Source organism: Rissa tridactyla, chromosome 1 (genome assembly GCF_028500815.1).
Source record: "Rissa tridactyla isolate bRisTri1 chromosome 1, bRisTri1.patW.cur.20221130, whole genome shotgun sequence".
In the NCBI taxonomy this organism is placed as follows: Eukaryota; Metazoa; Chordata; class Aves; order Charadriiformes; family Laridae; genus Rissa; species Rissa tridactyla.
The window spans coordinates 102,367,527-102,421,647 of record NC_071466.1 but is presented as its reverse complement, the minus strand read 5'-3'; the positions used below and the strand labels follow the sequence as shown (position 1 = coordinate 102,421,647).

The 54,121-nt window shown below is 40.1% G+C and overlaps 2 protein-coding genes across 6 annotated transcripts; both read left to right on the top strand.

The window, feature by feature from the left end:
* The first annotated feature begins 818 nt into the window (after positions 1-818).
* MORC3 (MORC family CW-type zinc finger 3) lies at positions 819-30,977 on the top strand. 4 transcript variants are annotated; one of them, XM_054206207.1, is made up of 17 exons: positions 820-961; positions 6,163-6,235; positions 9,882-10,014; positions 11,116-11,330; positions 11,609-11,756; positions 13,990-14,137; positions 15,336-15,467; positions 15,715-15,834; positions 16,216-16,313; positions 20,171-20,275; positions 20,386-20,508; positions 20,634-20,708; positions 21,556-21,598; positions 22,912-23,096; positions 23,671-24,505; positions 24,999-25,162; positions 28,412-30,977. In XM_054206207.1, the coding sequence occupies exons 1-17, from the start codon at positions 923-925 to the stop codon at positions 28,563-28,565; spliced, it is 2,790 nt and encodes a 929-aa protein (XP_054062182.1). In that variant the 5' UTR covers positions 820-922; the 3' UTR covers positions 28,566-30,977. The 4 variants fall into 4 exon arrangements, with proteins under 4 accessions (XP_054062190.1, XP_054062182.1, XP_054062199.1 ...); XM_054206224.1 differs by lacking the exon at positions 820-961 and adding an exon at positions 4,519-4,687; XM_054206215.1 differs by lacking the exon at positions 20,171-20,275 and having other exon boundaries at positions 819-961.
* A 2,493-nt stretch (positions 30,978-33,470) lies between these two features.
* Positions 33,471-53,024, top strand: CHAF1B (chromatin assembly factor 1 subunit B). 2 transcript variants are annotated; one of them, XM_054182454.1, is made up of 14 exons: positions 33,471-33,564; positions 34,453-34,583; positions 38,117-38,249; positions 38,993-39,110; positions 40,623-40,726; positions 43,022-43,118; positions 44,814-44,898; positions 45,904-45,997; positions 46,611-46,680; positions 46,772-46,863; positions 48,341-48,503; positions 49,656-50,078; positions 51,482-51,573; positions 52,071-53,024. In XM_054182454.1, exons 2-14 carry the CDS (start codon positions 34,458-34,460, stop codon positions 52,190-52,192), a joined length of 1,719 nt encoding a protein of 572 aa, XP_054038429.1. In that variant the 5' UTR covers positions 33,471-33,564; positions 34,453-34,457; the 3' UTR covers positions 52,193-53,024. The 2 variants fall into 2 exon arrangements, with proteins under 2 accessions (XP_054038429.1, XP_054038439.1); XM_054182464.1 differs by lacking the exon at positions 33,471-33,564 and adding an exon at positions 33,663-33,816.
* Positions 53,025-54,121: the final 1,097 nt, after the last annotated feature.

The window sequence follows — 54,121 nt, the reverse complement described above, 5'->3', positions numbered from 1 at the left end:
CTCCTACAAAGACAGGTTAAGAGAGTTGGGGTTGTTCAACCTGGACAAGAGAAGGCTCCGGGGAGACCTTATGGTGGCCTTAGAGTACCTAAAGGAGGCCTACAGGAAGGATGGGGAGGGACTCCTTATCAGGGAGTGTAGTGATAGGACTGAAAGAGGGGAGATTTAGATTCACTATTAGGAAGAAATTCTTTCCTGTGAGGGTGGTGAGGCACTGGAACAGGTTGCCCAGAGAAGTTGTGGATGCCCCATCCCTGGAGGTGTTCAAGGCCAGGCTGGATGGGGCTCTGAGCAGCCTGGTCTAGTGGGAGGTGTCCCTGCCCATGGCAGGGGGTTGGAACTAGATAATCGTTAAGGTCCCTTCCAACCCGAACCATTCTGTGATTCTATGAAACACCCGAGGAATTTAGTTCTGTGAGTAAAACAGCATGTGAAACATGAATTCTGGCCTCTGCTGCTCTTGCAGAGGAAGAACGTGCGTTCTCCGTGTGCAGCTCTACAGCACACAGGCAGTGCTGAGCCTTCCCGTAAAAGCTCCCGTTACTGGCACCAGGTCACCCCGAGTCAACCCTGCGGTGAAAACAGCCGCTGTCAGTACCGCCGCTTCACCCGGGCCTCAGGCTGCCTCTGACGAACGGACGGCGGAGCGGAGCGGCCGCGCACGCCGCCATTGATGCGAGGGGCAGCCGGCCACCGCCGCCCCCGACCGAGCTCCCGAGCCCGGCCTCGCCTCCCGCTAACGGCCGCCCCCGCCCGGAGGGGGCGAGGCCTGGCCGCCAAAGTCCCGCCTCTCCCCGGCAGCGGCGGCGCCGGGCGGCGGAAGGCTCCGAGGAGGGGGCGAGGCGGAAGTGCCGGTCCCTGGGCGCTCCCCGGCGCCTCCTCCCCCCCACCCCCCGCCCCGGCTCTCGCTGCGGCACAAAAGATGGCGGCGAAAACACAGGGAGGCATCCGCCTCAGCGCGGTGAGTGCTGCGGGGTCGGGTCCCGGAGGGAACGGTCTCTCTTTCTCTCCCCACCTCGGTGGTTTCCCCCCTCACCCGACGGGGGGCGGCGCTGCTTGGGCAGTCCGGGGCGGGAGCGGGGTTGCCTGTGCGAGGCCGGCGGCGGTTGAGGGTCAGGCCGCTCTGGGGAGGCGGGAGCTGCTGAGCCGCCGTTTGAACGGCTCCTCGCTTTCCCCTCAGCGGGAGCGGAGCCGGCGGGGGGCGAGGCCTCCCCTCTCCGGGGGTTTAAAAAGTTGCCGGCCGAGCGTTGGGAAGGGTGAGCCGCCGAGCCCTTCGCCTCAAATTAACCAGCACCCACCCACCCACCTCCCCCTTGCCTCGGGCTTCCCGCTCGTCCTGCCCCGATAGTGCCCGGCCCCGGGCTGTGCTTGCTGGCGGGAGGAGCGGCGGGTACCAGCGGCTGCCGGGCCGGGGTGTGGAGAGCGGGAACCCCCGGGGGGCCGCGGTCGGCAGGTCCGGGACGGGGGGGAGCGGGGCGGGAGGGGAATCTCCGACACCCCTGTGGGCACAGAAGCGGCTGTGTTAGCTCAGGCGGCGCGGGAGGGGGGGGTTACTGTCTGTGGGTGGGTTGGTTCGGGTGTTGGGGGCGGGAGGGGATTTCACAGCCTGTTGTAGGTAGTTGCGAACGTGGTGACTTCTGAGTGGAAGCTTGTAGCTTAAAAATCTTAACTGCTTTTTTTGCAAAGAGGCCTACTTAACGTTTTAACGAGGGTGGTGAACGTGCCTGCAGTGAAATCCACTGCTGCGTGGTGGTTGTCAGTCACTACTGCGCGTTGCTGGCGTTTTGTGGCAATTGGTCACTTCCTTATTTGTGCTAATATAAATTAAGTTAAAGCTACTTTTACAGTTGTTGGACACATCATTGGTGAAGCAGGAGCCCTTCTGACTTCAGCTGTCTATGCCTAGAAGTCACACTTCCAGTTACAAGCACCTGGTTCATAACCTTGCTTATAGAACAGTGGAAAGAAGGTGGATCATTACAGTAACTTAAACGTTTGAGTGACAAAACATGTTAGTATATTCTCAGCACTGCTTAAATTACCTTAAATTGCCGTGATTGTAGAGGTTAGCTATAAATGTAATCTACTTGAAGTTCAAGAATTACACTTTCATTTCAGGTCTTTAATTCTTCAAAGTGTTTGAAATCAACAGTTTGTCTGATATATTTTATTAGAGAAGTGTTCTCATTCCTTAGATAATGCAATCTTGGAAAAAAAAAAAAGGAGGTCTCCCTTTGCTTTTAATGCATTGTTAGTCTTGAGAGAATCATACACCAGCATTAATGATCTGCCTTTGCAAAAAAACCTATATTTCACGAGTCAGACTGCAGAGTTTAAAATTGTTCTCAAGTCGAAATCACTTCGGCAAGCTGAGCTCTTATGGATGAAAATTGGAAATCAAAGCTGCAGCTGGTGCAGTCGGTAACTTCCTGAATTATTTTTAGGATTCTGTTTGGTTTTGTTTTTCAGTAGTTACAACTGAAAGTTTACATTCAGTCTATTTCCAGTGAAAGCTGTGATTTTTTGTAGGGTTTCGCTAACGAAATGAAGCAGCTGATAGAGTTTTTTAACAGGTTGTGTCCTACAGTTTAAAAGGCTCTATTTTCTAGAGAACAATAGAGAACTGATGGTGATAGTCTCTTCTCTCAGCAGCTCTTCTTTGGAAATATGTTGGGTTTCACCAAAATATTTCCATTAGTTTCAGAAGCATATATAAACAACAAAGGCAGTGTGAGTGTGCCTGGTAACTCATTCCCACACTGGCCTTTATCTCCTTCTGTTGCTCTGGTAAACTTTTTTGTTTGGTTGCATGATGAGATAGATCAGGGAAGCGATCCAGGTTAAAAATAAGATTTAAAAATTATTTTTATTTTGGATCAGTTCCCTGATGTGGTTCATTACACAGTCATGTAAGCATAACTGGGAGGGAGGAAAAAGGAAAACATATTAGGAAAGAAACAAGCAGCCAGGTGGGATAAAAGCAAGAGGGGGAAGATGGCAGTGGGGTTGTTCCCCAAAAAGTTGCAAAATACTTTTATAAGACAAGACAGATTGTTCAGTGGTAATTTGGTTTGTGCATGCCTTATGCTCTGCAAGGGATGGAAGAATTCCAGTTTTCTTGGAAAATAAAAATTCCCAAAGCTGTCTGTTGTATTTGAGAGAGAAGCTGTTTATTCTTAAATGTTTGCTGATCGTAATGGTAGGAGATGCTTCTCTTAGCGCATCTGTGTCTTTTTAGAATATGCACTGTATATGCAGTTTGAAGGAGGGGGAGGTTTAGTTGTATCTCCAAAAAGGATTTAGCTGCACTTGGTCTCAGGAGAAAAAGTGAAACTGAACAAAACCACCTAGTAACAAAATGTATTAGGCCCGGTGAACAAAGCAACTGAATTGTCTCGGCTACAGCCATGCTAACATAGCCGAAAGTGAGTCTTCACCAGGGAACTAACTCTTTCCTACTGTACTTACTGAACTTCAATTATTCATGAGCTAATTGAAGTGATGGTTTGATGAAATGGTGTGTTCAGGGACAAAATGGGCTTAAATATTTCCTGATGAATTCCTCAGGAAATGAGGAGTTGTTGACAGCTGGGTATCCTCTGAAACAAACTACGAAGGTAATGGCCTTTAAACCACTATTCTCCATTTTTTAATCTGGTTTTGTTGTGTGCCCTTGTTTCAGTGTTTTACATGAGCAAATGGCAGTATCTGCTCTGAGATAGACTTTCCCATGGAGTACTCTGTGGGATACTCGCTTGTCTTTTGCTGAGGGACATACTAGAGCCAAAAATCAGTTTCTTACAATTCCTGTGTTTGAACCCGTGTCTACTCATTTCATATAAACAGTTCACAAGTTCCCAGTTTTATATACCAACTTCCAGCCTTTCACTTGAAAGGGCGATCCAGAGATCAGCACAATTCTTGTGTTTTGTTTATAGAAAATGTTGTTTTGTTAAAAGGCTGTTCTTTTCAAAGTTAATCAGTAGTGTGCAGCAGTGAAATGGGGGATGGAGAACCGTTGCATACACAGCCAGCGTGTGAAGAGATTTTCTTGCCATGAACAAGTATGCTTTGCTTCACAGAAGAAGGGACACTTGTCTGCTATTATGTCAGTATTGGTGATGCTGAGGTTCCGTTCTTCATCAGCATTGTCTGGTGACCAAGGGAGCTCCACAACTGTGAATTCATGTCTCTATCAAAACTACAGTCAGGACTTTTCGCCAGGTTCATACTGTTGAGGTTACGATGCCAGCAGTAACTCCAGAGGCGCCCGTTTATCTTGTGTATGGCTGGAGTTTTTCACTGGCTAGCAGCAGAGGTATTTTAGCAGTGAGTTGAGCAGTTGCTGAATACTTACATGTGCATCTGTGTGGGGTGTCTTTTTTAGTTTGTTTTTTTTTTTTTAATGTTAGTGTTTATGTTTTGACAAGGAGGGATTTTGGGCAGAACACACACACACCCCAATTGTTTCATTTGTATTTTGGTCATGAAGCTTAGAAAATAAAGGAACAAATGCTGCCAGCACTGTGAAAGGCTGAAGTGAAGAGAATGATACAGAGATCTTAAGATCACTGAGTTACTGTGTGGCTGAGGAAATCGAAAGATCCTGTTAACTATTTGCCGTGGAATATCTGAGGTTTCCATTAATAGGCTTGATGTAATTTTCTTCTTGGACTCTAAATTTTTTGTAAGTATCTGTTAAGAATTTGAATGGGGCACAGTTACTTAACCTAACTCAATTTACCAGATGTTATAAAACTGTAGTTTTAAAGCACAGGTGGCAATGAAGAACGTGATGTCTATTCATACTTGTACTCTGGCTCGATGGAGAAATGCAGGGATTAAGTTGCAGTCTGAAAGTGTGTTCTGTGCTCTTATGACCTTAGAATCAAGGTGAGGTTTCCAGGCAATTTATATTGATCTGAACTGGGGCTGCTGCTGTTGCTGCTGCCTTTCTCCTACTCTGGTACCTGGCTCATGGCTCTAGAACTTGCCTGTAGTGTTACTTCTTTTTGCTGATAAATGAGCTTGGAGACTTGAAGTGGTTGCTTGCTTTTATTTAGAGTTTACTAATTATATAAAAGTGCTTGTCAGTTTAGTAGTTCTGTAAAATTTATGAAGTATGGATATGTACACGTATATAAAATCAGAAGGATATTTTAAATGTGATTATATTATGGGATTTTTGATGTAACTTTACTGCACAAGGACTATTTCCAGCATTATGTATTCATAGGTACTACTTTTTATGCCACCAACATAACTATGCCAGCAAGGCTTATGCGCGGTGGGTTTGTGTTAAAGGCCTTGTAGAAGTGTAATTACATATATTCTCAGTGGTAATGCAAATCCAATTGTATCAGTTTCAGCAGTTAGATTTCTCCAAACTTTGCACTGACAAATCCTGAAGTTATGTAGATATTTAGTTCTGGTTTTCCTAGCCTTTTGATCTAGGTGAATATATACGAACCCAGGCTTTCATAATTTACTTGAGAACAGTTTTGTCACTGAAATCTATAAGGTACATCCCATAAATAGGTACTTCATTTGCGTATTCTCATATAGTCCGAAGAGTGGCTATATTCCTTTGGTTACATCTTATCATAAGGGAGGACAGCATGTATAAGATCAAAATGCTAAAAGCCCAAACAACTGGTTGAGAGAATCAGAACAGTGATTTTGATCAATGTGGGCAAAAGGAGCAATGACATTGGACCGAGATCCACTGAGTATAATACGTGCTGCTCACTTTTCGGATTAAATTTAAGATGTACACTTTTAATATTTGAGAGCATGTGCTTCTGTTACTTCCTTTGGACTAAGGCTTTGATGTTTTCTGTAACCTCTAGCATCAGTATATAGCAATAGTTCCTTATGTTTTTATAAAGATGAAGAGAGTTTCATAAACGACAATATAACCCATGCTCAGAATATAGTGTGATACAGTGCTGAATTCTATATTGCTCTTTTGTCTTTAATAGCTGTATTAATGTTTAACGTTCCCTTTAAAAGGTGTTATTATGCCAATATCTAAAAGTAAATTAAATTACAGACTTTTGGTAGTGCTGTACAAAACAGCTTCATTTAATGTTACTTTATTCAATATACTGGTTTATGGCTTGGTATAAGAGCACAAACTAATGCCATTGTTGTTTGTTTCAGCTTTGTCCAAAGTTCTTGCATACCAACTCTACCAGTCACACCTGGCCTTTCAGTGCAATTGCAGAACTCATAGGTATGTGGATCAATAGTTTGCCTGAGTACTTGATTGTAATACTTTTTTTCTTGTTGTAAAACATTTTTCCTTCAGGTGGGAGGAGGAGTTGATCCTGTTTTTACCATTCAGAATCTTACAACATCTCTTTTTGGTACAGTTGAGTTAACTTTTTTTTCTTTCTTAATGGTGTATGTACTACCTGACAGCAGTTGCAGGGGCCTTGCAGGTTGTTGGTTTCTGCTTACTGAATTTATTAAGGATTGCCAAATACAGAAGACTGTGGAACCAAGTGAATTCCTTCTCTTCTAGTCCACCAAATGCAAGCCTGCTGCTTTTTGCTGTTCCTAGACCCAGAGAGTAGTCAGCCTGAGTGCACATTACAGAGATGTGCATGCACACTTGTGTCCTATACAGGCACAGCTGGCCACAGACAGATTAGCACAGACAGGAGGACAGTAATTTGCAAGAACCCACATAAACACAAAGCAATGCTCAAAACATGAACAGCACAAATTGACTTCTCCTATTCCTGTTTCCTGGCTAACCAGGTTTAAAGTTCATTAGTGGTGCATACGTGTACTTTCACTTATCACTCATGCTTAACCATGTTTCTGGGTGTTTGCCAAGACCTAGGAGTCCTTCCAGTATCTGCATCCTGGGCTTTTTACCAGTCTCTGGCTCAGACATTGGATCTCAATGGTTGCTTGTTTCTTCCAAATTGTTGGCTTGTCCGACTTGAAGTTTGCTATCAGAACAAATGGATAGAGGCACACATTGAGAATAGAGAGCAGGAAATTATTAGAAATAGCGTTTAGTAATAATGTATAAAAGGGTAGCACAGGGTCCAGTCATACAAACATACTGACCAGCAGCCCACTTGCATGCAATCAGCCCGTGTTATTTGTCCGCCTCCCATTATACTGTTCTTCCATCCACTTTAACTTTTCCATTTTCTTTGATGCTTCTTCAAAGCATCCATCCACTAGTAATTTTTGTGCGTTGTCACAATACCCCTCAAACATCCAAGTTTTTTTTCTTTTGTGTTACAAAGTTTCTGGCTGAACATCTTCAGGGTTATTCGTTGATGTCCTAAGTGTTCTGCTCTTTGTTATTGTTTCTGTCATCTGCTGTTAGCTAGAGCTTGTGCATCTGGTTAACTTACTAGCTCCTTTTGATCGTCTTGCCTTTGATTTTTTTTTTTTTGAATAACTGTTAACTGTATATCTTCAGGGTTGCTTTGTTACCTGAGTTAGTAAACGATTAGCAGAGTGCCTTTAAATGGTTCCTCAAAATAAAGGTGTGGTTTGGAAAGACTTGCCAAGCTTATCTAGCAGTTTGCTGCCAAAGGGAGCAACTCTTCTGGTCATACATTCCTTTGCTTCCTGTGCATGAGTTTTGCTGCTACTAATCCAGAAAACTGACCTAACAAAAGGAAGTAGGAATTGTTTAGCTAGGTAAGTCCATAGCTGTCACAAAGGAGGGAACCAGAAGCACATGGCTGCAGGAAAGGCTGGCTGTTCTGGGGGTAACAAAATATTAAATCATTTCAACTGTTTTATCACCCCATGCCATACCTGGCTGGAAGGATGGTAGATGTGCTGTGCAAGGCATGCAAACTTGTCTTCTTCCTGGTTTGTCATATGTGTTGCTTTAACAAAGCTTCAAAAGCATCGTAGCAACGTATTGGTTGTAAAGGCTTCTGGTCAGTCACGTTGATTTAAGTAAGTTTTGCAATCTGTCTCTTGCATGCTATTTCAGGTGATACCACATACCAAATATCAAATAATATAAATAGGGTTACATTATGGACGCCTGAATTTTAGTTTATGCAAACTTAACTAAAAAGGTCTGTGTGCTAAAATTTGCTGTTTAAGCTCTGGTCCTTCCTGTCAGCTTTTTGCTGATTGTATTGCTGGCTTCTCTCATTAGTTCTCATTCAGATTAAATTTAGGTGAACTAATGGTGATACTTGGAAGAGGGTAACTAGGACATCTAGAGACAGTCGGTATTAGAAAAATACTTGCAAACTTTAAATTATACTTGAAAAGTCCTCTTTTGTTGATGCTGAAATGTATTTTTATGAACTTTTTCACTGTGGATGCAGTTTGTACTTTATGCTTATAGAAAGCAAGCTGCCAAGCTGTGATTCCTTTTATAGGCTGCAATGTTGGCTTGAGATGTTTGTTTATGGCCCTTAGCTGAACCTGCAAAACAGGCAGTGAGGCAGGGGCACTGCCTCCTGCTGTGCTATCACATCCCACCTCTCCTCCTCCCTGTGCTTTCCCCACCTTGCAAATTCCATGAGTAGCATAGTGCTGAGGACAGGGAGAAAGTGGTGTTAGGGCAGATGAGATTCTAACTGGCTTTTACTGCCAAGAAATGTTTGTGGAGCCATGGTTTCTGTTTTACTTGTGGTGGCAATGCTGCAAGCTGTTTCAAATCCTGTAAATAGAAAGTTTAGTCTAAAGCATTTTGTACTTCCTTCTGTGAAAGTCGTACCTTCATGGACTTGAACAACTTCCCCTAGCAAAAACGCGTATTTGTGACACTCAGCTCTGTTAATACGGAAGTGATGTGATAGCAGAGCAGCAATATTTTTTCACCCAAATCTCCTGCATCTGTGGAGTCAAAATTCTAGATTCACAGAACTACCTGGGATGTTGAGAGTTGGGCTTCAGGGTTTTTTTGCTTGGTTTTCTTAGTGTCTCAAATTTGATCATCTGAAGTTGTGATAGTATTTCAAATCTGATTTCCCAATTAAAAAGTCTGCAGCAAGTAAGATGTCGCAGCCATGTATATAAGTGATGCGCCCTTGTCCGCATTGCGGACAATAACTTGGCCTCCTGAGAGCCAGTCAGAAGAGATGTTTGTGTGGCTGGGAGAAAGTAAATATTGCAACATCTGCTTGGGAGACAGGAAACGAAAGTAAAACTTGTCTTAGTTTCGTTTTCTGTTCTCACGTTTCAGCCACCCATCTCCACTTGAATTTTTGCCTCTATTACTGTCATCTGTAATAGCTGGGAAATTGTGTGTTTGTTTTCAGCAAGATTTGCCAGGTTTTGATGCAGCCATTTTGTCATAATGTTTTGATTCAGTGTTGTCATCTGTAAAGAAGATAGAGTTTTAGGAGACTTAAGTTTTAGTGTAACTTTTACTTTATGAAAAACTATGGCTTCTTGCTTCTGTGCAAAAGATGACTACTATTCAGTGACTTAGCTGAGAAGTTTATGTCTCTGCCAGCACAAAATTTCTGCAACTATATTACACATGTAACTGCACACCTGAAAAACGGCCACAATGTTAGAGGTACATTAGTTAGCAATGTGACTCTGCAGGGTCATAGGCCCACGATCAGGGAACTACATTAAGCTGCCATATTCACCAGCTAAACATATGTGTACGTGTAGCACCGTAATAAAGTTAGGGAGGGCCGTTCCATACAGCTGTTTGGCAGTGTTGCAAGACTAACATTTGGCAGATTGGTTATATATGTATTCCTGTTAGATAAGGCTCTGTTGCATGTTACAGGTGGATTTAAGTAACTTTGAAAGAGTTACTATCCGACATCTTCACTGGAATTAAGCACTTCAAAATATGTTCACTCTTAAACAGTTTAATTTTTGCTTTTTAGTGTCCCAACCTTATTTACTTTCTTTCTCTTCAGATAATGCTTATGATCCAGATGTGAGCGCTAAACAGATATGGATAGACAAAACAGTGATAAACGACAATATATGCTTGACATTCACTGATAATGGAAATGGTATGAACTCAGAGAAGCTGCACAAAATGCTAAGGTGGATAACCTCTTTTCTTTTTTTTTTCTTGTAAAGATTCCAGATTCTAGTTATGTTATTGCTCAGCTTATTCCTCGTTCTCATATGTAATCAACTAATTTTTTTGTAAATTTAAGATTTCTGAAGGTAAGGGATTATCCAAGTGAAATTCTACAATAGACAGATGCTAGTAAAACTTTCACACAACTTTGCCAGCATATTTTTATCTCATAATTTCCTTTTATCCTTTCTGTCAGCATTCCCATTTAACTTTCCTTGCAGTGCTCTTTAGTGGAGTTAAGGAGAATTTAATATTTTTTATTATTATTATTCAAGATTGCATTAGTTTAAGTTAGGAAGCAAGAAAAAAGGGAGATTAATTTCATACCCTTTAGAGTATTGAAAATAGAAGGTATTGTGGGAAAACTTAGGGGAATGATAATTATATTGATGTGGTTTGTCCATTTATCTTTAAATGTTCTGTAGGCTTTGAACTGATCTTTCTGCAACTTTTGTTTCTACAGTCAGCAAAGAGGTTGCTGTTCAATTGTTCTTGAAGTATGAAAGATTGCTCTGCCTGCAGACAAATCTCTGTGTTTAAACTTGAGCAAGCTTGAATTCAAACTGTTACTTTTCTTTTTTTGTTAGATACCATAATTACTAGCTTGCTTGCTGCATTCCATGTTCCATATACAGTTACCTGTTTTACTTTAAGTGCAATGTGTAGTTAGGAATGGAAAATGTGTAGATCGCACATTTTCAATCAAGGTGTGGGGGGAAGCTTTAGAGGCTTTTCTTAGTATTTATTGTGAAGCCACATGGTAACTATTAGAACCCCATAAGAATGCTTATAGCATAATTCCAGGCAGATGACAGTTCTCTTCTGTGCTTAAAAATTAAAGTAAATTTCCCTGAATTCTTGAATTCTGTGGTTTTAGCATTGTTTTATGGGTAACTTTCAGGATTGCTTAACTGTACATTGTTTAATTGTATAGTATTCCCTGATCTCTAAAACAAGGGATTAATTCATTGTATTTAATTTGGTAAGTCTTGCATGCATCTTTTGGGTTTTCAAGTTTTATAGGGCTTTTTACACTCTTCTAATGTTTTTCTGTATTTCAGTTTTGGCTTCAGTGAGAAATCAGCGATGAATGGCCGTGTTCCAGTGGGACTGTATGGAAATGGGTTTAAATCAGGGTCCATGCGTCTGGGAAAAGATGCAATAGTCTTCACCAAGAATGGAGAAACCATGAGTGTGGGCCTGTTATCCCAGACTTTCCTTGAAGTCACAAAAGCAGAACATGTCATGGTTCCTATAGTGACATTCAACAACCAACATATCCTTTCAACAATTTCTGAAAGAAAAATTGTGGGTACGTGGAAAATTTGGATGATAATATCAGTAAAGGAAACCTCCTTGTCTAGTCTTATGGGTACCCAAAATAAATTGTAAGATGCAAGGAACACTGTAATTTGTTAAAGCCTTTAAATTTGTAGGAGCTCTGAGATACAGCATTAGAATGTGTGAAGTGAGTACGGGATACTGTTGCAGAAGTTTCCTCACCTCCTGAAAGCCTACTTTATTCAAAGTTGCTCTCCTTAACATAATGCTTACGACAGATAAGTGATCCAACAGAATCCAAAAACAGCCTGAAGGCCATCTTAACACATTCTTTATTTTCTACTGAGGAGAAATTACTGGCAGAGCTAGATGCTATAATAGGGAAAAAAGGAACAAGAATTATCATTTGGAATCTTAGAAGGTAAGATGAAGTCCAGTCTCTTTATCTCGCATTTAAGTTACGTTATCTTTCAGTGTATGCAAACGTACAAGGATTTTTTGGTAGCGTAATTCCAAAAGACTGTGGGCAGTTAGCTGAAACTGGGAAACTAGACTCAGACTTGCATGATTGAAGGGCTGTAATGTTGCATGAGAACTGTTGCTAATATCTCAAGTAACAGTGTGGAAGGAAGAAGAATGTAAAGGACTTCTTTTCTTCTGGTAAGATAATGCTGCTTTTGCCAGAAGGAAAATTGATAGATAAATTATAAATCTGTTATTTCAGACCTATGAAATTATGAATGCAAAAATTCAAACAAAAAATATTTGTATATACAGGCAAGTCTTATTGGCTTTTAAAGTTTGGAGTCAGCAACATCTTCCTAGAGGGATCTACACCTTTCTAAACTTTATCATAAAATAAATAGAAATACAAGTAAATAAACACAGTTGTGTGTATTTATCTTATTTATCTTCTTGCTTCTGTGGGATTGCTCATGGCAGTATAGATTTCCAGCCTTTTCTAGCTTTGACTTGCTTTTTGCCTTCTTTTTTTAAACAGCTATTGCTGTAGCAGTTGCAGATGGGTGTCATCACTTCCCATCTTCTTTTCTTTTCCTTCACATCTTTGCTGCTTCCTTATTAACAGGGAACCTGTCTGATGGTCTGTCCAGAAAAGCTTTAGCAGGCTTTTAACTGTGATGGTCCTAATTGGTTGGGACGATGTTATCTTGTACTATGTTGTTAAGTGTTTAGCTTACTGTAGTTTTAAATACCTGAAATAACAAGGTATCCATAGGAAGCAATTTTGAACTGTTTCAATCCTGTGAATTTGGCAAGAAATCACGTTTTTCAGTTATCTTTATCGTTGCCCATTAGAAAAAGGGTGGGGAGGAGGGGGACAGGAAACCATACCTGCGTGAGTGTAGATTAAATGTTACAGGACAGAAAATGTCTTAGGCAGTTGTAGCAGGTGAAAAGTTTGGGTTTTTTTAATTTCATTAATGTCTTTTGAGTATTAGAGCCCTGAATCACTTTTAGCTTAGGAGATTTTAATACAAGAAAGCTGGAGGTAACAAATATATTACTAATTCTGGTCGTTTCCCCTTGCCACCTGCTCCATATGAAAAACTTCACCTACTTTACACTTCAGAAACTAATTTGCATTGCACAGGTAGCCTTCCTTTTAGGTACGAACGTCTTTAGGAATGTGCATCACTCCTAAAGAAAATACACTGAACTCAGCTGACTGGGCAGGATAACTGTCATGTTCTGAATTTTGGAGTGTATTCATGGGAAGTGTGGGAAAGAACACTTTTGGGGAGTTCGTGTTGTTTCTAATATGTTGTAGATGAATTACTTAAAAAAAAAAAAAAAAAAAAAAAAAAAAAAAAACCAACCAAACAAAAGAAAACCCAAACCAGGAAAAAAAGCCCAAAACCAAAAAACAGACAGAGCTGTTTCAGTATTAAAAGGCTGTTTCTGGAAAAAGATGAGGGATAATGGGTAAAAGTTACTCCTGGGGAGATTCTGATTGGACACAAGAGGAAGATTTTTCACAATGAGCCATTGGAATAATCTCCCCAGGGAAGCAGTGGATTCCCCAAAACTGGACACTTAAGATTAAGCCAGACAGGGTGCTGGGCTATGTTGTCTAGACCGTGCTTTTGCCAAGAAAGTTTGAACCAAGCGATCCTGGAGGTACCTTCCAACCTGGTATTCTATGACAATTTGTGCCAACTATGGTATATCTCGGTGTTGTGCAGAGGTACTGCCAGTATACTGCAGTGTATATATCTGCAACTAAATACAGTGTATACATCTGGTGAGTAAGAAATGGTGATAATTACTGAGTTGGAAAGCTGTGGTGAGTGTCCTTTTTGCAGCATTAAAAATCTTAGGAAGTCAATTGGTAGAGTTTAAAGCGGATACTGACTGCCTTTACTTTTGAAGTGGGACCTGTTTAGAATTAAGTTAGAGTTCATTGATGTCTCACTTGCTATCACTTCTCTTGTATTCCTTGGATATCAGAAAGGAACTGGTGGACTCTGTTTACGTGAATTTTAGCAAATCCGTGAGGAAAACCATCATGGCCCGAAGGAATTCCCGTTCTCTTGCATCTTTGATACCCACTGGGTTCACCATGATATCTTGTCTTGTGTTGGCTTTTTTAATTCCCATAGTTAGTATGTTTTTTTTAATCTTATTTTTCTTAGGGATAAAAATGACAAAACAGAGTTTGACTTTGACAAGGATAAATACGACATCAGAATTCCAGAAGACTTAGATGAAACGGGCAAAAGAGGATATAAAAAACAAGAGAGACTGGATCAGATTGTTCCAGAAAGTGACTACTCACTGCGAGTATGTATAACATTTTTTAAAAATTATTTGTTTATTTTTGGAAGCTGGAGGGTGTATGCTTTTGTTTTAATATAATGTACTATACTACAGAAGTGTTGATTATTGGGGGAGGACGAATGCCTGAATTTAAATGTTAGGGCAATTTGTCAAGATTAATTATGAAAATTGAAAGGAGAATGTATTTGTGAGCTTGTGTAAACATTTGCTGTTTATTTAGAAGAAAATTACTGGTTTTATGTTGTCTTGCAAATAACTCTTACTGTTAAATGGAAAGAAGGAAATGCAATCAGTAGCTTTAGTAATTAAATAGGTGTGTGTGTGGTTGTCAGCAGAGTAAACATTCCATTGTAGTGCAAATATACATGCATGTGGTATTGATGCTATGCCATATGGATCTTTTAAAACAGATAGGTTTTGGTTGGCAAAGTGTCATTTCTAGGTTTCAAAAAGAGGTAAGGAATTGGGAAGCAGCACCATTGTTTGAATGCATGCAGACAGGAACAAGGCTTTTCTGTAGGTGAAGTCATAGGCCCGTTGTCTCCCCTGTTGATCTATAAGCTTTGAAGACTTCTTTTTTTGTAAGAAAGCGTATCTGCAGTTACTAGGTGTTCTGAGCACTTCTTGTGGATAATATCCAGAAGTATTATTCCAGTTGAACTAAAACCTTCAATTAGTCTAAGACTCGCTGAAGTCCTATATCCACTTCAATTATTAGAAGTTATAATAAGTGAAATGCAAATTAAAATCCGTAGATCTGCATGTTTAAAAGAAGATTGTATAGCTATTAATCAAGCTATGATAATACGCAGTTGTTTGGAGCAAAGTTAACACGCTTGCTTTTGTTAGTTATTAAATTTTGTAGTAGAATTTTTATGCTCTCAATAGGGGATAAGAAAAGAGAGACTTGTGTATTTGAGAGCTCTCTTATTGGTAAAACTGCATCTTCAGACACCTGATTAACTTGTCTTATTCATAAAAGCTGTCCTTCTGTTGCTATTCTTTTAATTTGTGGTATAAGTATGCTCATTAGGCACACTTGCATTTCCTATGTTTCTGGATTCAAGTTGGAAAAGAACACATTTCATAAAATTCAATTAAAACTTGAGTTTGTCTTCCTAAACATAACGTGTATTGTAAAATATTCATATCTTGAGGTTTTGGGGGGTTTTAATAACAGGAGCTACTATATGTTTTGTAGGCTTACTGCAGTATTTTGTATCTGAAGCCAACAATGCAGATTATTCTGCGAGGACAGAAAGTGAAAACACAGCTGGTTTCCAAAAGCCTTGCCTTCATTGAACGCGATATATATAGGCCAAAATTTTTGAATGTATCCTTTGTGAATATTTACATCATTGCACGCTGAATTTAATGATGTGACTTTTTATGTAAGCTTTCTGGTTCTGCTGGGTATGTTACAGTTTTACTCATGTAATTTATTTTATTTTTTGTAAAGACATACTGAAGGAATTATCTCAATATAAAAAAAGGAAGTTCCAAGACCCAGTTTACTCAGAGTAACTATATTTTTGTATTACATGAGATTAACCAGACTTTTCCTTAATATCTGGTAAAAGGCTAAAACAGTAAGAATTACTTTTGGATTTAACTGCAGAAACAAAGATCATTATGGAATAATGATGTACCATAAAAACAGACTCATCAAAGCTTATGAAAGAGTCGGCTGTCAGCTAAAGGTAAGAAACTAAAGCTCAAAAATATTTTAACGTCTTTAGAAATCACTTTTACTCAAACACTGATTTTTAAAAAAGAATACAGATGGAAACTGCGATATTGATGTAACTTTTATAAAACAACCTTTTTTAGTTTGTGCAGCAGTTAAACTTTATTAAATTGTATAGGCCTGAGCATATCTTTCAGGACAAAAAGAGTGGTGGAACAGCGGATTTGTTTATTAAGGGGGTTTGTGTCTAGATCTAGTTTCTTTTTGGAGAGGAGTTGTAAGCCAGAAGATAGTTTTTACCCAGTGTATATATAGCTTATAATTACCTCTGAACTCTTGCAATATTAGCACAGAATATGTATTGTTTCTCCTGATAGACCTTCATTTCTTACAGGCGAACAACATGGGTGTTGGTGTAGTTGGGATTATTGAATGCAACTTCCTAAAACCAACTCATAACAAACAAGACTTTGACTACACAAATGAATACCGGTAAATGTATATTTTTATGTAGACGTCCTATTGAATAGTGTTGTTCACTGTGAAATACCTGACGGTAAAGGCTGCTTCTTTTCTAAGTAGTAAGAACAAAAGCTTATGTTCATCACTAAACTGCGTGACTATACTGAACAGTAGTGGGGGGATGTTTACATCTATACTGGTCGTACTGCATTGTGCAGTCCCTGAAGTCTAGAGTATCTTACACATCATTGTAAAGCAAGTGCCCTAAAGTGGTTGGTTGCAATTATGCCCCTCACTGATTGTAAAATGAGCACAGAATAACTTGCTGAGAAGTGGCACATGACTAAAATTGTGATACGTGAATACCACACTATTAACTTTTTTCATTACAATTTTTGTTTGGTCTTTTTTGGAAAAGCTTTGATGGATATTTTTGAGCCCTTTTCAATTTATTTTTAAGAGAATAGCCTCAAATCCTCTGCTACCTGATAGAGCACTTAAAATACCTGATGTCCTGAGGGCAGCAGTGATTTGGAACGCTGCTTTGTTTCAGTTTTTATTCCGCATATCTGCATCCGTCCCATCAGTCTGTACCTAGTGTGATAATTCCTATAGTTAAATTGATCTAGTCTGACTTAAAATTTTCAGAGATTTAACTGGTTTTAAGCCAGGTGAATTTCCTAGTCTGTTTTTACTGCTCTGCTGCAAATCAGTTGTGCTGGCATTGTGGAAGGAGGCATGTAGGGGGGGAAAGGCTAGAGGGGATGCCTTATCTAAGCAGTTTCAGACTGAGGTGTTAAGAACTGTCCAGGGAAAATTTCCTAAATACAAACCTTGAGAATTGTTCTGCTCTGTTACTTTCTTTCCTTTCATGATGACAAGGCTATTTTCTGTTTTCTGTGCTGCTTTGTGTTAACGGGTATTAGGACCTGCCACTTCCTCCAGCAGCTCTATCCCATGACTCCTTCCCGCCCAGCCACTGGAGCCCAGCCTGAGGACCCAGGGTTTCTGCATTCTTGTACAATGACACTCCATATCAGCAAGTCCCCCTGGGTATACCAGCAGGAACCTTTGCCTGCCTGATACCCCTGGCTGTACCTGGGGCCTCCTGCTCACAGATGAGTCCAGTTTGGAGTTTGCTAGCAAATGCACACGAACACTCCATGCACACCAGGACTGGGGAAGATTCAGACACTTGTCCCCCTGCCAGCACCAGGCACACGGGCTGTGACCCACAGTCCTGCTCCAGCTGCCAGTACTGAGCCCCTCAGTCATGCTGGTCCACCCCAGGAGCTGTTTTTTGGGGGAACACATCATTCTGTTCCTGCCTCAGTGGGTGGCAGCTGAGAACCCCCACTTGCTCCAGTAGCTCACACCACATACCCAGTCTTGGCCCCAGGAGCTCACACCAAATCCACTCACTCACACACAGCCTTCACCAATACCTGGCACTTAGTCTTTGCTATGTACATGGGATAGAGAATGAGATTATGTAGAGAGTTAAGAAAACTTTAAATGCAATACAAGAAGACTGGACAGACTGCGGTTATCAGGCACAGGGCTCAGCCAGACAACTGTTCTGACCAAACCTGTTTTACGTGAAACCAACTCCTTTTATGCCCTTTTCTACCTATCCTCCTCTGTGTTCCTTCCTGCTCCCCCTTCTCCATGCATGTTTCCTCATCAGTTGGCGTAGTTCCGCTGACCACCTCCAGACTTCCTGGACCTTCAGGTTCGCATCCTTATCAGTTGCGAGATACCTTTTTGCCTGCAGTTTCTTGATAGCCCATCAATTAGTGTGATTGACCAGGTTTGTTTGTGGTTATTGTTTTTGTTAACTCTACTTGGTCAGGTTTTATGACTCTCCATGTTTGTCGTCTTCCCTTTCCTTATCCTCCCAACTGAAAAAATAAACATTCTCATGCTCCACATATCCTTACCAGTTAGTGTGACTGACCAGGTTTGTTCTTATCACTACCTCCTTGTCAGTCAGGTTTTTCTCTGGGTTCTTGTTTACAGCTCATTTGACCATATGCCCTTAAAGGAGCAGGCACTTTCTTTCTATGTGCCATTACCCTTGGCTTTCAATGTGGACTTAGAAACTTAGGGTATTGGTTTGCAAACATAGGTGGGGTAAACTATGGCAGGAGAAGTCACTACCTTTTTCAAGCTGCATGTTTTTCTCTTCAACCAATTATTCAGCTTCCACTGGCAGCCTGAGCTGTCCACAATGCCTTTCCCGAATTGCTGATTTATATGCACCTCTGCATGTAAAGAAAACCCAAAACCCCCACATTAGAGTGCTGTAATAAACAGAGCTGTTAATTGCAGCAATTGAGGGGGCTATAGCAAGATAAATCTGGTCATTCCTGCTGTTGAAACAGCAGTGCTCTGGAGGAGGAGCAGCAAACCTGATAGCTGCTACAGCCACTACAGTTCACTCTGCCTGTATCTCTAAATGGTACCCACAGTTTGTGTGGCTCTTTGCAGTGATATTGCCAGCTTTAAACAGTTCCTGTGTTTCTGTCGCCATTGTGATAGCAGAGCTGTTAACGAGAACACATGGTAAAGTAGATCAGGGAATTGGTTAAACAGGAAAATAACTCTTGTTTAGTTTTATCAATACAGGTGTTCCCTGAACCACTTCCTGTGTGGTGGCACTAACAGTTCCCTTGGCAGAGGGAGAGGAATTAGGAATGCTGTAGGATAGTCACCTGTTATCTAACTATCTAACTGTTGCAGTATGTTCCCACAGGCTGGCACAGTGATCATTGAATGCTTTTTGCTTGTTTCTTTTTAAAAACATGTCTAATGTGGGCATAGAGGTACTACACTTGAAAGATCTTTTATAAAGATTTTTCTGCAAAGAGTGCTATGGGTTTTCAAAAGATAACTTTCCAGCCCAAAACAGAAACATAAAACCGATGCTGTAATTTCATGATCAGTGTAAGCTGACCTGCCCATCTTCCCTCTCCAGAAGAGATGTGATCCTGTCCGTCCATTGCTGCTTATTTCTGTCCTTGTGGTACTTCCTTTTTTTGGCACAGAAATTCATGTCTTGGGTTCAGAGGTGATCTAGATCAAAACTCTCTAGGTCAGACTAGTTCACTGCACAAACATTTGTGTTAGTTCAAGGGGCAGGGTGGTGTGAGTATTGGAGTAAGCCAGGCAGGGAGGGACTGACTCTCAGGCTCTGGTTACCCTGCCACTTTTGCTCTGATGTAAATTCAGCATGCTGCCAAGAGGCAGTCGTACCTCTGCCTCACCTGTGGGGCTTGTTGTTCTTCCGCACCACTCCCTCCTGTGTCTGCCAGCTCTCGTAGTCATTGAGCTGCATAATGAGCCCTGATCAGGAAGCTAATCCAGCTAAAAATTAAGACAGGGTAGGACTGGCCTGCTCCTTTTAGCAGTGTGTAGGTGTTATACTATATTAAAGTGATCAAATGTTTGCAATCTTCATGTATTGTACGTCAACTTAGAGTAGTCATGAACCTGCAGTTAATGGATGTACAGAAACATCAGCCAAATACACAGCTAGGTACTGCATTGACACAGGTGGTTTTGTACTCGTTTCTTCTGTGATTGAGGCTGAACTGGTGAGGTAGCTTCAGGGTTTGCACTATACATTCACAGTGCTTCTGAATTGAGCACTCTTGATTTCAGTCGTTGTCTGTGCTCCAGCACATATTTCCAGTAACTTATTTGCTGATAAGCATGACTTCACACGATTCGTAATTTCTAGGGTTTTCTAAAAGCAAAAAGCTTACTATTGTGCAAACAGAAATAGAGTGGTTCATAAGCTTATTCTTTCGTTGTGGTTTATAAATGTTCTTTCTGTGATGGGATTTGATTATTTAAGGTGGTCTTCTAAAAACTTATCTTTTTAGACTTACAATAGCAGCATTAGGAGAAAAGCTTAATGATTACTGGAATGAAATGAAAACAAAGAAAAATGAAGAATGTCCATTAGCTTTGCCAGTTGAGGAGATACAGTGAGTATCACTTCTATTTAGAAGAATTTTACATACTACTATTACTGTTTTGCACTCAGTCATGAAAATGAACTTTTCATGTGAAATTATTGGTATTTTCGCCATTACAGAAAACAGCCTGATCAGACATGGGTACAATGTGATGCATGTTTGAAGTGGCGGAAGCTACCAGATGGAATAGAGCACTTGCCAGAAAAGTGGTACTGCTCACTGAACCCTGACCCACAGTTCCGGTAAAATTAGATTTCGATGAATATCTGAATATGGCTTTTAGTTCTTATTTTACCATCTGTTATAAGCATGGATGTTGAGCTATTCCTGTTGCTTTCTTTTTTTTTTTTTTTCCTCCTCAACTCAGGAATTGTAATGTGCCAGAAGAACCAGAAGATGATGACTTAATACATCCTACATATGAAAAAACTTACAAGAAAAAGTGAGTACTAGAGACTTTCTTACAAGCATCTCAACAACAGAAAAGGGATATGAAAAATAAATGCTCTTTTCTCTCACCTGTGATATAATTGCAACTGTTCTGGGAATATATCCAGCCAGAAAACAGTTCCCTGAAATCAAGTCTTGATCATAGCAGTGAATAGATGAATAGCGCTGTTCTTTTCTCTGTTATTAGCATGTTGGCATTAAATTCAGATTTCTGTCTTTGACTTGTTTGCCCTCCTAAATCAAAATTGGGGAAGTCATAACAAAAGGGGCCTCTTTCATTTAATCACTATTAAGGAGAGTAATGCAGCAATTTGGTGTTAAAGTACAGCTCTCAGAGAGGGGCATTGTTACATATAGTAAGTGATAAGAGGATAGTTTGGAACGTTAGAGAAGCAAGCTACTAGGGCTGTTAGGAGACCTTGTCTGGGTAAATATTTTCAGGGTCCATATTGAAGCAGCTGAATGCCTCCATACACTTATTTAAGAATAAGAGGATTCTTAGCTAACATGTATGGGGAAAAAAACCGACTTGGGTAATTTTAACTTTTGCTGGCTAGTATTCTAGAAGTGGGAGCTTTGGGGTGTTTTTCAGTTTTTTTAAAATAAATCTTAATCTGAGAGAGAACTTGTTAGTTAAGCTAACTTTAGCTATACTAGCTTCTAAGTTCATGCATAAAACTTTCATTCAATAAATCAGAATATGTTCGTTAGAACTTTATTGTATCTAGCTGAAATAAGAAGTATTGTGTTTGCTTTTAGATTTTGAGGTTGGTTTGGTTTTGTAATGAATTAACATTTTGAATCTAAGCTCTTTATTTTTTTTCCTTGCTGTTGTGCAGAGACAGGGAAAAACTGAAGAAGCGACTAGAGTACAGCCACCAAGTAGGTAACTCTTGAAGTCGATAGGAAACTGACTTTGGGAGCAGAGTTGTTCTTGCTGTCAACAATACTACACAGTGTGATTGAATAGACCAGGCTTTGAGTTAGAGTTTGCTTTAGCTAGTGGCTAACTCTCTTGTTCAACATCCTGTTTTGTTTTGATGGCTGTGCATGTTATGCTCGCTATTAGTAAACCAAAAATCCCCCGTCTTTGCTGTCTGATGGAAAATACACCATTGCTTTCTATGTAGTACTTAAGAGAGAGCTTGAGAGGGACAAAGCCCTCTCACAAAATAGTGCTAGTAAAGACGTGACTCACTCATACCTGGTTTTATGGCATGACATCTAACTATTGAAAATGGATTTGTTGTAGAGAGATGTGATGAGGATATGAAAGCAGGGATACCCATAAAACTGGGGTAGGCAGATGGGGATGGACAGACTGGTAGTAGCTGTACTTTTGCAAGGAGGTACTCAAATTCAGATTAAATGCAGATGCAAGTCAACATGGTTGAATGATGAGAATGTGTAGATTGTAACTCAAAATCAAATTTCCGAAGCGTCCTTTAGCTTAAGTTGCTTTAAAAGTAAAGTGCTAACCTAAGATCTCTGCGTTTCTGGAGAAGAGATTTTGCATGTGCTGTTTTAACCTATGTACTTCATTGTATTAATTTTTCTGACATTACTTTTACCTGAGTACAAAAGTAATTTCTAAAAGTAAAGTGTTGTTCATTTTTAGACAAACTGAATTAATTATGAGCAGCTTTAACAGAGATGGCTGTCCCTGTACTTTGTGTATGATGATCAGACTTCAGACAGAAGCTTGGGAAAAGCTCTTGCCTGAGATACTACATGGTACTTTAAAATATCTGTATCTAGAGAAAGACTTGTAAGATCAGAAAGCTGCTTTCTGGCAGCAATAAATCTGCATGTCGAGAGGGTTGTGCAGCTGGTGTACAGCATTCAAAGTCCTCTGAGAAATCTGCCAGAAGTCTGTAATTATGGTATAGAACTTGCTGCTTTCTAATCTGTTTTATATCTTAAACCTACATGAAGGAAATACTTCAGTAGAGTTTGGGGTGACGTGTGGTGCGATTATGAAGTTAAGAAAATTGGGATTTGCAATGTGGAGTCTAGTTAGCCTTTCTTATTCCAAAATACTGAGTCTGGGTTCAAGGAGATCCTTGTAGTGTACATAAGAAATGCCAGTCAGAATTTTAGGTGTTGACAGATTGACAGTTAGCAGAACTGCTCAAACCTATCTGAAAAATCTACTAATGTTTGTTTCTTTTTCGTTAACTAATATTATCTTCTAGATCAATAATGAAATGTTTTTAAAAACACCTGTTTCTTCAAGTAAAGACTTCAAAACATTCTCAGCTGTGAGTGGAAAGGAAGTTCCAAGATCACTTTTACCAGAAACATCAAATGCTTCTGTGAAAAGATCTTTACTTATTTTACATAGACCAGTATCCTCACCTCATTCTGATTCTGATAACAGGTTAGTGAACCTGTACACGGTAGATTCCTGTTTATTTCTAAGATTAATAATGAAGGTGTTGGGTGCAGTCCCATCTTCAGGTGTTAGCTGCCAAAATTTATGTGTCACTTTTGGGAGTATAGGAAGCAGTAGGCTGATTGAAGGTACCTATAAACCTTGTGAAGTACACAAGTGAATGCAGCAAAAAATACTGTGCGCTGGCAAGGAAAACTGCTTGGTTGTTTGTCTCTTTAGGAAAAGACTTTATTGTGTTAGCCACACCCCACAGTATGTTTTCCTTAACCTCCGTTGGTTAACAAACAGGTGCGGGGGGGCTGTTCCTGCAAACACTGAGTCTGTTTCAAAATAACGTGTTAAGGTAATAATTTAGCATGTGGGTGTTAGCCACTTGTTTTTACAGGAAAGGTATTTACTCTGTCTACACATCTTAAAATACTATGCGGGGACACGTCCCTTTCTACTTATAGAGTGGTAGTTTTTAATAGTGCTTATAGAAACACTAAACATAGTTTGAAACAAATGATTTTGCAGTATTTGAGCAAGACAATATGTTTTTTAATACTTTGCTTCTCAGTCTTAAACGGAAGACACCTAGTTGCACGACACCTGTGTCTTTAAAGACACCTCGATTAAATGACAAAACATTCAACAACCATGATGATGATGATGATGATGAAGACGTCATTATTTTAGAGGAGAGCAGTACTCCAAAGCCTTCAGCAGATTCTGATGTTCCTGTAATAAAAACTGAATGTATTAATTTGGATCAAGAGGAGAAGCACAAAGAAAACTGTGATGTCAGAGAACCTTGCAGTTCGGTTACTTCAGAATCAAAAAGTGAACAGCTGACCTCAGCAACACAGACAGAGCTTCCAAAACTGATTGTTAAAAAGGAAGAGGTGGAAGACGACACCGATATTCAAATTCCCAGGGCAGAGATGGAAACTAAACAGTACAGTGTTAATGATGTTTCTGAGACGTCTGTAGATCTTGAAAATGAACTGAAAAATCAGCTGCAATTATTAAACAAAGAAAAAGAAATGTACCAAAGCAAATGTGAAGTATTAACCAAACAAGTAGAAACACTGGAACAGAAGATTTTAGAAATGAATAATAAATATGTAAAAAAAGAAATGTGCCATCAGTCAACTGAGACAACTTCTTCATTTGAAGAAGAAAATGTTCATGAAGGACGTTCGGCAGAAGTGACCATTCTCTATGAACAGGCCTTAGAAGAAATAGCAAAGCTAAAGGAACAATGCAGTACCCTGCAGAACTTAAAAACTGAATGCAGCAAGTGTGCTGATGGTGAAAATAAGAGCGAGGTGGATGAAATTGCAGTGCAACTGGATGATGTTTTCAGGCAACTGGACAAGTGCAGCATTGAGAGAGACAGATATAAAAGTGAGGTATGTTTGTTAAAACAGTGATATCCTTCAAATTTAAAAATTAATTTTTTTAATGCGTGTTTCATAGCAGTTCTAGTACACAATGTGTTGTATAGCTCAGTCCACTAACTAATCAAGCCACCCTAAAAGGGGGAAGAAATACTAAATTAGCCTAGGAGTCTCTGATCTTTTGCTTCCATAGATAGAAATAAGCAAAGTTGAGAGAGACTGCAAGGCTCTGAGTGACTTTGACTGCAACACAAGAGAGACGGAGCAGGCTTAGAGGGAGCACACATACAGTGCTTCAGCTGACAGCTGGCTATTTTAAAGCAGTCTGTCTGGGTTGTCATGTCTTAAAGTCTTACTGAAAAGTTAATTAAAATCAGTCAACTTAACAAAGGTAAATGATTTAAATTTGTATGTGTCTCTATTTTGATCCACCACGATTTTTCTTGGTATATGAAATTATTTTAATTTAATTTGTTATATAAAATTATTTTTATTTGCTTACCAGATTGAACTACTAGAAGTGGAAAAAAATCAAATTGCCTGTCAATGTGAAGAACTCAAAGCAGAAATCGCACAGTTAAAAGCTTCAATTCCACAAGCAGTAGCACATGCAAATGATTCTACCACCAGTAATGTAGAAGACTCTGTAAATTTTTCTGATGGAGAAAGGTATCAGTTTTCTTCTTTCTAGACTATATTTCAAGAAACATTTTGGCTGGCTGATTGTATCCGAAACATCTTGATGAAGGTCATGTCTGATAATATAATAAAATGTGATGTTTGGAATTCTTTTCTACTGCCTCTTGTGACTCCTAACTCAGTAACATTTTTTTTATCAAGTGATTTTATTTAATTTTTTTTATGATTTAGGTATTTGTGTGAGCAGGGTTGGCCATTGCACAATGGAATGCCATACTGACACTTCTTAAAAGATCAAAAATGTTATATAACTTCTAGACACGACTTGCAGAACAAGGAGAGAGAAAGGAGGCAGGAAAGAGGGTGATCATTAGATCATCTACACTTATGCTGTGTAGATGAACTTCACTTTTTATATTCTATTTTTCTTTCCTGGATCAGTAGTGCTCTACTGAAAAGAGTTTGGGTTTGGTTTTGAAACTTACCTTTCCTGTAAGAGCTTCTTGCTTCAGACCATCCTATGGAACTAGATTGTGTTCAGAGTGTATCTTTGAACTAAACAAGCATTTAAACTTAGAAATAGAGAGCTTGCAGCTCTCCGTTAATAGGAATAGCAAACACAGAAAAGTAGTACACATACCAGATGGAAGCAGGATGAGCAGTCCAGCAGGTATGTAGGCACGCTGACTGGGCATGTAGGATGGAATTGAAAGCCAGAGCTCAGCTGGAGTTAAAACTGGCAAGGCCTGAGAAGGGCAACCAGAAGGTCTTCTGTAAGCACAGTAGCAGTAACAAGAGAACTAAGAAAAACGTGGGCCTGCTGCTCAGTACGGCAGATCCTTAGAAGCAAAGGACATGAGGTGTGTGAGGCACAAATTACTGAGGTACACAGTGTCGTCTTTACCTTGGTTTTGACTGGTAAGGTCTGCCCTGTGGCCGCTCATGTCCCTGAGCCAAGTGGTAACTTTAGGGAGTGAAGCATTACCTATAATAAAAGGTGATTGAATTAAGGGACCGCTTAAGCAAATTTGACATACACTAGTCCATGGGACCAGATGAGACACATCATAGGGAGCAGGCCAGTTGATGGAGAGTTGGCCTTACAATGGTGTCTCCAAAAGGCTGCAACAGTTGACGTTCCCGATGCCTGGAAAAAGGCAGTTGTCATGCCCATATTTTGACCACTCTGATGTACTTAATTAAGTACATGCCCATATTTGACAGGCTGGTCAGAGTAGCCTCAGTCCCTAGGAAGACCATGGAGTTGATCTACCTGAAAGCCACCTGCAGCCCCATGATAGTCAAGGTGATTAGGAACAACCAGTGTGGATTTATTGAGGGCCAATCATGCCTTTTTGGCCTCATTGCCTTTTGCAATGAGATGACTGGTTCTGTGGCCCTTCATTTTAACAAAGCTTTCAACATGGACTGCCATGATATCATGATGGCGATGTCTGTGAGGTATGGTTTGGATAAGTAGACTGGGAGGTGGGTTGTAAAACTGGCTGGACTGCCAAGCTCATGGATCAATATTGAGGCCAGTAATGGGTAATGCCTTCATTAATGGCCTAGATGAGGCAGTAGAATTAACTCTGTAAATTCACCATGACATCAGTTGGAGGGAATCATTGATACTGTGGAGGGTAGAGCTCCTGTTGAGGGACCTTGACAAATTGGAAAAATGGGCTGAAAGAAACCTCCTGGAAATTCAACAAAAGGCAACCGCAAAATTCTGCGCCTGTGTTGGAAATGACCCATGCAGTTGAACAAGCTGGAGACTACTCATAAGAAAGGAGCTTGGAAGAAGATGGCCTGTGATGCTGGTGGACTAAAAGTTGAATGTGAGTCAGCAGTGCGCTCTTGTGGTGGGAGAACCCAGTGCCTACTGGGCTATATTGGCAAGAGTTCAGCCTGCAGTTTGAGGGAAGTGATTCTTCCCTACCATTGGGCACTGTGACACCAAACATGGAGTATTGTGTCCAGTTTAGGGTTCCCTGGTGTATGAATGACACTGGCATATTGGAGCAAGTCTACTGAAGGAGCCACCAAGATGGGTAGGGGCCTGGAGCATCAGATATAGAAGGGGAAGGCGAGGGAAATAGCCTTACAAAGAGTGGGTTACCTTGAAATCCTATTGCTGTCTTCTGCTACCTGATGAGAGGGTGTAGAAAAGATGAAGCCAGCCTCTTCTCATGAGTGCAGTGATAGGATCAGAGGCAATAGACACAAGTTGCAACAAGGGAAGTTATGTTTAAATATTAGAGGAAAAAAGTGTTCACAGCAAGGGTAGTCAAACCCTGAAAAAGGGACCTAGGGAGATTGTGGAAGCTCCATCTTTGGAGACTTTAAAAACACAAGAAGGTCCCAAGAGACCTGAACTGAGCTAGCCCTACTTTGAGTGGGGGGTGGGGGAAGAATGAACTGGATGATTTCCAGAGACCCCTTTTAATCTGACTTTATTTCTGTGGTTAAATCTCCCCTTTATCTGCCAGTGTTTCATTTTCTTCTTATAGCACCTGCCTTGTGCTTCCTAGAAGAATTAGCAAACATATTCAGGACTTGTAAGGAACTTCCACCACAAGTCCTATTGGAATACGATGGCACTGTGAAGACTGGCTACTGGAGATGATGAAGGAACTGATGGTAGAAATAAACACTTAAGAGAAGGGATGGGTGATTTGGAAGCAATTTGATCAGGAAGAGGACAGAGCAAGGGGATCCAGGAAAGAAAGCAAAAAGAGGAAGCATAGCATTTTCCCAGTACTATAACTCATACTTTATTTCCTCTTTGTATTTTAAAGCCTTTATCCAAACTACTCTTTCCTGCCTTCTCCTCTATTCTTTTTCTCTTATTTTCTTTCCAAAAGTGGTAGTAGTTTGTTCTTCTAAACATATAAAAGTCCTGGGGTTTCATATTGTTTTGAGAAATAAAAAGGTGGTGTGGGATAAAGCATGTGCCGGTGCGTGTTTGCTAACTTGAAAATATTTCTGATCTGTTTTGGGAAAGGCAGAATTCAGTTTAGCCCTTAGTATTTATTTGAAACTAAGGGAATATACACCTTCAAAATTAAAACTTGAGAGGCTCAGCTTTGAAAAACTGGTAGATGTTGAAATTATCTTGATGCAGCTTTAACTGCATCAGTTTTTTGTTGACTTACGGAAATCATGTACAGAGCCTTTCCAGTATAGAGTATTAATCCAGCTTTGTTAAATAAAGTACTGTGTATTTGAACGTAAAACTTCATCTGCATCTAATGATATCTAATTATGTCTTCACAGCCTGAAACTACGCTCTCTTCGAGTGAATGTTGGACAACTTCTGGCTACAATCATGCCTGATCTAGACTTGCAGCAAGTAAATTACGATATTGATGTAGTAGATGAAATTTTAGGACAAGTTGTAGAACAAATGCATGAAATCAGTAGTACTTAGTATCTTGAGATTTTAGCAGAGTCTTACTTGATCTTCCGTTATAACCTTTATGTAGGTTCAAAATTGTATATACTGCTTCTTCACTTTATATATTTGACATAATTTGATCAATAAGTGTATATACTATATGCGTTTAGATGTTCCCACAGATGCAGTGGGTGTTATCGTCGCTTCCTCTTAAAGGAACACTGTTAATATTGACCAATGCTGATGTACTTAATTAAGGATTTTGCTTTTAAAATATATTTGTAATTAAATTTGCAAATATTTTTATTATTAGGAATCTTAATACTTTTTTACAGAAGCTTTTTCGTTGACTTCTAATCTTATATAAGCATTAATACTTGCAATTACTTCCTCTTCTAAAATCTTAGTAGTAGAATCTATTAAAAAATGCAAAAAAGAATATTCCTTGATTTCCTTCTCAGAACAAATCTTAGCAGTGCTGTTGTATACTACAGTATTGTTTCATTGCTGTCAGCAATGTTGTATGTTGAATAAAAGGGATAGAAATGTAACTAGTAGATGAAAATTTTGGCCATATGGGTAATATTTGTGTTTGACTACCAAAAGATGAAAAATTCCTCAAGGGTTTTATCCTGAAAACTGATGATCTTTGACTCCCTTTTGGATTTTTTCGATGTCACTAAAGAACATTATCTGTACATAGTTCTGCAGCATAAACAACTCCATGGGATATGGCTAGGATATTTCAGCCTTTTCAGTGATGGAAACCACATGCCTGTTTGTGTCCTGCCCTTGCTACTTGATTGTTGTTTCCTACAACTAAGGACCTGTCTGTATTTGAGGGCAGTCAGAGGGATCTTCGGTTCCACCCTGTAGTTGCCATTTGAACACAGCAGTGCTGGTTCACAAGTACGGGTATGTGCTATTACGCGGCTTCAATGGCTAGATTTCACACACAGCTCTTGCCTACTTTTTTCCAAGTTAAAGGCAGCTCGTGGAATGGAAAGCATCCTGGTGGACCACTGGAGAGAACAAGGTGGGGCGGCATATCCAAAGCTAGGTAGGATTCCTGGGCAACCTCTGCTCTGCATCAAAATGCCACCTCCTAAGACCTGAAGGCCTTTTTTCAGGGAAGCCCAGTGCTGAACAGGATTGACACAGAGGTTCTGTGATATCTACAAGTGTTTATATATATTATCTCAAAAAACAAATCATTGCTGTATTAAACATAAAGTCTGCCTTGGTGTCTTTCAGGCTGAGATGTGAGGGTGCTGAGATTTGTCTCCGGAACGTACCTCCCTATTAGAACGTACCATGCTGAGTACGAATGAGATAGGCTACTAAATCCTTGATTAACTAGTTAAAATAGGAAGTACTTTGAAAAGAGGGCATTTTTCCTTATCTGTGGTGTTAACTGCTACAGTGAGCTAAAGCTGAAAATGTTCAAATATAACTTGTTTATGCAATCTTAAAGTTTAGACATCTTTTATTATAGGCACAATAGGGGATTCCCTCTTCCCCCCCTCCCCTCTTTTTTTTTTTTTGTTTGTAAATGTTTTATAGTGACTCTTAAGCCACTAGTTCCATGCTCTAATGCTCATGCAAAAACTTACAGGAAGCAATGGTACCAAGAGAAATCACTGTTACAGTGGTGACAGTATTTTCAGGCAGTTGCATACTTTTCTTCTGAAGTCATCAGGAATCAGAAGAGGGGCAGCAAAGACAGCAAATCCACCTTTTACTCTGTGGTGGTATTTGTCAGCCAAAAAGTGATCAGGAGAATTGGTTCTTGATTTTAAAAAAACTTAAAAAATTTTTAAAAATAAAAAAAAAAAACATCATGAAATAGCATTCAATATGTTTATTCTTAGGAACTGTCTTTTTTTATAAAGCCAACATTTTTGGCTTTTGCACTGCTACTGTCCTGATTTAATTAGATTATGTTCCTTTTAGTTGTAGTTCAGTCAGTTTCCTTTGATGGACAGTATTTCAATTTTAAGATGCTATCTATTCTAATATGCCAATAAGGGTAATGCAGTACTGTTGTACTTTATAATGGATAAATTGAATGTTTGATTTTTTTGAAGAGGTGGCTGTAATATAACTGTTTGTATGACTTTTTAAAAGTTTATATTTTCCATTTATTGGTGTGTAGTTTTCCATTTCTTAATCATTATTTATTACGTTTCATCACACTCTGTAGTTTAATTTCTTATAGTCAACTGGCAAAATATAGCATATGTCTATATTAAAAATGGCAAATTCACCCTGTACATTTACACTTTGGAGAAAGGTGGACTAATGGAAATGGTTTTTATTTACTTGTTAAAATGTATTTTTTGTAAAAAATAAAAAATATATAAATCTGAGTTTGCTGGAACAAAACTTGTACGTGATCAAATGCAATGTTTTTGTTTATAAATAAACACTATGCACAATGGCTAATTTTTCTGGCTTATTTGATCTTACAAGAAAGCTGGCTCAGTCTGGTTTTGAGCAGAAGACTCGGGCGCACCACACATGTCCTCAGACCAGGTCGGCATCTGAACTGAGCCCAAACCAGCTGGCTGGCTGTGCTTCTTCAAACGGTCAGTTTTGCAGGGGGAAATTCTGTTACCCAGTTAATTACAAGACTGTTACTGTAATAGGAGTTGGGACAAAACTGTTTTTCAAGGCCTTGTTAGAGAGCTGTTTCCTTTGGTGCTGAGGGAGAAGTGACAGGAAGGCAAAGGTTAAGAGCAAGGGAGGTGGGACCAGCCGTCTCTTTGGGTGAAGGTAAGCCCTTGGATCAGACCAGATGAGCTCTCCTTGTGAAGTCGTACCCTTAGGCTAGTTGATCAGTTCCCCGGCATGAGAAATGAGTTCTTTCAGGTATTTTTGTAGTTGAGGCAGACCATTTTTCCCTTACTGGTACTTGATCATCCAGTACAGACAACGAATAAAGAGACAGCAGTGTGCATAGTGGTCTTGTGGAAAGGGTGTGGAAACCTGGTATGGAAACGTTCTGGCTATAGAAAAAGCAGTGCTGTTATAATCCAGGGTATGTGTTAACTGAATTTTGAGGAAGTTTCTGGTTTTAATACATGGGTGTGTTTAAAAAAAAAAAACAAAAAAAAAACAACAACAAAAACACCCCAAGGTTAAAAGTTTATCAAGAAGTTTCAGTTGTGACGTGGTTAAGATGTGACAGAAGGTACCTAACCTTGACTAGGATGTGAAACGAAACTGTCTCTTGCGTGTTCTTCTGCAGTTGCTGACTTAGATGGAAGGGAGCAAAAAAACATAACTTCTGGACCAAAGTTGAGCCAAGAGTGTATCCCAAGCTAACCTTGGGTAATTATAATGCTAAAATACACACCTCTGTGAATAATGAGCATGCTAATCAGGTAGCCTCCCTAAATGTTTTAAACATGAGCTTAGATGCCTATGTATAGTTAGGAGTGGTGAATGAATCGTTACTGACCAATCAGCTATATTTTATCATTATAAGTATCGGGCGGTTGGAAACATGTGCTGTGCTGGCTGTTGTCAAATGCCCGGCACCCGATTCTGAAGAACTGAAGTAAAACCAAATATCTTGTCTGAGTGTGGTGACTGGCTCTCGCGCACCAGGTGAAGAACCCTGGTTTAGGGACAACCAGTGTGCTTCACGCTTACTGCTGTGCAAGTGAAATTTCAAATCAACCGTGAGGACTTCCACTGTCCCGGATTTCTAAGCCTAGTCCTGCTTGCGTGGAAATCCTCATTGCCCTCTAGTTAGAAGTCCTATTTCTTTAAAAAAAAAAGAAAGATTAATCTGTATACAGTAAATCTTCATTTCTTCTATTTTCTCACCTGTTGTGTCAGGCAGTGGGATAACTGGTGAGGCCCTCGAAGGGCAAGTTTTGGCTCTGAACCCACAGGGGCCAGTGGTTCTTTTGCCTATTGGTACGGGGATGGGGGTGAGCAGCAGTGTGGCCATATGTGGCATGGGAAGAAGGGAAAGGCAAGGCTGGTTTCTAAGGCTGTGACTTTTTTATTGTTTCAAATTGAAAGGTTTGCATTTGGAAGAAATGGGGATTTGGGGGATTCATAGAATCAGAGAATGGTTTGGGTTAGAAGGGACCTTGAAGATCATCTAGTTCCAACCCCCTGCCATGGGCAGGGACACCTCCCACGAGACCAGGCTGCTCAAAGCCTCACCCAGCCTGGCCATGAACACTGCCAGGGATGGGGCATCCACAACCTCTCTGGGCAACCTGTTCCAGTGCCTCACCACCCTCACAGGAAAGAATTTCTTCCTGATATCTAATCTAAATCTCCCCTCTTTCAGGTTAAAACCGTTACCTCTGGTCCTATTGCTCCACTCCCTGACAAAGAGTCCCTCCCCACCCTTCCTGTAGCCCCCTTCAGGTACTGGAAGGCCGCTACAAGATCTCCCTGGAGCCTTCTCTTCTCCAGGCTGAACAGCCCCAGCTCTCTCAGCCTGTCCTCACAGCAGAGGTGCTCCAGCCCTCTCATCATCTTCGTGGCCTCCTCTGGACTCGCTCCAACAGGTCCGTGTCCTTCTTGTGTTGGGAGCCCCAGAGCTGGACGCAGCACTCCAGGTGGGGTCTTACCAGAGCAAGTTGATTGCCCTTTGGCCAGTCTAAACGTAAAAACATATCGAATGTGGCAAAGCCTTTTTTTTTTTTTTTTTTAATTCTTCAGGGGAGCGGGAGAGCTTTGGCCTGCTTCGGTTTTTATTTCGTGTCTTTGTGGGGTTTTTCAGCTGGAAGCAAAAGCTTCGGGCAGGCCGAGTGCCCCCGAGGCAGAAGAAACGGCGGGCAAAAAAAAGCTGCCCCAACCACCCCAACCCGCTGCCGAAACCCCGAAACCGGCATGGGGCGAGTCCGCCGGTCGCCGTCCCACCGGGGCGCTGTCGCCGCTCCCGCCTCCGCCAGGGGGCGCTGCCGCACCGCCGGGCGCTCCTCGGCACGCGCAGGCGCGGGGCGGGCTGGGGCGGGAAGCCCGCGCCCGCGCTGGACCTCGGCCAGGCCGCGCGGGGCCACAGGTAGGGGCTGATCCCCTCCCCACCCTACCCCACCCCACCCTACCCTACACCCGGCCGTTAGTGGTGGTTGGGGCCGTTAGTGGTGGCCCGCTGTGCTGAGGGGAGAGGAACCACGGTGGGGAGCCCCGGCTCTCTGAGGGCGGGAAGCCGGAGCAACGGGGAGTTGTGGGAGTCGTTCGTCTGGGCGCGCCGCGGGGCTGTCGCCACCGAGCGCGTTGGGTTTCGTGCGGCTGAGCCCTCTCAGGGCGGCGGGTAACGCCGGTCGCCCGGCCGAGGGGGTGTGGGGACTTTGGGGAGCGGCCCCTGCTAGCGGTGTCGCCCAGGGCGGCCGGGGGGGGCTGCGTGGCCGAGGGGTCTCTCTGGCCGGCGGCGCCTCTGCCCTCCTCCTGCCCCCGCCGGGGCCTTCGTGCCTTTCCTTTGTTTTGGCTTCTCAGCGCTTCGCTGCGGGCACAGAAGTAGTTGTTACCCCCTGGGCTGGGTGGGTGCGCGGTCTGGGGCTGCTCGGCGAGGGCTCACCCCATCAGGAGATGCGCCGGGGCGGCCGAGGGAGCGCTCTGGGGGCTGAAAGGGAAAAGCTGCGGTGTCTGTCCAATAAGTAGCAAATGTCCGGTATTTACTGCTTGTCGTAACCCTGGCCCGCGCTTCTGTCACAACATTAATTCTGCTGTGAGACGTGGCTTTATTCCCCTTCTCATGCAGTGCCCAGGCAGTAACTTTGGCCACAGTAAGTCATAGTACTTAAAAATGGTCTTCCTTAAACCATCCTTCTGTCAGTTTCTGCAGTGAAATTGTTATGGTATCTGTCTGTAGCGCTTGCAAAATCTCTGCTAACTTTGCCTTAGTCATAAGAAACAAGAATTTATCCAGTATTTGCTTTGTTTTCTTTAGCAAACATGAAGGTCATCACTTGTGAAATAGCATGGCATAATAAGGAGCCTGTTTACAGCTTAGACTTCCAACATGGAGCTGATGGGAAGATCAATCGACTGGCCTCAGCAGGTGTAGACACAGCTGTTCGTGTAAGTTTCAAACCTGTTTGTTTTGGTTTTGTAGCGTATGCAGTGCATGAAATGGCTGGTTATCCAAGGTATGAGGTTGTTGGCCCGTACATGACACCTGTGGTGGATTGTTTAGGGAAAGAGTGTGATATTATACAGCTATATACAGAATGACTGTTCCCCTTGATTATTGTCAGTTTGATGACATTGTGTAATGTCATCAAAAACTGTTATTCTTAAGAAATTACCTTATTGACTGATGGGTGATATTCCTGAGTAGTAACTGCTATTTTAGGGTGCAATCCTGTGGGTTAATGAGAAGAAACTGATTTTAATTTCTTCATGTTCATCAAAGTTGGATTTTATCTGCCATTTTATAAGTAGTCACTCAGCAGTATGACATCTTTCTACAGCCCTTTTCACTCAGCTTCACGTGCAACTCTCCTAGGTAATTTCATCTTGGTGTTAGCAAAATTTTAGCAAAATTGAGAATCACTTGTGAAAGTGTTCAATAGCACAAGCCCCAAAGGATGTGTCTGTAAGATTCACCTTTGCAAAATCAGGCGATTGTTTGCTGTGTTCCGGATCCTTAATGCACGTGTCCCCATTGTTCAGTGACCTCTTGGTTTCTCTAAAAGCCTTAGCCCTAGTCAGAGAGCTTTGGGAAACTGAGTGCACTGGGTGAACCATGTTCCCTTTATCTGCGTGTTAGCTCCTTAAATAAAGTTGGTGGAAAAGTGAGGTTCAATTTCCTTTGCAGAGAAATACATCGACTCAACTTCTTAATTTATTTTTCTTTTAACAGTTTCTCTGTATTGAAGGTAGACATAGTGGTCGGAGTTTTTTGGGTGACCGTTAGAGCACTTCTGTAACACACTTGCATCCCCTGTTTTTCGGATCTGAGAATGAAACAGAGTAGATTACCCATCACTGCATGGCTGTTCGTTTCATATTTGTGTTCCTGTGTGTCACTTTGGTATCTGGGCCTGGTGATTTCCTGTAAAAAACTGGTTTGTTTTTCTTTTTACTTAAATCTCTACTGCTAACTTTTCAATTTGAAACAGTTCCTCAAACTCATCCTGCAATAAAGAAGGGTTACAAGCTGGGACCCTCCCTGTGCTCCTTAGTAATGAGCTCCAATGCAAAAAATTCATGTAGGTTTTCTGCTGTGTGTGTGTATCTGTCTATTTATCTGTCTTTGCATGGCAATTTTACATTTTAATTACCTTTTGGGCCTGCTCATGTTCTGTCAGGCTTCCATCATGTGATATATTTGAAGAAGAAATAAAAAGTATTGTCATTACATTTGGAATAGGCACAGACAAAGAATAAGGTTTTCTTCTGTATTATTGATGCATTTTCTTCTGAATAGGGAAATGCTCTCTTTTAGCAGAGAATTTGAGTTATAAAGATCAGATCTATGCTGACAACTTGGAATGCCTGGATTGGATCCCGATTTGTTCCTCAGGATCCTCAGTGCAGTATTTTGTGAAATATGCCAGTATTTGTTAATGTATTGATTAGCAAATTATTATGAATGGTAACTGCTATGATATGTGCATGATTGGAATGCCTCTCTTTTGGAGATTATAAATGCCATTGAAAATTAGGGATTTACTCCACTAACTGCAGCCAAAACTTTTCCCTGGCAGTGGATGCATTTTCAGGGATTTAGTCTGTCTGTCTACGTTACTGAATATATATTTAAGTCATATTTATAAATATACGTGTTTTGGGGCCAGAAAATTTGTGGTGTTCTTTGACATAAAAGATACTGCTGCTATGTCTTCTTTCAGAGGGCTGTTGATTAAGGAGGGAAAGCATCACTATGCCCTGCAAAATCAAGAACAAGTGGGATCAGGAATTCCTTAAGCCAACATTGCTGGAAAGGCGTCTATATCATGCAACTGCCTTAGTGCTGTGACTATGATCACTGTCAAACTGGAATTATTATAATTCTTGCTCAAATTATCTGTTTAAAACCAGTAAATCCATTGACTTTCAGGGTATACTGCAAAATTCTTCAACTTTCTCAGACTTCTAAAGAGAGCTAATATTTTTTTTCTCCTGTAGTAATCAGGTTTGTTTTCAGACTATTTGTGGTTGACAGGTTTGTTAACAAGATACTGTAATTCCATACTGTTGAATCATTGTATTTACCAAATCCCCGTGAAGCTAGAGGTTGTCGATGAATGAAGAGAGAATGACATCATGTGTTTGGTTGTTTTTAGGTTTTTTATTTTTATTTTTTTTTCATTTATTGGAAATACTCAATAATATATTTCGTCAGACTAAAAAAATACTGCAATATAATTACAGCTTGTGGTGCATTGACCTTGGCTGCCCACCAGCTGCCCACCAAACCACTCTATCACTCCCCCTCCTCAACAGGGTGGGGAGAAAATACAATGGAAAAGCTTATGGGTCAAGATAAGGACAGGGAAAAGGACTAATTACTGTCATGGGCAGACCAGACTCAACTTAGGGAAATTAGTTTAATTTATTGACAAATAATAACAGAGTAGGATAGTGAGAAGTAAGAGCAAAACTAAAAACACCTTCCCCTACCTCTCCCTTCCTCCCTGGCTCAACTTCACTCACAAATTCTCTACCTCCCCAGACCAACTGGTGCAGGGGGATGGGGAATTCATCACAGGTTGTCTCCGCTGCTCCTTCCTCCTCACTCTCTTCCCCTGCTCCAGTGTGGGGTCCCTCCCACAGGATACAGTCTTTCACAAGCTTCTCCAGCATCGGTCCTTCCCGCAGTACATAGTTCTTCATGGTCTGTTCTGGTGTGGGTCCTTCCATGGGCTACAGTCCTTCAGGAATGGAGTGCTCCAGCGTGGGTCCTCCATGGGGTCACAGTTCCTACCAGAAAATCTGCTCCCGCATGGGCTCCTCTTCACAGGCCACACCTCTTTCCAGGAGCCTATTCCAGCATGGGCTCTCCATGGGCTGCAGCTTCCTTCAGGGTACATGTACCTCCTTTGTCTTGGGGTCCTCCACAGGCTGCAGTGTGGATATCTGCTCCACCATGGATCTCCGTGGGCTGCAGGGGGACAACCTGTGTCACCATGACCTTCTCCAGGGGCTGCAGGGGAATCTGCTCTGGTGCCTGGAGCACCTCCTTCACTGACCTTGGTATCTGCAGGGCTGTTTCTCGTATTTTTCTTACTCTTCTCTCACAGCTGCTGTGCAGTATTTTTTAGCCTTTCTTAAATATATTATCACAGAGGCACCGGGGGCAGGACAGTCTTGGAGCTGACTGGAATTGCCTCTGACCAACACGGGTTGGTGATCTTCTTGGTATCTTCTCATAGAAGCCACCCTTGAAGACTTCCCCTTGTCCCAGCTACCAAAACCTTGCCACATAAACCAAGTACACAGCTGTAGCTTGTAGAGGAAAAATTTGTGGTGCCACTGTAGCTTTAGCTCTGAAAGTTTCAGATAATAAGTTCAGAATGACTGCCCAATGAGTAAATTGTAGATAACTGAAGTGGCGGATATATATATCATCTTGTTCTGAAAACTCTCTCTCATGATTTTGTAACTAGATATGGAAAGTGGAAAAAGGACCAGATGGAAAAGCAATTGTGGAATTCTTGTCCAACCTCGCCCGCCATACCAAAGCAGTAAATGTTGTGCGCTTCTCTCCAAGTGGTGAGATCCTAGCATCTGGAGGAGATGGTGAGTAATAATGCGTAATGAAACTAATATAAAGAAGCTATGTTTATGTATCTGGTGAGTGAAGGGAAAAAAAAAAGGACACAGGAACTTGTTTGTACTGCTTTCATGCTTCCAGCTTTAGCTTCACATGTGTCCTCCGATTGTAATTAGTAAATGCATGTCGTGCAGTTCCTCAGTAACAACTTCTCATTGGCTGTGTGTCTGAGAGGCTCTGTTTTCCAGATAGAAAGTAATTAGTATCCCCGTTTCCCAGATGGGGAGGTTGAATGGGTTGCCTAGTCTCATGCTGGGAAGCTGTGGCAGAATTTTAAGTTTAGGCCTGTCTGTCCAAGGCCACATGGGTTCTTCAGTCGCAGTAAGGACAGCATTAGGTAGGCACGTGCTCTCTGAGACAGAGCCGAGTGTTATCTTAGTGGAAGATTTTTCAAAAGCCCGAAGTGCAGAACCATAGCCAGCTCTAATCAAAAGCAGATTAAAAGCTAAACACTTAACTCTCATCTTAGACCTGGAAATCTTAATCATCTTTTATTAGATAATTAAATAAAAATAAAAAAATACCTTTATTAAAATAAGTAGCGCACACTGGGAGCTAAAGCAGTCTAGCACCTACTCTTCCCCACCACAAAAGGAAGAACTGCTCTTCATGTGTCTTATGTGAGGTAATTGTAATGTTGAACTAAATGTAATGCATTAATAAAACAGTGAGTGGGAAAGAAAGAATCTTCATATGATTTCTTCTACAGATGCTGTTATTTTACTGTGGAAGCTGAATGATAGCAAAGAATTGGAACCGTTAGTTTTTCAGGATGAAGATGAAGCTCAGCTCAACAAGGAGAACTGGACAGTTGTTAAAACTTTAAGGTAGCTTAATATTTTATGTGTGTGTTTTCTGTTAAGTGTTTTTGACTCCTCAGTGGCTTTTATTATCTGGTTCAGTCTTTTGTCCAGTGTACGTTGAACTTCAATGCTGTCTAAAATTTACTTGCTCTAATATTTGTCCTTTTATTGTCCTTTAACCCTTTTTTTTTTCTTTTTGATACAGTGCCAACCTACATCTTTTGTTAACGCAGAAGATTTGGTATTTGTGTGATATAACTGACGTGCTCTGAAATTGGTTCCTGAGATTTGCACTTAAAGCTTAGCACAGAGATATATAAAGTAAATGTGAAGTTTTATATACTAGCTTTATAGTGGAAATTTTGGTCATTATTAAAGCAAAAAGCATCAGTATATTACATGATTCATGCAGTTTTGCCAGATGATAGCTGTGAGGCTTGACCAATCTTTTTCAACTAGTTCATTTTAATAGTTAAAAATCTACTGTATTATACAGCGTTTGTTTCAAGTGTTCAATGGTTAATAAATTATACAGACTGTGCCTGCTAAGACTAAGCTAGTATTAGCTGATAGTAGCTAAGGCATCATACCACTGCTGGCAGATGGAGTACAACAGTCTTCTTTTCTCAGTCTCAGCTGAAGTCTGAAAGAAATCAGAGGTTCTGGACTCTGAAATGCATTTTGGATGAGCAATATCTATAACTGCCTTGCTTTCTGTGTAGTATCTGTTAAAAGTTTTGGTCTCTATTTGTCTATACTGATAAAATCATTAAGAATGTACACTTGTTTACAAAAAATAACTGCTATCCATAACTGATACGTTCCTTGCAACTGCTGAGGTTTATGTGAGAACAGTTTCAAAAGTGCTAGTGAGATTGCATGAAGCACCAGTATGGTCCTTTAGGAACATCAGAGCTACGTCCCCCTTCCCCCTAAACTTGGTGTTGCAAGTATTTATTATTAAAGTTACCACACTGTATGATAAGTCTCCAAACTACAAGCAATACAAATGGTTTATGATGAAGCCCTTCTAGGTGGTTCTGAATATCTTGCAATGTTTGTTCAGCTATATCTAAATCAGCCTTAATTTTCTGTTTCATGTGGTTCTCCTGAGTATGCACGTTTGTTTACTACTTTTATGAAACCTATGAATATGCATGAAAGTTTTCTTGAATAGTGACACTCCTAATTACTTTGGTATAGTGTTTTATTTTCTATTTGTACAAATGCTAGAAACTTTCATTTGTAGGTACAAATTTATAATTACTTCAAATGCAGTGTTTTCACTGTCTATGAAAAATGTTGAAAAGGGAGGCTTATTTTGAGTAGAAGTAGGATGAGTTATTTTAAGATATTCTACTGCCTTCTGAATATGGATTTTTTTAAAAAAGATGAAAGTCATATTGTTCATTTTACTTCAATGATACTTTATTTACCTCTAATTTTTTTTTTAACCTAAAAATGCACAAAACTCATTTTTACATGTAGCTGCTAATTTTTAAATTAATAATTGGTTTCTTCTCTTCTGGCTTGTAGAGGCCACTTAGAAGATGTGTATGATATTTGTTGGACCTCAGATGGAAATTACATGGCATCTGCCTCTGTAGATAACACAGCTATAATGTGGGATGTCAATAAAGGTAAATGCTACATTTGTCACTTGTGGCTCCAGTCTCGATGGAAGTATCTCATGGTATTTACCAAAAGAGTTCAAAGCATCTTTTTTTTTTTCTGAGAGAGCAGTCGACTTAGTTGCTAGACTTCTAGGACTGTGAGGCAGATAGCCTAGCATACAAAGATACCCTCAGGCCAGCAAAATTTATGCATAAGTAATCTCTTCACCTTGGAGTATTCAGGAAGTAAACTTCACCCAATGTTTTCCCAGCCCCCAGCACCACCCCCCAGACTCCTACACAAACAGCTTGTATATTACTTACTCCACCCCACACCCCAACAAACAAACAAACAAAACTTGACTAGTATCAGATAAATTACTACATAGGTTAAAAATGGGAAGCAAGTATAGGACACAGGCTCTGATTTGCAAGATGTGGCTTTTTTTTTAGGTTTTACTGAGCAAAACACTTCTGTTCATGCTCATTCCACTGCAGTGGGATTGCTTGTATTTTCCAAGAAAGGCCTATCTATAGAAGTTCTGCTAGTAACCAGCTAGTATGTTGCTTTACAATGGCTCAATGTTTTCTTATTAGCAGTGTAATCATTACTTTCACTTTAAATTTAATGTGTAAATAACTTTACTTCTCTAAAGTTAACCTTCTATCTCACACTTCGAATATTTAGTGTTTAATTAAGAAAAAGAAAGTAGAATGCAGGTTGATTTTTTTTTTTTTTTTTTTTTTTTTTTTTCAGTGCATACAGCCATGAAAATACATATGTTCTGCTGCTGACGTTTTTTGTGTTCTTCGTTTGGGTGCTTAATGTCTCTCCCATCCAAACTGTCACATATATTCCTTTCCATAAGTCTTTAACATAAATACATGAATGTTCAATTAAGAGTGCGTACGTTCAGAGCATAAGTATGTGTTAGGGGCACGGTAACCACATGTCTCTTGCATCTTGGACTGTTTGTAACAACTCTAAAGGGACACATCTATTAGACTTACTACTAAAAAAAGCTGGATGGCCTTCTGAGCTGATATGTTACTTATCTGTAGTGTCTTCTATTCTCACTGCTTGCTTTTAGCTTGCAATTAATGCCATGGAGGTCATTTTGTCTCTGGGTAGAGGCGCAACTAGTAAGTTGGAAGTAAGAAGCCCTTACTGGAAGATGTGGGTTTTGTGATTGAAGTTGTAGGTACATTGAAGGAAAAGTATTTCAAGGATAGCTTCCAGTGATTCCCAGGTTAAAAGCTTGCGTGGTTTTAAAAAAAAAAAAAATCTTGAAGAAAATTAATAGTAAAAATCCATCGGGCTGTTTAGTACAAAGAGATCATTACTGGCTTAAGAAGTCCTTGAGGTACAAACTGTTGGCAGCGTATAGAGTATCCCATAGGAATACTGTCACGTGTTTGGTCTGTTCTTATATTTTGGCATTTGTTGTTGGCCACCGTCTGAGACAGAATACTGCAACAGAAGGCACTTTTGGTATTATGCAGCATGGCCTCAACCCTATTTGTGTAATCTTTTTGAAGAGTTGTTGTCTTTGAAACTTGTCAGTTTATAGTGTTTCTTTGCAATAAAGCAACACTATACTAATAGAAGAAAAAAACTTCTGTCCCTACTATTCAAAACAAGGTATTTAATGACATTATCTTTAATTTTACCTCATCACAATGGTTTGGATCTGAGACATCAACTGTGGGATATCAGTGGGGTCAGGGAGCTGATGTCTTTGAGAGGTCTTCATGTCAGAGTAAGCTGTGTAAGAACATGAGTTAGCACTGCTGTAGAATTGTTTCTGGAAGCTGCCCATGTGTAAGCATCAGTCAATATGTGTGTAGTATATTTTTTTCACTGCCTGCTCAGCAGAGTGGGTGAGTTTATACAGCCCCAGATAGTAGAGCCTGGCTATCTAGCCCCCAGATTAAAGTTATGTTTTAACGCTGAACTTTCTGGCTCAGTATTCAGGTAGCTGTTGAACAGCTAGACTAGCCTGAAAATACTTTTATAAATCACAAAGGTTTTTAAATACTTCTGGTTTTGAAATATACTCACCTTGTATGTCTTATGCCTAAGCCAAGCTGCTTATCTGGTTAGTTTGTAGGGAAGAAGCCTTAAATTTGCATGTCACAATTTACTGTACTTGTGAAGATTTGAGAAATAACTATTTCTGATGTTCTTATCGGGTACCATCAAGTTAACAATTTGTGTGTTTAAAAAATGATTTTGAAACATTTTGTCTTGTTTTATTTCTGAAATGAAGAAACGTTTTAAAGCACATTTAAACTTAGTATCTGGAAACTTTGTATTTTCAGGACAGAAGGTTTCAATATTAAATGAACACAAGAGTTATGTCCAAGGAATAACCTGGGATCCTCTAAGCCAGTACATTGCAACTCTGAGTTGTGATAGGTGAGCTCGTGGTCTAAGTGTTTTGCCTTAGCATTCTTTATTACTTGAGGATGAATTAAAAGCAAGTGTATGGGGTAAATACGACTTTTCATTTTATTCAGATTGTTCTGTGAGAAGGTTGATATTAAAATGATACTTTAGTTAATCTTTTGCTTGTGGTAAATGATTCCTGAAGTCTGAGTGTCCTCTCTAAGCAGCAAATAAGCTTACATAACCTTGTATAGAAATTTTTCTTCAGGAAATATGTTTTCATGGTATTGGTCATTAGAGATACCAAATACATCTTAAGAGAATGCTGCGTTATCTGGTTGTTAATGAGTTAATAAGTTCATCCTTGTCATTTTACGTAAAGATATAACCAGGTTAAGAAATCAGTTAAAATGTTTTTCCACTGATATCTTTCTTTTGCCCTCTTGCTCCCTTCATCACCAACAGTTTTTTAAGTGATGTCATTGGGAAAGCAAAACACACACTTCATAAACTTGGCTCTTGTCAGAACTTTGAGTTGAGCTTAAGCTGTTTAGGGCATGTGTGCTGCTCTGAAAGGGTTCGCAGCTGGCTAATAAATGCATGTCATCTGGCACCCACTGCAAAGAAAATTGCTGTAATAGTGGAAAAGTAGTTTTGATTTAAGATTTGCAGTAGGCTTAAAAAAAAAAAGATTTGCAGTAGGCCAGGTCATTATAAGCCTCTGCCTTCTGATAATCAGTTATGTGAGACTTTTGTGCCTTTATTTAAATTAATAGGAGTGAAACACAAGTAATAGAACGATGCACAAGTTTTTCTTAGAGTGAAGTTGCAAGTGAAGGCATGAACTAATTTGAAGAGGGGAAGTCTCCCACCCCCTCTGTTTTCAGACACTTTTCTGCAAAGTTAGTGAATAGCATTGGTTCAGTGGGAGTTTAACAGGAGCCAGGCCAGTTGCCACGACTGGGCATTCATCGGCCTGAGGTGGGGTGATTGCTTCCCTCTTTTGGCAGACCAGCTTAGCTGTATGACATCCAGTGCTAGTACTTCCAGAATTATCTCAAGCTGTCTGCTACAGCCTCACCTTCTTTATTCTCTACTTAGCTCTGCCCAGGACTCTTTGTAGAGATGTTTCAGCACATTAAATCATCAGAAAACTGTCTGGTTTTTGTGTTATGTTGGTTTTCTGCCAGCCTAACAAACCAACATAACTCGGTGAAAGTCATAGCTGTCAGAAAGGAGGGGGGGTGGGATGAGCAGTTGGGTTTGCTCAGGCTACGTGCTATTTTAGTGACATGAAGTCAGGGGAGTTCTAACGTTCTGTACAGAGACATACTCCAGTTTTCATTTATTCATAGCGAACTGAAGCATAGGGATGTAGCGAATTGTCTTGAGGTGAGTTCCCACTCTGCAGGAAGGTAATGGCTGCTACAGCACAGGTAGGAATGGCGTGGCCGTTCACTGTCTACTAATTCCCCGCATTCCTCCACAAATGCATATGCTGGTACTTCACAAACTTTACTGAGTCAAATAATTGTCAGTGATTCATTGGTTATTTAGCCATCAAAACATGTCCACAAGGTGGTGTCTCATGAACAGAGTTATAATTAATGTCTGATTGTCCTTTATATTTGGCATTCCTGGCTGAGAAGCGAGGTGCTGTAGTGCTGTGTGAAACTTGGGGTGAAAAGAAGCTGTTCATAGCAAACTTTGCTCTCCACCATGTAGGGTCCTACGGGTATACAACACGCAAACCAAGCGTGTAGCATTCAATGTTACCAAGATGCCATCTGGATCAGGAGCTGAAGGAGAGGTATGTTGTTCTGCTACTAATGGTACTGGAGAATGCACTGGGTACTATTTTATGAGTTCTGTTCTATGAAACCAAAGGGGCAAATATTTTCCGTTCAAGTAATCAGTATATCAGATATTTTTGTCTCTATCTCACCTTTGCATTTTGTAAATAGAGACCACTTCAGGTTTCCTCGAACATTACAGAAATGACTAAGAAAGAACACTTGCAAGTTCAGCTGATTAAAGTAGTAAGACGGTGTCTCTGGTTGTAAATGTTAAAAATAGTGTGGAAAAAACAGTACGCATAGTGAATTCTTCATAGGAAAAACTTCAAACATGTCTGTCTAGCTGTAAATTTATTAATGGATAATACACAGCAATAATATTTTAAAGTCAGCACCCTGAAATTTTCAAAAAGGTAGTCTGATTTTTAGAAAAAATATGAATTAGTGAAAACTTGGGAAATTCTAACCCTAAGAGGGAAAACAAAGACCTTTTTTTCCCCAAACAGTTCTAAGCGATAGTAAAATAACACCTCCAAGCTGGCTATAACCTTTTTAATTCCTTCTATTTCTTCTCTTTTTTGGGGGGAAAAACATTTGTAACAGTTTTATAGAGACTGATGAACAGGCCTGAGGGAGGGCGTTTTGCCGTTATAGAAGTTCTCTTTAAACCTCTAATGCCAGAGTTAAAATTAAATACCTAAGGAACAGGCTTTTACGTTGACTGTTAAATAATGTTGTTCTCCAGGTTATTACTATTTTTTTGATTACTGGTCTAATGTGACTGCTCTTGGAGTGTTTTGATTAGTAGCTGAAGAGGGATCAAGGACTGTTTTTCTTAACTGTGAAGAATTTATAGCGCAGCAGAAATTGAGTTTGAAGGAGCCATGTTTTTTAAAACATTTATCTTTTTATTTAAAAAGTTACATCAGGTTGGATTGTACAACTGGATGTTTTTTCTCACTTGAATTCCAGCTGACACGTTCTTGGCACTTTACACAATCGTATTTTCAATGTTACAGGCTAGGAGCTATCGGATGTTTCATGATGACAGCATGAAGTCGTTTTTCCGCAGGCTCAGTTTTACTCCTGATGGCTCCTATTTACTCACTCCAGGTATGTGAGAATGTGTACTATAGCTTACATTTGTATCTATTATGCTCTAGACTGAATGTGCATCAAGATTGCTTTCAAACTGCTAGGGGATGCTTATTTATCTTAATTATGCCATTCCTCGTTCTTCTGTTGAAGAAAATAGAGACTCCACAATACTCTTCCTTAGCAACTTTCTCCTGTGATAAAAATTATATTTATGTCATTTTTCTGAGCTGAAAAAAGTAAATTGCAACAATACAGCTCTGTTAAAATAGAAATGAAGAATGAGTGGTTTCTTTTGACTGGTCTCTCTTTGTTTGTATCCTTTCTTAAGAATGTTCTGCAGTCATAGTAAAAATAACATTGCAAGAAGGGGATCAGTTTGCCCATATAAGCACTGCTTTTATAGATGTCTGGCAACATCAAAAAGAAGCTTTGAAGGGGAAGTATATTAGGGAAACAAAACCAGCACTAAATAAATATTTGGGATGCCTTTTTAAGTTGTGTTCAGATTGCACAGCTCTTGCCCAACTGACAAGCCTAATTCCTGAGAAGTAGAATGTTTATGGACATAAAGTGTGTACTCAGTACCTTTTTGAGTTGATGAGTAATGGTTTAACCTTTATTTTTGCAGCTGGCTGTGTTGAATCAGGAGAAAACGTAACAAACACCACCTATGTTTTTTCCAGAAACAATCTTAAAAGGTAGAGTTTAATAAGATCAAAATATCTTTTGATTTAAAAAAAAAATTAAAAATGAAATGCTGCTATCTGAAATACTGACTCTCTTTAAAAGGCCTGTGGGTCACCTGCCATGTCCTGGAAAGGCAACTCTTGCTGTTCGCTGCTGCCCAGTCTACTTTGAGTTGAGACGAGCATCTTATAAAGGTACTGTAAATCCTTCAGGGAGTATGATTTTACAGCAAATATGGGAAATGGCCAATGTGGCTGTTTACTATTTTATGCCCTAGCCTTTTAACATTCCGTTAAGATAGGGTTCTACCACATCTTAGAAGCCGTTTCCTGATTCTAAGACCTTGAATTCACCTTAAGTACCTTGTGAGTAGCTTTTGATATAGTGGATAAATGTTCTTACTTGGCCTCTTAGGCTGCAGAAACGCTGTTTAATATTTTTCTTTAACTTTTAACCATTTTGTGTGAGTAAAAGTAAGTAACTTGGCTTAGCACTAAAGGAACGACCCAGTGAAGTATTTTCTGTTAGTCTCAACTACCCACATCACAGAAGCACCAGAGAGTTGATGTAGTTTGCAACAACCATTGCTGTTTATTCAAGGAAGCCAAACCTGAAGTAGTGCTGGTGTTACTGGCCAGAACAGGAGTTCTGAGGTGGGGAAAAGATCGTATGAAGTTGCGTTAGAACTTAGCTGGAGATTGAAATCCAGCCTTATTGTGAGCCCAGTGGGTCCAGGAGTGTTTATTTTTAACAAGACTCGTCTTATTCTAGTGAAAAGGTGCAGCTTTGCTCCTTTCTTTAGAGGGTCAATTTGTAGTATTCCTTACAGGATTTAGAGATTGCGTGTTGTTGTGTTCTGTATATTCGTCATAATCTTTAGATCCATTGTAATGGTGTGTGGCAAAGGAGGTACGTGTCTGCTGTTGGTCTGTAGCTTCTCTAAATGGAGCGTTTAGTTTCTGCAACACGCACCCAGAAAAGTGAAAATCTGTGATAGTCTAGAAATCTATAGACGTGAGTACTTTACATTATGTTAATGTTAATGGCCTGTCTGTTTCAGTGCATAGCTTCCATCATCACTGTAGACCTGAACGGGAGCTCCGTATCCTAGGAATTTCTGAAAGCAGCTAGCTAGCACTCGGCTTCCAGTGGGAGGAAGTTGGAGTAAACTGCCCTTACAAAGAGCTAACGTTGCAACAATAAGAGTAGCTAGGAGCTGAACCCAGGGTAACACAAAAAGAGCTAAATTCATTGTTTTGAATGAGTCATACAGAATATAATGTGGTGGTATAAAGTTGTCATGAGCTTGATTTATACTGTATCCTAAGGTGTGTTGGTTTGGACTTCTATACTAAGCGCATATAAATATGCTGAAAATTTCAGCTGGAAAATATACGACAAACTTTACAAAACAAAATAATAGCAGTCCAGATAGACAAAACTTTTGCCAATTTCTTTTTCTTAAGCTAAGAAAAAGGGCAAACTTCAGGCAACAGAAATATTAGTGCTTGGCATGAAACTTTACGTTTTATAGAATTGCTGTCTTCTCAGCCGTAATCTTGATACTGATTAATAATGAAATCTTTATTTAGATTCATGACTAAGCTAGTGCAGTTACTACCTTGCAGTGAATACAAGAATTCTCAATGTGCTAATTTCTTTGCATTCTAGATGAAATCAGTCAGAAATCAGCTCCCGCTCTATTTGATCTGCCCTATCGATTGGTGTTTGCTGTTGCTTCAGAAGATTCTGTGCTTTTTTATGATACTGAGCAGTCCTTCCCCTTTGGTTATGTTTCTAACATACATTATCACACCCTGAGTGACGTTTCGTGGTAGGTAATTGTTATATTGTTAAAATTTGTTGTGATGGAAATGTCTTTTTTACATTTTAAAGTTCTACACGTCTTGTGTCTTGCTTTATTTTTGTTTCACTTATGACATACGTGGTCACTGTCATCACAGTGTCTGAACAGCAAGCTGCCCCTTTTTTGCTCTGTAAAAATTATGGGTCTTTTATCAGTTGGGAAACAAGGTGCAAGCACCCTAGCGTCAAGCAGATGGATGTTTTTGTGAAAGCTAGTGTACTGGGTGCCCATGACAAGTATTCATTGTTCAGGCAGCGTGACTAGTAGTAACGAAGTTATTTGGAGGTTTTGGAAGTCATCCCCCTAAGTTCAAGTGTGTGAATCCTGGCCAAATTCTGCTTTATCCGCACAGTTCTGCTTAGCGGTTCTTTATGTATGGGACTAAGTAATATATCTGACTTGATGTGAGGTGTCAGAACTGGAGCTGCAAATTGGACCCAAGTCTTGAAATCAGGATACACCTCTCTACTGGACAAGGCTTCTTCTCTCATACCATTCTAGACACTATACCTAAGCTGAGGACCACATGGAGGCCTCTTTTTCAGAAGCTATAATTGGTGCTCAGACACTGTGAAAACCATTGTGTGCCAGGAGGAGGGGAGTGGAAGAGAGTAGAAAATCAAGTGGTTTTAGTCAGTGGTAGATGTTACTTGGTGAAATGAGCACAGAGAGCCCATTCATGTGAGCACCGTGGTGATCCCGAGCATTGCCTCTACTTAGCACAAGGAGCATAGCCAAAGAGCTTGAACTGCTCTGCTGGTCTGAATGAGGAGAATTCAGCAATATTTCAGAAACTGTGGCTGGAGATTTGTGTACCTGCAATTGAACCATGCTTTGTGGTGCTTGAATGCATGCAGGTACTGGCATCAGCGTATTACAGGTGATCGCAGGTGACACTAGAGAAATTAAATCAGATGTGAACGCCATAATTTAAGATCTTTTGTTCATTTGAATTGGATGTCTTTCACTTGACTGCAGTTTTATTTAAATGTATACATATACTTGGGGAAGGCAGGAGGAAAAGGCAGGTACAGCATGTGTTATAGGTGGGGGGGCTGAGGGTTGAAGAAAAGTTTTGACCTTTACTTTTAATGGAGAAAAAAAAAAAATCACAAATAGGTCCAGCGATGGAGCCTTTCTTGCTATTTCTTCCACGGATGGATACTGTTCGTTTGTTACCTTTGAGAAGGATGAACTGGGAGTACCACTGAAGGAGAAGCCACAGATAAATGTAAGGACTTCTGGTGCAACAGAGAAGAAAGTGAAAAAGAGCCAGTCGCACAAAGTAATTTCCCCAGGCTCTAGGCTGACAGAGGGGACTCCTCCCAGCAGGGTCACTGACCCCAGCACTCCAGCCCCGCAACCTAGAACACCCACAGCTGCCGGTAAGGACTTTCCTTTCACACCTGTTGGAGTAAAAAATATTCCAGTCTCATCCTCAGACGAGAGGAAAATCAGCCAGTCAGCCAGCCAGAGCACTAAAGTAAACCAGCCCAGGAGGATTACTCTCAACACTTTACAAGCATGGAGCAAGACGCCAAGGTGAGATTTATATTGCCGTTTCCAGTCATAAATATGAAGGCCAAGACAAGCTGTGCTTATGCTACATTTAAAGGGTTGAGGTTTAGACATAAATTCCCAGCCCTGTTTCTTGGTGGTAGCTGTCTTGACATGGAACTTTTTGTTCCAGTTATACTGCAACTGAAAGGTCAAAATGTCTCCTGAATCCTAAATGTACAGCTTTTACATTTCTGTCTGAAATGTGAGGCAGTAGCAAAGTTAACCTGCCCATTATGCCACATCCATACAGCAGCAACAGGTGTCTGTCTTCAGGTCCCGTTTTCTGTACAAAGATGGTACCTGAAGCCTTCAGCTGACAAGAACTATTTAACGACAAGAAATACTTTTCTGAAAATAATATTTTAAGAAGTAAACAGTACAAGTATAGACAGGCCCTCAGTGTGCGCAGTCATGGGTGTGGAACTTAATGCATTGATTGAGGGATCTGGATTTTTAGAAACTGGTTGTAATCCTTGTATTGATTGTCAAACAGCCTGCAATATAAGATCCTGAGCTGGTGTGCAATAGTAAGGAGACAGCCACGCAGTTAGAGACCGAGACCTTGTCAGCAAAACAAGGCTATTCCAGAAATAAAAGAGGTTATTTTAACTTCTCATAAGAATGTTTTAATTACTAGGTGGCTAGGGAGGAAGTGGTGAATGAGAAAGCAGGATAGTGGATTTCATCAACAACTGCAAAGAAGAATCTTTGCTTTCTACACACCAGATTTAATCTGTACTGGAACTAACAAGTCAAGGGGTTGTAGGTAGTTGAAAGTGACTTTTGCCTGGAGGACCAATGGATCTAATTAATCTTTTTATTTTTGAGAGAGAAACTATATTCAGTCATATCAACTGATTATGCTATGAGTGTCATCTTGTAATAGCATGCATGGTGCTACTTCTAAGGAATTATTTTTTTTTTATGGTTCAATCCTCTGCTGCTTTTGTGTTTAATTTTTAAGTGCTGTCCAGAAGAGATCTAGCAGAAGAAAACAGATTGACAGTAATTGTTAGTGGACCTCAGTGGGCAAAAGAATTTTCTAGAATTTTATGAATCTAAAGTCTTAACATGGACGGGGCTAGGGAATAATAAGCGCAGCCAGTCTTAATTTTAAAATATTTGACCAAGATACTGTGCTCTGAAGGTGACTGTCAAGCATTGTGCCACATATAACGTATGCAAAAGTACTTTCTAGTGGAAAAGATCACTAGTGGTATTCAAAGTACTTCTGAAAAATGCCCTGTTCAATAAATAACAAGAAGGAAAAAATGCGTAGTAAAATATATTTAAATTTAACTGGTTCTTTCTGTACTAAATATTTAAATAAAGTGTTGTGGAAATGATGGTTTTGAAGCAATGGAGCTGTTTCTGCTCTTTTAAAGGAGAGTAAACTTGATTCCACTGAAGCCAGATGCGCCAACCTCTGCATATACAGATACAGTTCCTATACCTCCTTCGTCAGAACAGGAACATGGTAAGCTGTTGTGGCTATTAATATCCAGCAAAGTCTTTTGCCATTCAGTTCTCTCCTTTATAGACTTATGTTATAAGCTATAAGCTTAAAACACAAGCACAAACCGAAACCTAGTTGCAGATTCAAAAGCTTCTTCATTGTCTTGGTCTGTTTGAAAGGTGCTTTTGACAATATGAAATGTGTTCTCACTGCGATTGCTCTTGGGCAGCTGCTTGTGTGAGAGTATGCCACTACGGTTTTATGTAGTAATGGGGGCATTAGCTGACATTGAAACTAAGAAGAGTAAATTCACTTGGATGTAATGTTCTACAGGTCCTACAGGTGGGTTTTAAAGACCCTTGTACTTCCAGCACATCATTGTTTCAGATGCTGGACCCTCAAATCAGGGTTGAGTGTTTATGATGAGTGCTGAATTGTTTGTGAATTCAGCAAACTGGTTTACTTTCTTAATCTGGATTTACTTCGCTTAAATGATTTTTCCTATCTGTCTGTTTCAGAGAGGCCATTACCATCTGATGACAGTCTTCAAAACCCCCCAGCATCGAAACGTCCTAGAACTGAGGAAATGCCTCTTTCCACATCTGCTGAAGATCAAATCAGCTGCAATTCAAACAAATAAAGTCTAAGCTTTTAGTAGAATCTTCACAGTCTGAAGGCAATGCAGCCATATCTGAGACCGCATTTCTTTTTACAAATGTTAAATCCTCAATTCCTGAGTAAAGTACCATATGCATATTTGACATAATGCTGTGAAGAAAGAAACTGGCAGTAGAAGACACGCGTTTCAGGAATGTAGCTTTTCAGAAGAGGAAATAGTTGGGAAGTGACTTCTAAGTGTGTTTCTACTTCTTGAAGACAGAATTCTTCAAGAATTGCCACAGCTTAAAGAAGTCAGGAGACTCTGGGTACTGAAAAGCAATACAGTAACCTAAGAGTCTCCATCAAAGTCCCTAAGGTGATGTTTATAAAGTATTAGGTCTTCCAGTAACCTCTCTGGCAAAAGAATAGAATTTCTAAGGACTTAAATGCATTCATAATGATTTGATGTGGTTTAAGACCAAAAAAAAAAAGAAACTGTTTCATTCAGGCATCTTGGCTTATATGTTTAGGAATGTGCAAAATATTTCACGCTCTGCGGTACGGGTGGAGTGGAAGCTGATGTTCGCATGCTCTGAATGCATAACATACAATATGACTGATATGATTGAAACACAAATCAGAACTTGTAACTGCAATAAACAAGAAAGCAAAAGGAAGAAACTCTCTGAAGACCTGTCAGAAGCAATAGCGGAAGAAAGTTCTTCATTGTTTACTTTCTGTATTTAAAAAAAAAAATGCAGACAGGAAACTTTCTTAAGGCAGCAGGATTTGAGTATATACATCAGAAGTTTCCCTCTTTTCTTGTTTTCGAATGTTGACTCCCTTAGCCAATAAAATGTAATATAAATCAAGTGTATGTTAAACTTCTAAAAGCAGATTTCTTTTTAGCACTTATTATTTGCACTAAGCATTTAGCATTTAATAATTGAACTAAGACCTGCAGATTGAAAACAATGAAACCAAAATATTTGAAAATCACTAGACTGGATTTGCTATGGTGTGCAGAAATATTAACAAATATCTATTTCAGTGTTTCAGGCAAATGAGTATGTTGCCTATAATTAAATTTCAACACAAATTAATAAGCAAATAGTTATAGGAAACTAACTGTATCTTTGTTTTGAACCACTGAGATGAGGATGGAGCTTCATTAGATTTAGCCAAACCTGGGTTTTCTTCTTGTGAGGAATATAAAGTCTTAATTACCAAGCAAAGCCACATCTAATATACAGATATCTAAATTAAAGTTTGTAGAGAGATCTGAATTGATAGCTGAAGCAGATATTTGTAAATAACATGCATTGCTGGACTTGCTATTTTATGTTTTGTCCAGTTTGAGCTCTAAGAATGTTGGTATTTCATCTTTCTGTGGGACAGTGACCCACTTAGTACAGTACTGCAGTGTTTCATTTTGTGCACTGCGAAGGATCCTTTGAATTCAAACTCACACTTCTAAATACTAATTGCAAAGTCATCCTGGTAGGTATTTTAAAATATTTTGTTTGGGTTGGTTGGTTTGGTTTTGTTTGGGTGGTTTTTTGTTTTTGTTTTTTTTTTTTTAACACAGTGTATTTCAGTGTAAACTACTCTTTCTGTTGAAAACTAGCAGGTTGGGTATGTTTAGTATTATTGGCATGCCTAGTCTCTGTGGTCTTCAGAGGCAATTAATTGCCAAAGTATTTGTCTTTATCTCATACCATAACCATTCAGGTGACATACGTGTTTGTTTATATGGTTGCTCAGCTTATTTTTGCTCTGCCTTACAACCTAATTGGAGCTGTAAAGTTCACGTGGCTTTCACTGATGCGATTGGGAGACTGTTTTCACATTATTATCTCTTGTCAGAATGCTCTACCTGATATTTTGTCTTCTTTAATAGGATTTTTTTTTCTTTAGTTCTAGTTGTTTCTTGCCACTACGATTTCCTACTTTTCTCCTGGGTTTATTC

Coding starts and splice junctions, on each gene's coding strand:
- CHAF1B (XM_054182454.1), top strand. CDS start 34,458: ATGAAGGTCATCACTTGTGAAATAGCATGGCATAATAAGGAGCCTGTT. Junction 46,681..46,771: donor TCCAGAAACAATCTTAAAAG/GTAGAGTTTAAT, acceptor TCTCTTTAAAAG/GCCTGTGGGTCACCTGCCAT. Junction 46,864..48,340: donor GAGACGAGCATCTTATAAAG/GTACTGTAAATC, acceptor TTTGCATTCTAG/ATGAAATCAGTCAGAAATCA.
- MORC3 (XM_054206207.1), top strand. CDS start 923: ATGGCGGCGAAAACACAGGGAGGCATCCGCCTCAGCGCG. Junction 15,835..16,215: donor GAGTCGGCTGTCAGCTAAAG/GTAAGAAACTAA, acceptor CATTTCTTACAG/GCGAACAACATGGGTGTTGG. Junction 24,506..24,998: donor GAGACAGATATAAAAGTGAG/GTATGTTTGTTA, acceptor TTTGCTTACCAG/ATTGAACTACTAGAAGTGGA.